At 43.5% G+C, this 69475-nt stretch overlaps 4 protein-coding genes across 8 annotated transcripts in view; 3 read left to right on the top strand and 1 right to left on the bottom strand.

Moving 5' to 3' along the window:
* The window catches only part of RNF130 (ring finger protein 130), a 41744-nt gene extending 22652 nt beyond the window's left edge, over positions 1-19092 (top strand). The window contains exons 3-9 of one of the 2 annotated variants that reach the window (XM_079319698.1): positions 540-790; positions 4248-4319; positions 6119-6201; positions 12694-12790; positions 13820-14024; positions 16044-16137; positions 18900-19092. In XM_079319698.1, coding sequence (XP_079175824.1) covers positions 540-790; positions 4248-4319; positions 6119-6201; positions 12694-12790; positions 13820-14024; positions 16044-16137; positions 18900-18915 — 818 coding nt within the window. In that variant the 3' untranslated portion in view covers positions 18916-19092. Of the gene's footprint in view, positions 1-539; positions 791-4247; positions 4320-6118; positions 6202-12693; positions 12791-13819; positions 14025-15883; positions 15999-16043; positions 16138-18899 lie in introns of those variants that run through there. The other variant, XM_079319699.1, reaches the window with a different exon arrangement.
* A 13901-nt stretch (positions 19093-32993) lies between these two features.
* Positions 32994-54328, top strand: TBC1D9B (TBC1 domain family member 9B). 3 transcript variants are annotated; one of them, XM_079319694.1, is made up of 22 exons: positions 32994-33227; positions 35405-35515; positions 38380-38498; positions 39490-39718; positions 40370-40628; positions 41285-41492; positions 41622-41834; positions 41983-42144; positions 42749-42899; positions 43237-43451; positions 44223-44340; positions 44906-45191; positions 45841-45970; positions 46642-46740; positions 47426-47494; positions 48158-48398; positions 48675-48740; positions 48889-48960; positions 49391-49423; positions 50487-50534; positions 50984-51090; positions 51897-54328. In XM_079319694.1, exons 1-22 carry the CDS (start codon positions 33110-33112, stop codon positions 52587-52589), a joined length of 3747 nt encoding a protein of 1248 aa, XP_079175820.1. In that variant the 5' UTR covers positions 32994-33109; the 3' UTR covers positions 52590-54328. The 3 variants fall into 3 exon arrangements, with proteins under 3 accessions (XP_079175820.1, XP_079175819.1, XP_079175821.1); XM_079319693.1 differs by having other exon boundaries at positions 49373-49423; XM_079319695.1 differs by lacking the exon at positions 49391-49423.
* Positions 54329-55924: 1596 nt separating this feature from the next.
* MRNIP (MRN complex interacting protein) lies at positions 55925-59368 on the top strand. The gene is made up of 7 exons (XM_079319850.1): positions 55925-56055; positions 56150-56209; positions 56361-56458; positions 57705-57774; positions 58066-58202; positions 58414-58516; positions 58707-59368. Exons 1-7 carry the CDS (start codon positions 55996-55998, stop codon positions 59274-59276), a joined length of 1098 nt encoding a protein of 365 aa, XP_079175976.1. The 5' UTR covers positions 55925-55995; the 3' UTR covers positions 59277-59368.
* A 445-nt stretch (positions 59369-59813) lies between these two features.
* Positions 59814-64202, bottom strand: SQSTM1 (sequestosome 1). 2 transcript variants are annotated; one of them, XM_079319848.1, is made up of 8 exons: positions 63939-64202; positions 63706-63801; positions 62711-62940; positions 62446-62602; positions 61888-61977; positions 61138-61382; positions 60715-60922; positions 59814-60113 (listed from the first exon to the last, which is right to left on the bottom strand). In XM_079319848.1, exons 1-8 carry the CDS (start codon positions 64114-64116, stop codon positions 59956-59958), a joined length of 1362 nt encoding a protein of 453 aa, XP_079175974.1. In that variant the 5' UTR covers positions 64117-64202; the 3' UTR covers positions 59814-59955. The 2 variants fall into 2 exon arrangements, with proteins under 2 accessions (XP_079175974.1, XP_079175975.1); XM_079319849.1 differs by lacking the exon at positions 61888-61977.
* Between the last annotated feature and the right edge of the window lie 5273 nt (positions 64203-69475).

Here is a 69475-nt window from a genome sequence, read left to right as displayed (position 1 = left end):
TTGTACGGGTGATAAAATCAGCTGTCAAACTTCTGCCAAGTTTTTTCAATTCTTTTTCTACTGTGAAGCCACATAACCATGCAAGGGAACTTGCATAACTCTCCCCAGCAGCATCCACAGCACTGCCTATGCTAAGGGTGCTCAAGCAATATTCTCATATTCTCACTCATCTCCTAAGTGTTTTTCTGAGAGTTGCCTGTTTAGGTATTCACTGCTTCAGATCTGGAACAAATGTACATTTGAAAGCTAGTTCAGACTTCATGCAGTAATTACAATGTGGGAAGGACTGTGTAACCAGCAGTAGAGATCTGTTACTATGTGTGGAGCTGCAGAGAGCCTGCATGTTAATACTCTAATTTGAAAATCTGAGTTTGAAGGACAAGGCATGAGTAGAGTGCCCAGTAGCATGTTCCATGTGCCATAGATGGTTTAGATTAAAACTTCTTGAGTTGTCAAATAGCTTTGCATTTGGAAAATCTTGTGAGCAGACTGCTGTGTTAATTTTAAATAGCAATTGAACTTTTTTCCCCTTTTTATAGGAACTGGAGACATTGTTGCTGTCATGATTACAGAATCAAAGGTTAAGGAGATCCTGAATTACTTGGAAAAGAATATCTCTGTCCTGATGGCCATAGCAGTGGGGTCCCGTGTTCCTCCAAAGAACTTCAGTCGGGGCTCTCTAGTCTTTGTGTCAATATCATTCATTGTCTTGATGATCATTTCTTCAGCTTGGTTAATATTTTACTTCATCCAGAAGATCAGGTACACAAGTGCACGTGACAGAAATCAGGTAAGGGGTCTCTTCTCTTAAGTTATGGAGATAATATTTCTGTGTACAATAACTAATAGAGAAAAAATAAGGAATGCCCATCAAACTGGTGTTAAGAACATCTGTTACAAGGCAGAGCATATTGTCAGACAAGGATTTTTATACAGCAAAGTGTTTGCATCCTGAGCAGCACTGATATAGATCCTATTACATGACAGAAGGAATAAACTGAAGCAAAATACTTGAGTTTTGGTTTGTGTAAGTCCAAAAGTAAGATGGATTCTGTGTTGGCTGAATACTGAATGTATGTTGGGAATGAGGAGGACAGTTAAGTTGTGAATCAACTTGTGTAGTGAGCAAATGTTATTAATTCTCTCCATGCTCTTAATGATGTGTTCTGTAATAGTTAATTCAGAAATTGTACGAAAATATTTCCAAACCATAATTTGTCATGAATGTTAGAGTAAAAAAACTAAGATGTAGGGCTGCTTAGAGGTCTATGTTAACTTTCAACTTTATTTGACATTACCCGTGGTAAGGAGAGCCTAATTTTCCTGCCTAATTATGCCTAATATATTTCAACCAAAATTTTGTCCAATATGCTTTTTTTACATTCTTTTTCAACTCTTTATTTGTTTAAGAACTGAGTTATGTATGACCATATACAGACATCTAGACTAAATCATGTTGTCAATTCAAAAACACAGATAAACTTTAGGAGTAAATATTTTACTGGAGTGGACTTAATGACCCTCCATAGTGTGCCTTGGCTTTTATTGAGAAGGGTCAGTAAAGCTCAGGAAATCCACTGGGCCCTCTTTGCCCTGTCTCTCTGTCAAGACTAACTTAGAAACCTCCTGACCTCTAGTCACTGTCCCCCCTCTTCCCCAAATTACAGCTGATACACAGCAGCTGACTATGGGTCAGTTCCTTGGTTTTCTGTCAGACCTAAAACAAATTCAAACTTACAAAGCCTCTGCTGTGGCACAGGATTTCCTTTTCAACTACTATAAATAATGTCTGATGCTGCAGGTCCCATGGGCATCCTGTAGATTTTCCTAAGGATGTCATTCTTAAATGACCACACTGTAGCTGGTACTTAGTGTGGTCCCTTGGGATGGTGAAAGTTTAAATATAACTGTAATTTAATGAATGTCTGTGGAATACTAAATTGTGCCTTCTCTATCCCCTACATGGCTCTAGGCTCCTTCCAAATGTCCACGTTTCAAAACAGTTGCTCCATTGGGAAAGGGCTCTTATGACCTTTTTTCTTTCTTTAGATTTTTACAAAGGTCAGGAGAAACTTGATGAAAATTTTATGTGGTTTAAAAAGCTGAGCTTATTAAACTTTAATAAGCAGGCGGCGACAGCTACAGCTTATTTTTACAGAGCTTTGAGAGCTTTCACAAAGACTGTACTGTTAGTGATTAAATAACTTGGTTTAGGCTATGATCTTGTTTTAAAGTTATGTCAAGGTGCAAGTTTTTCTGGTTTTTAAATCAAAGCCATCACAAACTTGCTGTCTCTTGTAGATAACACAAGTAGATATTGGCATTTCTCATCATTATTCTTGCACATTTCCACCAGAGGTGTGAAACTCTTCTGCATGTGGGAGTGACCTTTTTCATCCAGACAGGTGTGGGTTTTAAAGGCAAGCATGTGCTGTATGCCTGTGCCCTAACTTAGCAAAATAGGAAATCCTGACTATTTCCAGTGTTAGCATGAAAGAGTAGTTGTTAAAATTAGAAAATGGAAGAGATTGACCTCTTAAACGGAAGAGATGGAAGTTATTATTTAGCAAATTTATTTATGTAAATGAACTTCAATATGTTGGAAGAGTTCTGCTGAAATATTATGCTTTCGATGGGAAAATAATCTTTAAAATTTTTTGTAGTGCATATACAATTACATGCAATAGAATGAAATGCAGATACTACCCACATTTACTTAGCTGGTAGAGTTGAGCATTTAAGTTAAATGTCATTTCAGCCTCCTTCCTCTCTTAGTAATGACACTTTTGGTTATGCAATGGTTATCTACTCCAGCAGTGTGCCCAGTGTGTTGTGTGTCATTAAGTACTCAGGCCAATATCCTTGATCCAGGACATGTAATTTAGATGTGCTTATATTGACCAAATTCTCACATACTGAAGTTAGGGTGAGATTTCTGCCTTTAGGAAGCATAAAATTTCCCATCCCATGCTTCTGATGCTGTGCTTCCTACATGGATGTACTTCAGTAGCTGGAACTGTGTATCTGATTTTTTTCAAATCCTTGCTCTAAAAAATATAAAATAAGAGCTACTGTTCTGTGAAAACCACAAGGAAGAAAAGTGCTTATGTAATTCTAGAATGTGGTACAGTCAGTTGTGATACAGACTTCTGAGCTCATTGTGTTTCTCACATAAAAGCAACTTTCATTGCAGTTTGCATGTGAGGAAATGTGTGATACAGGGACACACCTTATGAAGGATTTGGAGTTCAGTTTTATTAAAAGTGGGCACAAAACCCCACACATTCATTGCAGGCTGCAGGAGAGGTTTTGAGAGCTACATTCTCAGAAGCACTCTTCCCTTTCAAAGGCAGAATACTTACTACAGGTTGGAGGGAGAAGAGGAAATACATAACTTCTGGGTTTTAAGTCAGTTGTAAACTGATGTCTCATGTCCCTGAAGGAAGATGACAGAATCTTTGTTTCATTCAGTGCCTGTCTCTGGCACCCCAGTGGGAAAACAGTGGCTAAACAGTTCATTATTGGCTGAGAAGTGGGCATTTCCTCAGGAATCAGCACTTGAATGTCAGAAAAGTCTCCTTTCATCCAGCTGTGGTGGTTGTAAAGCAGCATAAACAGGAAAAAAATAATTTGGCTTTTGCATTCAAATTGAGGTTATCTTCTAACCAGTATTAATTTCAGCATTATTTAAGTCTGTATTGGGTAATTTAGATTTTGTGACCCATCAGTTTTTTCTTTTATGAGATCCTGGTGGTTTTGGATTATAGCAAGAGAGAAACTAGGTTACACTGCATCTCAGAATAAGATCAGCCTGCTCAGAGGGGAAATATAAAAATAATTCAAGCTTAAGTGAGCAAGCAGTATATTACAGTACACTGAATAAAAATCAGTATGAACAAAATATAATGGAAATCATTGGGAGGGGACATTGTTTCAGCTTTTGTCCTGCAACCTGGGTTTGATTAGTTTTGCACATCAATGTTGATTCACTTCTGTGGACTTCTATACAGTCAGTGAGTTTTATGCCCATGCTTGTGGGGAGCATTTGAGGATTCAGTTGTTGGCTGTTTTTCCTTCTTGATGAATCTCTGTGCTTTGCTGTGTTTGCATTTTATCTTATGTGTTGGCCTGCTGCCATAGTGTGTATTGCAATGGTATTATTGAGTCCAAATAAGTCATTATAAAGGACACTAATGAAGCTTGTTTATCAGGGTTAATTTGTGTTCTCTTCTCTGTCACTTTATTAGCGTCGTCTTGGAGATGCTGCCAAGAAAGCCATTGGTAAATTGACAACCAGGACAGTAAAGAAAGGTGATAAGGTATAACAATAAGATTTCAGCATGATAAACTTTAGCATCGTGTTTGTTTACTGGGGAAACAATCTCAGTTTTTTCTTTTGTTTTTGATTTGTGACTTTGCCTTCCTTGTTGGAGGCTTACTTTGTCCTGTGGCACAATATTTTGTTTAACCATTAGTATTGATGTGTGCTGTAAGTCTGTATATCTCAAAGAAGTTTTCCTTGCTTAAATACTATTTGCACTCCATCTGGCAACTGTGTCTGAGGGTGGTTTTGTGTGCTGGCTGACTGGGAGGGTGTCTTGGCATGAGAACATAGGGCTGGCATTGTTTATGTGGAATTATAAAGCTTAGAACTTTATCATATGTGAGTTCTGTAAAGGAAAAATAAATTTAAAAGACAGGCAATTGAAGATAATCTCTTAAGTAAAATATGGCTATTCGGTAAGTTAGGGGGGAGCATAAAGAGGTATTTCAGTCAAAGTTACTCCAAGAATGTTTGTATACTTCTAGTATACAAACTAAAATATATGGTGTGTTATGTCCTAATCTTTTTCCACTTTTGTAAGCAATATTGCTTTAGTTTTGATTCTGAAAGGAAAAAATAGTAATTGAATCTTGCTTAATGTTTTAGCTTTGATTTTCAAAAGACAGGGGAATTCTGGCTATGATTTGATTTTTAAAATATTATATCTTAGGACCTTTTTATTGTGATTCCTTTTTTCTTTCTTATCAACACTATCAGCAGTGGGAGATTATGAAGTTATAGGAAAATTTCCTTCCAGAGAGAAGGCAGAGAAAATGTCTTTCTGTTCTTCCTCCCTCCCTATATAGTTCTATTTCAAAACAGCCCACTGCACTAAATCTTTTCTGTAATTGGAGAACATACAAATTAGAGGAATTTTTGCATGTAGAACAATGCTGTTGTCCTGACAGCAAAAAGTGAGAACTGGCAAGTGCTATGTAGGTTGCAGTACAGACAGCATGAGGTGCATGTGCAGGTGAGCAGAGTGGGAAAAACTTTTTCTTCCTCAGAGAAGCCATCAGGGTTCTCTGTGTGCTGACCAGGAGTGGCTTTGGCCTTGCTCTGCTCTCTGTCTTGGTGTCTGGCTTGTAGCTGGTTGGCATGAAAAAGAATAATGAAGTTGAACTAAGAAAAGGCACAGCCTGGTTTGTGTCACAGGCCCAAACATTTTAAATATGTCTTGTTGATGGCCTATCTGTATACAAATGAAGTTCTCCCTTTTTTCATTTGGAATTTTAAAATATCATATTTTAAAATATAGTTTTAAAGAAAAAAGAAGAGCTGGTCAATCAGTGATTCTCATATTCATGTCTTGGTAAAAATTTTGATAATTCTGCAAGTTAGCAGCAGACACAAATGTGGGACTACTCTGCACTAAGTAAATTGTGCTTGTTCTGGCTGTGAAAATGAGCCCCAGAATTCTTATTCTGCCAAAACAAACAAACAAACAAAAAAAAACTGAATACAATCTAATTGTTAGCTCCAAGCTGGAAGTAAAAAGAAGGAAATTAGGAAAATCTCCACTATATTTTATAACGATTTCACTGAACATTAAAATCACCTTAAGCCTTAATTTATGTATCAAATGATGATTTACCAGCTCCAAGAAGGGGGAGTTTTTGCATGTATGAGATGCTTTTCTTGCTTAAGTCATGTTGGGATATAATAATCCAGTCATTGGGTTTATAATTTAGTAACAGCCACTTGGCACAGTGCAGTTCATGTACTAGTCACAACTACTTTGACATTTGTCATAGCCTCAACTCTTGACTTGAATTCTCATTCTATTCATTTTAGGAAACAGACCCAGACTTTGATCATTGTGCTGTCTGCATTGAGAGTTACAAGCAGAACGATGTTGTTCGCATTTTGCCATGCAAGTAAGATAATAAAGTTGCTTTGTTTGGAAACTATTCTCTTTTGGTGTTCTTTTGTTTCATTTCATGTAATAGATGCATTGCAATTCACAAATGCATTTGTTGGATGTTTCCAGTCCTAATAACAGCCACTTTATTTTAGACCATGGTGCCAGAAGGTGGGAAGGTGGGTGCTGGCACTGTTAGGACAGTGGAGATTAAACAGAATTATAATAAAGATATTATCAATGGAGCTATTGAGATTGCAGTGAGGAGAAGGAGTGCAGGTTTAAGGACCAAGTGATGGGCAGACTCAAAGCACTTCAGTATAATGAGCCAGGTACAGCTGCAGCATTCTGCCCTGTAGATGTACAACAACTGTCTGCTGTTCCTGAAACTGTAGGGAATGGAAATGCAGTCTTTGCAACCTTCATACCACCTGACATTAGTCAACCACTGTGCTGTCATCTGTCTTCGGTCTCTTCAATGCAGTGTGATCTTGGCTCGTGTCTGAAGATTTGTACTTGCTGGTGATTCTGCATTGCTGCTTAAAATGTAACAACTTCCTCCCCCTTTTATAGCATGGTGTTGACATTTACAGGTTTTCAGTCTGCTTCCATTCCAATCCCATTCTTGGGTTGTTTTGGGACATTTTCCTTTGAGAAATGCTTTTAAATATTTTTCCACCCGGTGGTTGATTTTGATGAATCATACATTTTGGTAGCGTTACCAAGGACATCTTTCCCATGTGTTCTGAAATGCAAAGCTTTCTCCTCATCTCCAGACACAAAACCCACATGTAAATTAGGTTGTATATGTGCAGCCAGATCCAGTAACCTGGCTTGTGCTTGGTACATGAATGGTTCTGCATGATACTCCAGAAGCAGCAAAGTCATGTGTTGGAGTCCATCTCCAGTCAGGCAGCAGCAGCACATAAGAGCTCGTTATTGGTCTTCTAAATCCTCCTGCAGGCTGTTCTGAGTAACTTGAATATCTTCTAATATGCAGGGTATTTCCATCATCATAAAAGGAAAACAGTATCATTTTATATCTTACTGGTCAAAATATGTGTGCATTATACTTCCGAAGCCAAACTCTAATTCAGTTTACTGTTCTTCTGTGTTCCTTACTGCTAGAACAGCAGGAAACAATGACCTGTTTTAGATTCTCAGTGTTGTTCAGCTAAAATACCCTACAACTAATTATTTAGAAACTCTCATTGAAATATTCAAGAATAGAAGAGTTTAGATTGAAAAGATTTGGGAGCTTTTGGTCATGTGGATGTGTGCGTTTCTTTTTTAAAGTTTGGTCACTTTTACCAATGTGCTCTTGCTCTGAAAAATGTATTCCTGAGTGTAAAGTAAGGATTTCAGAGTTACATCATTTATTGCAATCTCACATGAAGCTTGTGTAGGTGAATTAAGCCCTGCTCTTTGGATATGTTCTGCAGAAGGTAATTCAGAAATTAGAGGAGGAACTTCTGGGAACTGCACACCAGTCTTGGACCACGGAGATGATTGTTTTGTAAACTGCCTCTTAAGAAAGCCTCTCTTGTGTAGCTCTGCTGTGAGGCTCAAGGACATGGAATGAAAGGTCACAAGTCCCACTCCTCTGTGCCTTTCTCTTGATACTGAGCAAAGGCCAGGAGGAGGTCCTTGCCAGTAAAGAGAAAATGAGTCTTTGGGGGAGGAAAACAACTGTTCCCACTGAGCACAAGGCAGAGCTGGAATTAAAAGCCAGTTAAAGAACTGCCCCTGTGCAAGCAGTGGATACGTTGCTGATACCCAGACCATTTAAACAAGGTGATTATTGATTTATTTTTTAAATTAAAAGGAAAGTCCTTTTTCTTCTGACACCTTTGTTGAGCTGCAGTCCTGCAGGCAAGAAGCTCTGTGCTCTTGGGGATAGTTACAGCTGCTCAGGGAGCTGCATGCAGGTGCACCTGGCTGCCACCTCAGCACAGCCTGCCCCAGTGCAGTTCCCATGTAAAGGAGAGATCAAGGCTCTTGTATAGATCATTTTCTGTTCTGTTTTTCACAAGAGTGTAAGGTCAGCAAAGGCTCAGATTTCATTCCTGCTGAAGGTTGTATGACAACTTTTGTGTTCGCTTTCTACTTCTTTTTTACTTCTCACTTTTCATTTGCTGCATCCCAGCTTTTAAGCTGAGTGCAAAACCATCTAGGCTAGACACAAACAGTGAGATGGATGCTTTCCACAAGACATTTTTATATTTGGAGATGAAATGCCAACTAGTATCTTCAAAGATAGGCCCAATAAATTTCAGATTCCATGTGAGATTTTTCAGTTTTCAGTGCCTGAGATGCTTCTCCCCAAATCTTGTTATGGAGATTTAACTCCTTTCTACTTCCTCATATTTCAACCTTCCATTTTAGTGCAGCATACAATGTTAGTTAAAAGAAAAAAAAAAAACCAAACAAAAACCAAACAGCACACAGACAATAAAACAAAGCCTACAAGAGAGTTTGTAAGCCAGATGAGAAGATGAATTGCAAGAAAACCATGGAGAAAATTACTTGACCAAGAGGAAGCAAGTAAAAGGCTAGAATTTCTTCTTACTGTGCTTGTTGGGGAAGCTGTAATCATTAGACAGTTGGAACCACTGACATGTGACATCTTTGCTGCTTTCATCAATTTAAAAGTAGCCTTTCTCTTTAGTAGCACAGTTGTTCTCCTCAGTTAAGTATGTCCTGTCACACTGTGCTTCAGCAGAGAAATCTGGTCTGGGCAGACAAACAGCAGGCAAAATCTACAGCAGCTGAGCAAGTTGCACCTAAAATTCTGTAGCAAAACACCACATTTGTGATGCAAAGTTTTGTGGCGTGCAGGAAACTGTGGCAAATTTTAAAATAAACTAGAGTGAAAATGGTAGAAATTTAACTGCATTGTTTGCAGTAGTTCATTTTATGCTTCAAAGAGAGATGTTCAGTACCAGCAGCCTATGGCCATACCTATAGCTTTAGTGCACAGAGGGACAAGCAGCCACCTATTTTAGGTGGCTTCCAATGGTGGCTTGAGGAATGTGTCCTTTGTGAATGTCATTATAGAAGTGAAAAGTAAATAGAGGAAGCATTTGTCAAAGAGATCCTAGCAAAAGACAAACCTCATGGACAATTTTCTTTATTCAGATAGTTTTATTCTACCATCACACTGTTGCATCTAGAGGCTGAAAAGGTGAAAAGTGGTCAGGAGTGGGTAGTGTGAAGGATTAGTAAAGAATAAGGGAAAGGGAGAGCAAAGTTACAGTTTAGGGAAGAACAGAAAATGACATTGGGAAGGGCAGAAAAGTGGCCAAGGGTGGAAGGAAGAAATTAACAAGGTAGGAAAACAATTAAAAGCATAGCAAATACTATAAAATAAATGGCTTTTGAGCAAAAGTCTTAATTCCTGTCTTGGGCAAGAAGGAGGAAAGTGACAAAAGTGACTAAACTAAATTTTAAGACTTTTGTGTTTAATTCTGTGCTGCTGCAAACATTTTATTTTTAAGATCAAATTAACATAGAGTCTTGATGGCATCCTTTCTGCTTCCTGCAGTGCCTTGGATCCCAGGGCCAGGGAAGCAGCTGCCTTCAGCAGTGGCCAAAAATCCTGCAAAGGGTACCTTTGGTGGATGCTGCACTGAGAGCAGGGAAGGGTGGTGAGCTCTAGGGGAGCAGCACTCATAAATCATTCAACCCTTCTCCTTTTGTGATGTGTGAATTTGGAGGCCTTACACCACCAGCAGAGATTGCTACCTCACCTTCTCCCCTGTGAAATGCTGCAAAGAAGCTGTGTTGTACAAGAGTGGGTGTTATGGTGTTTATTACCAGCTGGAGGGCAACTGGATGAGGTGTGCTGACAGAGTGGAAAAATACCTGCAGGTGACCTGCCTGGAGCTGTGCCCACATGGGAGGCTCTGTCAGTGCTGCCAGCCTGGCTGCTGGCCCTGCTCCCTCCAGCCCGGGGCTGTGTCACACCTGAGTCCCCAGGGTGGCTCCTGGGCAGCGTCTGCAGCTGCTGTGACCAGGAGCAGCTCCCTGGGAACTCATCACGTTTATGGGCTTGGAATACCAGTGACAGAAATAGGAAGATGGAGGAGGTTTATGACAGCAGTAATTGCAAGGGCTTGCTTTGTCAGGGTGAGGTTTTAAAATAATTGTTTGCTGTCGTCATAACTGCTTTTTCACTCTTGCAAACAGAGGAATCCAGACAGAGCCTGAGCCACAGTGATGCTATCAGCAAACATTTTAAGAGGTAGAGAAATTGTGTAAATAGTAGGCAGAGCCATGCTTTCTAAATCAATAACCTTTGGAGAACTGCACTTCTTTGAATCAAATTAATAAACATCTTTGAAGATTTAGGAACTAAAAGCAAAGAATTAGGAGGTCACAAAAACAATTTGGCTGTGTATATAAATATATCAAAGTGCTAATGACTTTTTAAAATAACTCACAGTATTTAGTGGATGCATGTTGGCATCTATATCAGTTGCCTGCTTCACTTGATCTGAGTGCTTCTACAGCACTGATTAGCCAATAATGGTATAATAAAGCTGTTTTCATACTTCTGTGGAGTCTTGATGTCTGCCCTTACCCAAAATACTAGATTTTCAGGTTTGTTCTACATTAAAATACGGACTCCAGAGACTTAAAACATAAAAAAATAAAAGTCATCATTTGCCTAACATAGAAAAATAGCATCTCTCTATGTTTCAGAATATTTCAAACCATTATGTATCACCTAGAGTTTCTAAACATTGTTTCCTGTAGTGTTGTGAGTAATAAAGGGAATGCATTGAGACTTAATAATAATTGAAGTGAGTCTATTTTGGATGATGATTTGAACAGAAGACACTGTACATACCCTGTTTTTTGTGGTACCCAGTTTGCTAGAGGGCACAGGCAAGTGACTAATTGAGGTTCTTTTAAGTTTCTATTCCTGTGTTATCTGGGATAGAGATAAGCAAAATTCTTTTGGTGTCCATCTGTCCATCTTCTGTTGACTATTTTGCACCCTAATTTTGCATCTTTAGTTAGTGCAGGTAGGACATACAGCTGTAGCTGCCTAGAATTTAATTATGTTGATATTCTTTAGTCCCTCCATCAGCCTGAATAGACATAGACAATAATTATATAATGTCTTTTGCCATGTTTAACAGTTTCAGATTGCTTTCCAGAGATTTAAAAGAGAATTGTCTGGTAGCATGCCTCATTAGGTCTCATTTTAGTTTTAAAATCCCAAGAGATAGGGAGCAAAGAATTCCCAGATTTCATGCTGAGCTTTCTGAGGCACAGAGCACAAGTGTAACCTGAGCAAGGATGGTGAGAGAGAATCTCAGCTTTATGCTGCCTTGGGGGCACACATGGCCACCTCTTCAGACCCTGCTGGTGCCTCAGATGGATAGCAAGAGCTGTTTGTTCTGCCCCTTTCCCTGCTGGCTCCAGAGCACAGCTCTTCACTGCCTAAGCACCCTTGTAATTGCTGATCTTTGTCATGATCACCAGTTTTGTTTGGGTGTGCCTGCTCTTACTGGCTCTGCAGTCAGCACCACTGGAAATGAAGGATCAGGGCTCTTATCACAGGAATTACCATAGGCAGTTACTCAGACTGGGTTATTGTGAGTATTTGCTAAAGCTATATTGGGTAGACAATCCTGTGGTACCCATTTCTGCCATTAATATGCTCTGAAAAGTTCTTTGCCTTTTGAAAAGCTAGGAGGGCATTTCATTTACTTTCTTTAATTTATGTACCTTGTTTTGGTCTCTGCATAGTCCTTCCTTGTTATACTGATTTATATCAATCCCAACACTTAGATTTATATTCATGTATGTGACTAAGATTTTGAATGCAATGTAGGAGGCAGTTCACACTGTTGCCTATTGCAGAGTTCCTTGCTGTGCAAATAAGAGCCCAATTTGCCTTTCCATCTCTGAAAGCCCAGTTTGCCTCTGCTTTTATTTGTATGACAACTGTATGATGATGGACATGTTTTTCTTCTTGATATCAAGAAATACTGATGGCAGGGAAAGCCTTTTTACTTCAGTGTGATAATTATAAAAGCCTTTTCAAAGTCAAACAGGAATGTGTTTATGTTGGTTCCACTGACTTGTGAGCAAAATTGACAGGTGTTGGATCTGTGCTCTTCCTACCAAGTTTATGGTCAGATTCTGCATCAAAACTGAGACAAGGCTGTAGACAAGGTAATGGTGGAAATGGCATTACATTGTTTCTACCTTACATCTACTACTCATAGCCACAATCAAAGAGGGGGAGAGGCAAGGGGAGAACTAAAATCTTCAAGCATTTCCTCCTAATTGAACTACTAATAAAGGATGACAACAAGCAATATTTTTTAATTTTTTTTTTTTTTACTTACTGCAATTAGCACAGAATACCAGCAATTCTAAGAGTTGCATGTATTTTAAAATTAAAAAGCAACTATCCAAAAGCTTAATTAGTTTTCATTGTACAAAATAGAATTGTTTACAAACTATGTATGTGTCTTCTCTGTTCTTCTAGGCATGTGTTCCACAAAATCTGTGTGGACCCATGGCTCAGTGAGCACTGTACATGTCCGATGTGTAAACTGAACATTTTGAAAGCACTGGGAATTGTGGTAAGTTGCTCAGTTGTCAACTCTTCCTCCCATGTCTGAGACCCAGAATAGGAAGATTAATTGTAGGGGAGAGAGGGGGAAGGCTGTTCCAGTGCACTTAGAAAATATTTGGGGGTTTTTACAAATTTCTTCGGTGCTGATTCATTGTTTTTCCTTCTTTCCCTGGTTGGTAGTTGAGAATATATTCTTATATTTGTGTTTATGACAATTATCTACTGGAAATATGCTAAATTCTCTATAATCTTCCTTTTTCTCAAGTCTTTTCAACTCTTCCTTGTTAAATTTACTCTCTGATTCTCTTGTTCTTGTAGTTTCCTGTAGGCAGTCTTAAATTTGCACATTAAAAGCCCACCCTAGCCAAGGCCAGTGAGTTTTCCTCAAGCAGTTCATGCCTCATGGGATCCCCAAGGACTGCTTTCATTGACCAGTTTACAAAGGGATAGCAGTGAAACCTCAAAGCAGATTTTTTAATCTTTCCTGTATGAGGGAAAAATTGCAAAGTGGGAGTGATGCTCTTTTCAGAGTAAGAGAAGAATATATGGAGAGACTGTCTAAAGTGGTTTTTGATTCAAGACAGTGAGAATAATGAGGCCTCCATTTTTAGCTGTGTCAGTTGCAAATTTCCACATTTCCTAAGAAATAGTAGCAGATATTTTGTGGATGACCTGTTTTTGCAGTTAATGACATTCCTGAGTTTTTAGAAGAGGATGCAGAATTCAGAGTTTATCATGGTTGTGGTAAGCCATACAGGCATAGGCTATGATACAAGTGTACTTGAGTCCCTTCCTTGTATTCCAATCCTTTTTTCTGCTTCTTCCTTCTCTTGAAGAGGTAGAAGTTGTTCATTCATGTGTTTCCTTCTCCTCTTGAAGAGGTAGAAGTTGTCCATTCATGTTTCTCTCCTGTGTGGCCCCGGGACAGCCGCAGCAGCTGGTCAAAGGCTGCGTGAGTGGTTTTGTTGAGTGTGTGTGTGTGTGTGCTGCACGTGCAGCATCCAGCAGTGTAACCCAGAGCTGTGTTTGTGCCCAGCCCAACGTGCCCTGCACAGATAACGTTGCCTTTGACATGGAGAGGCTGGCGCGGGGGCAGCCGGCGAGCAGGCGCTCGGCGCTCGGCGACTTCGGCACCGACAGCTCCCTCAGCCTGGAGCCCCTGCGCTCCTCGGGCATGTCACAGCTGCCACAGGACGGGGAGCTGACACCCAGGTCAGGAGAGATCAACATTGCAGTGACAAGTAAGTGTCCTTTGCCTCCTGCTACCCTCCTGTGGCTTCTGTGCTCTGTGTGTGTGTGTGTCCCTCTGCGCTGCAGAGCCCTGGTGATGGATGTCCCTGCAGGCACAAAGGTGACCTCAGTGTCTCTGCAAGAGGCATATGCTCCTTATTGGAACCAATAACTCTAGGTATGACAGTGCCAGCACTTCCATTATTAATGGTATATCCATTTAGATCCGTGTGCAAAAAACCCTGGATGAACTGAAATGGCACCAAAATAACCTTCCTGAATTTGGTAACCAGCACAAGAAGCCGGATTGCCAAAATTGTTATTTATCCCTTCAGAATACTTTACATGCAATAATTCCTACACATATAAATATTTTAGCCTGATAGCTATTTCTGCAGACAGTTTTTCCCCTGAGAACATTGCTACTGGAATTCTGACGTCACTTAGCAGGTGATTTTTCTTAAAAAATTTGTGAATTAAAGAAGCATTTGATGTACCAACATTTGAGTATTGTCCAAGTGTTTTATAACATCAGAAGACTGTTCCTGCGCTGCTTGAAAGCTCTTATCCATAAGAGCAGCATGGAAAATTTCCACTGACTGGAATTTACATAGGATTTTTAATGTACAATAGCACTATAATAAATACAGTGTTTGTGGAATTGCATAAGTTATCCATATGCTGTACAGTCTTGACCTGATGGGTGCATGGTTGCTTTTCTGGCTGAATTGCAAAAAATAGAATCCATGCAATACAACAGTCTAATTTTCTACACATACTATGTTTATGTGCATCTGTGATCTAGATTTTGAACTTAGTGGCACTACCACTGGTACATGTATACAAGGCAGTGAAACCTATGCAGTTCAAGTGTTTCCTTTGATGTTGTAGCAAAGTAAATGTCTCATTAAAACAAAAAGCCTCACTGCATTAAAAAGTAGTCCATATCTAGAAATGTCCTGATCTGAGATGGAAAAATCCACATATAAAATCAGGATTCTCCACAAAGCCAGTTAGTCACTTTGCCATCCAGTGTTCAACCTCTGGTTCACCTTGCACTCAGGTGTGTTGAACAAGAACAGATCTGTTGCTGTGCTGCTTCCTTATCATGGGTGGGAAAACTGTAGTTTTCACTTTTTATTGCTTGCCTTCTCAGAAGGTGTTTTTTACTGTCTGTTCCCAGCTGTAGTGCTGCTTGTGCACAGATGGGATGCCAGGGTAAAACCACCAACAGTTCATTCTGATGATGTTTATAAAGTAAAACTTTAGAAAGGGTTCTTGAAATGTTTGTATTTTATGGATGACAGGTGCATTCTTTGATGCATGGGAGTTAAACCAAAAGCTGTATTCAATAACAGGGTTTGTATTCTGAACTGTTAATGCAGGCCAGGTTGATCCTGGGGAGAATTTTGAATAGTGAAGATTCTTTAATAGACTTCTTCATATTAGTTTTTATTTAATATGTGTGTATTGTGTCCACCCTTGTATTGAAATAAATTTTATGTGGGTATATTAAGTAGAAAACTCTAGTTGTGTTTTACTGTTGAGCAAGCTATCCTGATTTTTGTTGGGTTTTGAATAACACTATAACATAAATTCAGGAGGGAGGGGGGCAAATATACAGTTGCAGTGTGACAGTACTTTAGGTGTGTTTATGTGAAAGAGCTGCATCTCACCAAACCTAACCCAACCTGACAATCATCATTCTGACTTGGGGGTGGACAGAGTTTTCATTACATTTTCCCTTGATCCTGCATTTCACTTGACATTGTTAAGTAACTTTTCTTTATCACTAACCCTTGGGCTCAGCCAGGAAATACTGTTGTGCCATGCTTTTTTTCTGCACCTCTCTCCACTTCTTCTTTGCTAGCCTTCTCCCGTCAGTAACTCTGTGGCTTAACCTCCTTCTGCTTCACCTCCTGGGGCCAGTCATGGCTTAGAAGCCTCTTGCCTTCCGCCAGTGGTGTTTGAGGGAAATATTGGCATCGCTTTCTCCCACGAGTGATTTCCTCCCTTTCCTTTGTCAACAGAAGAATGGTTTATTATTGCCAGTTTTGGCCTCCTCAGTGCCCTCACACTCTGCTACATGATCATCAAAGCCACAGCTAGCTTGAATGCTAATGAGTAAGTAAATACTCAAGATGTTTCTGGGTGGGTTTCTGAGTGGGTGTGTGTCATGGATAATATTGGGAATAAATACCAGTAAAAGGGGAAATATGTAGTTTTCAAGGAATGAAATTCATTTCCTGCTTTTCTCAACCCTGACTGTCTCTGTAAGCAGCAGCTTTCAGGGTGACATGTAAAATCTCTCTTAATTTATATTTAGCTGGGTTGTCTGAGGAAATCTCTTTGCTAAGTGGAGACATGAAAAGGGGAAAGCAATATATTTATGGTCAGTTTTTCATCACTGTTCTAGGTAAATTCCTATATTCAGAATTCACCTGCCAGAGCCAAAACTTACTACCAGCAGTTACCTTTGACAGTTTTTACCTCAATTATATAGTCAAATTTCATATTTAAAAAAACTAACATTCTGTATTTCTGGTTGGCACACTTTCAGCTAAGAGGGGGAGGAAAATGGTGTTTAAACAGAAAACTACCTTTTTCCTCTTAGGTAAGGGAGAGATGAAAGCAATGAATGCAGTACTGTTTATTCTCTCTTAGATGAAGGGCTGCTTGCTTCCATGCTTTCTTAACCTATATGGAAACCCCCAGCCTCCCTCCAGGCAGGCTGGACAAGAAATTACCCTCGCAGATGACTTTCAGTCTTTTTTTTATAATTCTGTATGTGAGCAAGTATAAATCTATTCTGCAGATCTAGGTACATCTAGTTATTTTCATGTAGATATACATAATATCTGGGCTGAGGATATATGTTTAATCTTACTTTAATTATTTATTTGGAAAGGCAAAGTGTCAACATCTTTCTTTGTCTCTGAACATCTTGACACAGCTGAGTTTCCATTAAAGTGCTGACCTCCCTACCAGAAGTGGGGTGAGATCCAAAGAAAGGCAGCTGGGAAATGCAGCTTTATAAACATTTTCTTTGGAATTTTTTTCTTTGAGATAAGAGAAGGGGTTTGGATTTTTTTTTTTTCTTTTAATTGCTATTTGAAAAGTTTAAGATGTCCTCAATAGAATGGAAACATGTCTTACAGTCTCCAGTGTAAAAGTCTAGGCAATCTCAGGCTAATGATCTTCAGGAGGGTCCATAATATTGGTCAGAGATTTTTGATTACCACTAATTTGCTAATCTTCCTGTCTTTTCATATGCTGATTCCAAAAGGGATCATGAAGAAAACATTTAGAACTTCAAATAGCCCTATCATGTCTACTGATTTTTTTTTTCCATTTGTCAAAATCTTGAAGTTGCAGTCATCAATCAGCAATTTGGTAACATAACTGCAGCTGAACATAGTTAATCTTTAATCTGCCTGGAAAAGTAGCTTGGGAGGGCATGGGGCAAGATGAGCTGTAGAACAGGAATGTCTGCATTGCTGGGCACTTGCACAGTCCTTGGCAAGGAGGAGGAGCTGGAGCCCAGGAAGTCTCATCCAGATGTGGGCACTGATAGCAGCTGCATTTCTGCCTTGCCTTGCAACTCTTGTTTTTGTTGCTCAGTGGGATCTGGGACTGTTTTTACTGCAAGGATAAGCTGCTGCACATTGGCAGGGACTTTGGGCCTCCAGCAAAGTGTTTTCACAGTGATGTTCCCTCAGTACAAACAAAGGGTCTGCTGATAAAAGGAGAGCTCCTTTTCTGAGAGATAGGAATTGATATGCAAGCACATTGAGTGTGTACTTGAGATAGACTTGAAAAAACTCACAATCAGAAACCAGAGCTTCAAAAATCACTTATTTGGTAACTGAGGTTCTTGGCTGTGGCCTTTAACCTCAGCAGCTCTTCATCTGAATCCTCTGGGATCTGAGCAGCCTCCACAAGTGCTGCTGTCTTTGAATACTCTCCATAAAATGGCACTAATGCTAAGGTTTATTATTTCACTTAAAACTTCCCAGTGCCAGACAGAGAATTTTCTGTGCTGAATATCATGCCAGATACATGGCAGCTCCTTCTCATTACTTTTTCTATTAAGCAGCATACCTGCTTTTTATGCTGCTCTCCATGTAAAAAGCAATGCTGGCATGCCCTGTGTTTCTTATGGTAGTGTTTCAAGAGGAATCTGAGAAGGTTTTCTTATTGAAAAACAACAGTAGCAAAAATGAGGCCATGTAATATGCTGATGCAAGTAAAAGACTTGAAATCCTGCTTTAAAACTCACCTAAAAACATATTCTGCACCTATTTTTTTGCTATGTCCTTCCCACAGCTTAAACACAGTTATTTAGAGCAATAGTTCTGGAGTTGTGTGTATATGCATATTTAACTGGATAAATATGTGGGTATATACATATATTATGTATAAATACACACACATGCATTTTTCAATAGTTGTGAGGAAAGCAAACATTGTCTAAGTGATAAAGTAAGGAACCAGCTGCTTTCTCTTGGTCTCAAAATACCCTTCTAGTACTACTATGAAAAGTTTTAGACAGTGTTTGAAAGGAACAGAAGCAGCACAACTTGCCTTGCTTCCTAGGGATCTGTCAGAAATTACTGTGTAAGTGTGGATTTAAGCCCAAAAAGCCCAAATGTTGGATAGCACCACTTAGAGAAAGTTTCCAGTAGCAGATGGAGTGTCCTCAAAAACTTAGAAGTGCTCAGACCTCTGGCTGTTCTGTAGGAATGATCTGACAAAAATGATCTGACGTCTCTTAATGCTCTGGCTTTGTACAATTAGTCACTTTTCACTAACTTACTTTTACAGAAATTTCTTTTTTTTAGTACTAACTAACATAAATGTTTTGTTCCTTTTTTTCTGCCCTGCAGAGCAGAATGCTATTGAAGAAACGCTTTCCGGCCAATTGCCTTGGAGAGAGACACCTATTTTTATGCACCATTTATTGATCATGCAGCACAAGCAATTATTTAGTACATTCTATTTTTTCATAAAATTTGCTGATGCCAAAGCTTTGTATTAAAGAAAAAGTGAAGAAATAAAAAAAACTTTAATTATGAAATATTACTCTGTGAGAATTTTATTTTTCTTGAGCTTTCTGTGTTAGTACTCAAGTGTGAGAGCATTTTGTAAATTTTACAAGGTGCTTTATTTCCTTTGAATGATTTCATCTTTGCAGATCTCTATTATTCTCCATTCATTTGGGACACAAGCTAAGTAGTGGAAATCTCATGCCCTTGTTGTGATGCCATCAAGTGACTTATCTGCCACTGAAGTGGCTAAAAAGTGCTGTTAGCAATTGTCCCACATCAACTTGTTAGGGAAAAAGCTGGGTCAAGCTGTCAATTCTGCTCTAATGGACTTATCTCGATTCCAGCTGAGAACAAATTTGAAATAAGAACATTTTCTCAGTTTCTCAGTGCCCTGGGAGCACTGCAGTATGATTTTTGCCTTGAGGCCAGGCATTGCTGGAGATATGCAAAGCTGTTGTCTCAAAACACAAATCATAAACCCTTTTCTGTCTTTTACTTTCACCCCATCCTCCTTTCAATAAAAGTGAAGCCTCTCTAAACCACTTCTTCCTTCCTAATAACAAGTGAAAGCACAGCATTTCCCCTGCTGCCATGTGTGAAGCCTCCTTTCATATCAGTGCTGGGGGTTAGTTTTGGTTCAAATTGAGATCATGGAAGATTGATAACACTCTTTAATGTAGAAACTATGCAAGCATGTCCTTTCTTGCCATGACTTCTGTACTGCTGAGGAGACAGGGAAAACATCTCCTCTTGCTTTCCTCACTCTGGCTGTTTCATGCAAGTTATGCAAGCCCTGTGTGAGTAATTTCACAACAGCCAGTTAAAACACATGGGCCTGAGTTGCAGCCAAATGCTAATGCTTGGCTTAACAAGATGGGTAAATGAAGGTAACAAATTGGGAAGGAAAAAGTAATTGACAGAAGTTAAAAACTATTGTGTTTAGTTATTTTTGTTGTTCTCAGATAAAGATGTAGAAAGTGAATGCTTTCTAATTTAATGAAATGAGCAGAGAGAAGCAATTTTGCTGTAAGATTTAATTTTTTTATGCACTGGGAACTAGAGGATTTAATTTAATTTTATTTTTATGTATAGGCACTTTTAGAATTTAGGAACACAGCCAGATGCTACATTAAAATAGTTTCTTAATTCTTATTTGTCCATCAGGCTTCAGTTGAGAAGGCAGCTCCTATAATAAGCAGTGAAGAATGTGATAGCTTCAGTGCATTTAATAGAATTCTTCAATGTGTCCTTGTGAAATTCTGAAAGAAAAATGGAAACAAATCAATAGAGCAGTAAGTGCATTTTGAAAGACTGGAAAACCCCATTGGACTCAGTCATGAGAAGGAAAAAAACCTCAAATATTCTGTGTTTGAGAGCTGTGTTCTTGTAACGTACAGCATGTGTCAGCTGAGTGTTGTTGCCAAAAAAGGAGGAATGTGGTTAGAGCATGATTTAGGGAACAAGCTATGATACATGTTTTTGTCACTCATCTCTCAACAGCAGTAGTAAAACTGATAAGTTTGTGCTTGTCTCCTGAAACACAATTCTGTAAGTACTATTTAGTGCTCTTGGGCAAGGACCTCGTGAGCAGTGCAGTGACCCAGATGCAAAAGGCACCATAATAGTTCCTGTTCATGTTTCTTCTTCAGAACAGCAGCAAAAGGAGAAGTTGAGTGATAAGTGGTACAAAAGGGTTGACAGGACTTTTTAGTGCATTTCCCTCCATGGAGGATTCAAATAAGTCGCCATCATCTTCTCTAGTTTTTATTTTAAGATTCTAACAATCATCTCAACGAAGTGTTAGTAGTGTTACAACTTTTGATAGGTTACTTAGAGGTCAAGCAATCAGTGCATGATTATCTGTTAATGAAAAAAATATATTCAATGATGGACTCTACATCATCCTAGAAACTCTTTTACTCTGGATAGACAGAAGAAGGAAATCCCCAAAGTTTTTCATAGAATCATAGAACCACTTATGTTGGAAAAGCCTTCTCAGATCATCAAATCCAACCATTAACCCAGCACTTTCAAGCCCACCATTAAACCATGTCCCCAGGTGCCACATCTGTACATTTTAAATACCTTGATCCAGCCTATGCAGATCCACCTGTAGAGTCTTCCTGCCCTCATCCAGATCATTGATAAAGACATTAAACACGTCTGGCCCCAGCTCTGAGCCCTGTGGATGTAATTCCATTCCCTTTCTGGGCTGAGCCATCCAGTCTGTTCTTATCCCTTGTATGGTGCAGCTGTCCAAGCCATGGGCAGCCAGTTTCCAAGAGAATGCTGTGGGACACAGTGTCCACCAAAGTACAGGCAGACACATCCACAGCCTTTCCTTCATCCACTGAATGGGCATCTTAGCACAGAAGACCAGGTTGGTCAAGAGGACCTGCTCTTTTCCTAAATCCACTCTGGCTGGGCCTGAACCTCTGCTTGAAGTGGATGTGCCATATGGTAGATTTAGTGATGGCACTAGAATGATCTGTTCCATGGCCTTCCCTGGCACTGTGGTCAGTCTGACAGGCCTGCAGCTGCCCAGACCTGCAGTCAGCTGGGGCCTTCCCAGGCAGCTGCTGGTAAATCATGGGAAGTGGCTCTGTGAGCTCACAGGGCTCCCCCAATGAGTCTCCTTCCTTGCCTGTCCCTTCTGAAGAGTTTTCAGCCATCTGTTGCAGCACTCCAGTGTGCCAGTCATCCCACCATGTCTGCACAATGGTAACCATGTCTTTCTGTGTCTTCTGAGGAAGCACCATCCCTGCTCTACAAGGCTGTAAATCAACAGCCAGCAGCAAGTGCACAACTCTGCCCCAGCCTTGCTCAGACTTGACTCTTCTATCTGAAAGAGCCATTTGAGGAGTGACTGTGCATGCATATGGAAAGCAGTTGCTTTAAAGTCTTCCTGCTAGGTTGGTTTTGAGGGAAGGGTGCCTTTACAAAATAGTTCCACTCTGTTGTTCCTCAAGGTATCTTAAAACAGATTAAGGTAGGGAGTGCTCTGATCAGATTTCCATAATAAGAAGTCTTTTCTGGAGGAGATGTGGAAGGGACTGTAGCTTGTGGCAGAAGATGGCTCTGATTAATGACTAAGGGCATTAAGACACTTTCAGATGGAAAGGGAACACCAGGTAATACTTAATCCTGGTGCACATGCAGTGCTGTGTCTCTTGAGTTTTTGGCCTTGGTGCTGTCCTCGCTTTGGTGGCATCCTATGGTGGGTATAAAGATCAATTTCAGGGTAGCGTGTTTATTTTCACACTCAATGCAAGTTACCTGAAATGTTATTTTAAAGCATATAATGAAAAACAGGGCAGAGAGCACTGAAGCATTAATTTTCATATATTAAAACTGCATGCAGCCTTCCCATTTGTTTTCTGTACATAAGCAATAAATCTTGATCCTTCTTGGTAAGTGCAAAATAGGAAGAACAGATTCATAAGCTGAATTTGGAACTGCGGATGTTTGTACTTGTCCTTAAAATACATTTGTTCAGTAAATTTATCAGCTGGACCAATGCCACATTTTTAAACAAACAGTAGCAATTTTCTGCATTGAGAGGAGCATGGCAGGTCACTGTGCCCTGCTGCTCCAGTCATAAGCTGTGGACAGTGCTCCTGACCTGGTTAATGGAGCACCTGAAGACTGAGAGGTGGAAAACACTGAGCAGCAGCTGGATTCTCAGCTCTGGGCTGGCTGCACTGCATGGGAGAGGAGACACTTAGGAAAGGAATGAAAGATGTGTCTCAAAAGTGGTATGGAAGCCAAGAGATGTCTATCTGTATGGAAACATGCAGGCTTCCTGGAAGTGGGTGGCTTAAGTTTCCTTTGCCAAGAAGGACAAAAACAGAATTTTAGAAGTGTTGAATATACACTGCCTATATCCAGATTAATATAAAATACTTGTTGTCAGATGACCTGTCTGCCTATTGATTAAATCTCTCCCTCCAACCTGCTAGATGGAAGTCTGGGTGCACACAGAGGAAATGACAGCCTGGGCTGTCTGCTTCCTAATCCCATGTTTGATTTCTGTGTAATGAAAACAAAAGCAGCACCAAGCTTTAGAATCCTTTTGGTTTGTTTGAGCATTAGGTGTGTGTAACATTGCAGCAGATGGAGGAAGGGGAGATGAAATATCCAATATTCACAGCTTATTTCAGTTGCAGAATGAGATTCATTCATCAAAAAGTAAATTATCCTGACCCATAGCACAGTCTTGAAATCAGTTTTATCTGGTATAATTTCATAGCAGGTTCAGGGTTTGGGGGTTTTTTACTTGAATCATGGAATCACTAAGGTTGGAGAAGACCTCTAAGGTCATCGAGTCCAGCTGTTGGAGACAGAGTGTGACAATCTGGAAGTCACAGTTCCAGCTTTATATTTTTTTAAAGATTAAACCTTTATTTATTTATTTATTTATTTATTTATTTGCTTTTATTTTAAGCATTATTCAGTTTTAGAAACCTGTAAATCTGGGGGACAGTTCAGATCCAGAAAATGGGTGTTTATCATTCCCCACCAACTGCTTCTGAAAGTTTATTCCAAGACAGCCCAATTGTTCCAAGTACCTGGACACATGCTCCTAGCAGAGTGAACAATCCACTCCTGTGCAATGTAACCACAAGTTTCACTCTTATTTCGGTTAACTACAAGATCAAAAATCAATTTGATTATGACAATTTCCCATTCTCACTGCAAATGGTGGAGTGAGTGTGTTCACTGACCTTTGCTTGTGAAAGAGCAGCAGATCCATTGCCCAGCTCCATTTTCCTGCTGGGCACTTGTTAGCAAGTATTTGACCTGGGCACACAAAGTCTATGTCTTTTGGATGAGTGGGAAAGGAAAAAAAGGTATTTTGGACAGTAGCAGCTGAATTCTTCTTTTCTTATGCCTTCTATAAGCTCTTTATTTCAGAATGGGGTAAGCTGGACTCAAAATTTGGCAAAGAAAGGGGATTTAAACAGCTAAAATATGCCAGGGCTAAAACTGCAATTCCCTAAGCATCTTGCTTCACTGATGCCTGAAACTGGAGGCACCTTAGTTTGTTGAATTCCTTTTTGATAAATTTGGAAGCTTTTCATTTGCCTCCAGTTTGGCTCATGCAGCTGCCAGGCGTATTGTAATCTAAGCAGCCTTGCTCCCAGCTAATCCCCTCTGGGATCAAGAAACCAGGTAATGAAGTGTTTTGGCCAAGGGCCTGATCTGATGATGGATGCTTTCAGAGAGAATCATTTGCACAGCAGAAGGGCTGGGCTCCTTCAAAAACACATCTGTGGATTCAGAGAGCCATGGGAATGCCAGGCCACCGAGGAAAAAAAATGGACTTCCACTCCCCAGCTTATCAATGGCCACAGGGTGCTTGTTTTGGGTATTGCCAGAAATGGAAAAGAGGGTTGGGTCTCCTTGGTTGTGTGTAAGGAAATCCATAGGTGGCTGTTTCTAGAAGGTGACTCATGTGGATGGAATTTGCTGAGCTCTGGAGGAGGTCAGGCTTCCAGCAGCATTGGTGGGATGATCCCTGGGGAATCCCTCGCTCTGCCTGCTCATTCCTTTGGACCCCAAGCTGAAGAACTTGGTGCTGGTGCAGGGCACAGCACTTTGGTGCTGACCAGAGATTTCAGGGTCTTCCAAGGAAACACGTCCCTGCTTTACAAGGCTGTAAATCAACAGCCAGCAACAAGTGCAAAACTGTGGCCTGCCCCAGCCTTGCTCAGACTTGACCTCTTCTATCTGAAAGAGCCATTTGAGGTGTGACTGTTCATGCATATGGAAAACAGTTGCTTTAAATTGGCAGGGGAGCACATGAACAGAGCTGAGATGTTTCATATGCTTGTTCCTGGTTTGTGTTGAAGGGTGGCTGTTTTTTCCATGTGTACCGTGTTTGCATCCAGCACACAGGTGTGAGGATGTTTTACTCAGCTCTTTCTTGGTTCATGTGTGTTGCTAATGTGGTTTTGTTCTACCTCCTGCAGGCAGTCACTTCTTCCATCGTAACTCTCTGTCCCCTCGAAGCCTGGTCTACGAGAGCGAGTTCTCAACCATCGAGCCTGCCTTGGACATGTATGACGAGAACAAAACCTGAAAGGAATCCATGCTCCTTCCTGGCCCTTTTTCCGTTTTTTTCATTTCTCATTCCTGTTGTTGTGTACTCTTTCCATGGATCTCCTTTGTCTGAAGAAGAGCTGCTTTTTCCAGAACACGAACCCGCCTTCTCGATTGCACAGACGAAGACCAGCTGTGGTGGATTCTGAGGGTGGCATCTTTGAGCTGAGGAAGAGCTGTGAGCAAGCAAGGTTGTCTGATGGAAATTGCTGAGTAACAGCATGGGGAGCTGTGTCGGCCCAGCCGTGGCGATGCAGGAGAGGTTTTACGGTGGCCCTAAGAGTTTGTGCTGAACTGCAAATGTGTCTCTTACACGGGCGTCTGGTGCTTCCAATTTTTTGGTTGTCCAGATGGTTGGGCAATGTCAGAAAGGGAACTGGTTGTAGAGGAGATGGCCAGTGACTGGTAAAAGCACTCGTATATCTCGGTCAATCCATAACCTTACTGTGAAATAGCCCCTTCTGAGAGGGACCTTTATAAGTGCATTGAGTTTCCTACAACCCACTTAACCCCGGACAGTGGCAAGCCAGTCTGACGTCTGAGCCAGTCCTCTCTGCAGAGAGGACCTGCATTTGCAGAAAGATTTCAAGGAACTTGATGCTTGGATTTTTTTCTCCAATTTGATTGAAGCAGGAGAAAAATGGTATACACAGAATATACTTTTATTCCTTCTGTGTGCTGAAGTCAAGTGAGTCTCTTGCTGTAGAGAGGACATTCACAGAACCAGCACTTGATCTACCTAAAAACCATTAGACTTTTTGAAATATGCAGGAATCAAATTAGCTTTCTTTCTCACGTAACTTTTTTTTTGGGGGGTGGGGGGTAAAAAATCCACCAAATTTTTCACTGAGGTTTTTTAAAAGCCAGCATGTTGGCATTACACAGAGAAGAAAAGAGTTAAGCTTCTTATCCCACTCTCCTGTTGAGATCTGCAACAGTTATTTAACAAATACGTTCTCTGAGCTGTGCCCTTTCCCACTGACATCAATAACATGAATGCAGAAAGCAGGAGAAGAAAGGAAAGCAGCTACTGCTTTGACACGCTGCAGGAAAAATCAATTTTTACCAGCATGTGACAAAAGCGGTGGGGAAATGGATATTGTTTGCAAGCTTCTGAGAGAGCAGAAATGCAGAAATGGAGAGCAAGAGAGGAACCTCTGGATCCAAGTAATCCACAGCATTCCTCAAATGAGCCGACGTGGAGGAGCGAGCGCTTCTGCTCTGTTTCCTACCGGACAATGCAAAGCTGTTGATGAATGTTTGGATTCTTCTCCATTGCAGTCTAAGTTACTGTAGGTGTAGAAACTCATTTGTGTTCTTGTAATGTGAAACACAGTTTCACCCTCTGTATAGGAATCTTGACAAATCAGTTAAGCCAAAAAGAAAGGTAAGACTTATCCTGCTATGCTTTAATTTCGCCTGCTTTTGCTACAAGCAGGGGAATTTCCCCTCCTTTATAATGTTTTTAATTGTATAGCAGTCTGCTTAGCATATATCCTTTTCTAAAGTGTGGTTCAGCTGTGTCTTTAACACGGAAAGAAAAATCCAGCTCTGTAAAATGAGGAAATGAGCCTCTTTGCTGAGCATGCTTTGACTTTTGTTGCTGTGCGTCAGCTTTATTTAATCTGATAATTCAAGAGTGGGTGGCGTGAAGTGTAGGGAGGTTTTTTCTCATAATACCCACATTGATATTTACCCAATGCACTTTTATTGCCATTCAGCTCACTCTGGAAATGCGCTGAAGCCCCAGACTTTTTTAAGAGCACAATTTTGACACCCACTTTCTCCTGCAAAGCAGAAGTGAAGGTTGCAGGGGCTGGGGCAGCAGTGGGTCGTGGTCATCCCTCCTCTGCTCAGGTGTGCGGGGCAGGCAGTGCCAGCTCTGGACAGCCCAGGCACAGCTCCCCAGCCCAGCCTGGCTGAGCTGGGCCTGGGCCCCAGCACAGCTCCCCAGCCCAGCCTGGCTGAGCTGGGCCTGGGCCCCAGCACAGCTCCCCAGCCCAGCCTGGCTGAGCTGAACCCGTATGGGACTCGGGGGGGCAGAAGGGCTGGTGGAGCAGCCCCCATTTCCATAATCACATCTGTGAGATCAGCAGGGGCACTGCTGACCAGTGGGAGCGGCGCCTCAGGGGTGCAAACACCCGAGAGGAGAATCACTGTCTCTCAAGGGTGTTCTGGGGCTTGTTTTTATCCATGAGGGCAGACAGGTTATAGAAACCCGGATACCTGAGCATTCCAGGTTAAATGCAAACATGTCTTGATGTCTCCAGCCAGCACAGAGCTGCTCTGGTGGGGGTTTTGGGTAGGACAGGCTCTTGTGCTGATGCCCCAAGCAAATCCTTCTCATAGGGGCTGCCCCATCCCAACACAGGGATTTCCCCTAAAGCCACGGGAATGTCACTGGGGCACAGTTTCAGCACAAAACCAAACCCAGTGATTTCTCAGCTCTGACTGAGTCTTTTTGCACAAGCTGTGTGCCAGAATATACAGAAAAGCTAGAAGATGCATGGAAATTAAAAGCTAGAAAGCACAAAGCCCCCCAGAACAAAATAATAAATAATGTAATTTATATTTTGCTAAATCTTATTTCTATCAGAACATCTTAGTTTTAAGCAAGGGGAGTGCAGGTTTGCCTCAGTGGAGATCGGGGTCTGGTACAGTTAGGAAGAAATGGATTTGTGCTGTAGCATCTTGGATAGGGGAGCTGGTGTTTGTAATTGACATCCTGGATTTGGGACATCTTGCAACATTGGAAAATTAAAAGCTTGTTCAAGCAGTCAGTCCTTATGTGCATGCCAGGACGTGCTGGAGCAGGCCTTCCCCAGTTAGTCATATCTAGGATGGGGAAGAGGCAACATGGGTGATTTTTTCTGGGCTGTGCTGGTAAGTTTGAGGTTTTCCTTTCAGTCTTAATCAGTATATAAAAAAAGCTTGATGAGCATCGTTGTTCTTGTTCTGCTGCAGTGGTGCTGTGTGTGGTTGAGTCATTTCACAGAAGTAAAATATACAGCCACCTACCAAGCACTGAAAGTGCCAGGAACTTGGAAAAACATTTTCAAGGTTAAAAAAAAGGTGCTTTTTTTAATAGGAAAACATTGTGTTGATGATTTCTACATATAAAAAAAGCTTTTCTCTCCAAGTGTTTTCCTAAACTCTTTAAACCCCAACATTTTGCCTTCCCTTTCTCAGCTTCCTCTTCTATGAAAGTTTTGCATGTTCCCATAAGACATTTGTAAAATCAAAGTTTGCTTGTGTTCTTAGAAGATAATTGCCAATAAGAAACCAGACTGTAAGTGTGCTTTTTACCTATAATACACAACATTAAATATTGAATTTGAAGCATGTTAAAATTTACCTAATAACCCTCACAATTGCTCCCTCCAGTGAGCTCATGTGTTAGAATCTGCATTGTCCCTTTGCTCTAGGATGCTTGCCCAGGCACCTGAGGGTGCTATAGGAATAGCCAGGTATCCAAAGAAATACCAAAACCAGTCTAATAAATATGTCTAGGACTATGTTATGAGACTTTTACACATCTGTTTTCTTTAAACACATCAATGTAAAATAGTGCAAAGGCTTGGGAGATGCAAGAGCTTTTTATCAGCTCCTGGAAACCAGAGGGAATTCTGCAGGAAACATGGGTCACACTGAGGTTTCAGGACTTGTTCAGTCCAATTTAGATTTGAAGTAGTGCCACAGTCAGGTCATGAGCTGAAGGATGAAGGCACCAGGGTTGAGCTGAAGTTCAGGCAGCTCTGCAGCCTGATTACTGGCGAGTGAGTTGACTTAATTATGAAAAATATTTGTTATTTGCTTAGCTAAGAGTCATTTGTTTTTTACAGCATAGAAAATAGCACAGCAGCTCAGAAGCCAAGGCACAGTGGGGCAAAGGCACGAGCCACAGGGCTCTGCCAGCCCTGCAGAGTGGGGAGAGGACAGGAGAGCTCAGGGCAGGGACCTCAGAAACACCTTCAAATTCCCAGTAAAGCTTTTGCTCCTTTTTCACCCTGAGTTACCCAGCCATACTTGACCTAATTTTCCAGCCTGAGCGGTGCAGGAGAGTGTGTGATGTGCCATGACAGCTTGCATATGTGTTGTTATATTTAAAGATATCTTCACTTTTTCCTTTCCCTGCTAGACTTGCTGCACCACAGGGCAGCCTCAGCTCTGGCATATGCAGTGGAAACTGGTGAGCAGGGGAGGGAGAGAGAGAGGGAAAGATGTTCCAACTAAACAGATTGGGGGAAATCAGGGGAGAGGTAGACAGTACTTCAGTGTGCTGGTGCTCATTTCTGCTTTTTTTCCCTTATGGAAATAATTAAGAGAAAAAGCTGTACTCCCTACCCCTTCCTTGTGGGATGCAGTGACAAGAGCAGGGTTCAGGTGGGATTTTGCTCCTGATCCAGGGCCATGATGCCCTGTAACCCCCAGCCAGTGATGTCCTGAGATGTCTACCAAAAACCCCAAATTCACAAGGGTGTGTCAAGTTTACCTGGTGTTTGCAAAGTGCTTTGAGGGATGAAATCTGCTCACAGAGCCTTTGGAAAGCACCACTGATTGACACTTTTTTTTGATTGGTCCTTTCATTAACCTAGTCTTTTAAAAAGTCTTCAACATTCCCAGACACTCTTAATTCTCCCAATTAATCTCTGATTTTCTACTTCATCAGTTACTACTGGCTTCCTCCTCCTCTGGAGAGCTGGGTGAAGGTCCCTGTTGTGCAGGCACTGCTGTCCACCCGTTCTCCAGCATTTTCTTTATCACTGTGCCATCACCATGCCCCTCCAAGGGATGCATCACTCCAAACCAGTCATGGTCTGTGGGAGCACAGAGGTTCTGGTGAGCTGTGTCAGCCAAAGCAGGGTGTGTGGGATCTGGGCTGTTCCTGTGGGATGCTCCTTCTCTGGATCCTGAATGGAGCATCCTTTTGCTCTTCTGCCCATTAGCCTCATGGAGATGCTCACGAGAACAGAAATGGATGTGTAGGTTGTGCAATAACATCTGAGTATTTTTTCTTTCTTACTGCAATAATGTCCAGGGTCTCTGGGCTTGGGCACCCTGTGGTATAAAGTGTTGCCCAAAAATAGTCCCTTTCCTAAGGAGTTAATAATTATGTATTAATGTTCCTACAAAGTAAGAACTACAAAGTGTTTTATTGAAAGTTGAAGCTACTTAGAGTGACTTCAATGCAAGGCTGAGGTGTAACATCAGCTTGTGCCATACAGCTGGAACTGGGGGGTTGCAGGCCAGAAATCAGATGGACATGTATGTGAAGGCTCCCTCACTCCTGCTGGGCTATTCCTTTCTCCACTTGTATCCACAAGCTGCTCAGGGGCCAGGAGCTTTTATTCTTTTCCCTGAGCTCAGCTGTGTGCATTTATGTGCCATTTGCCTTTTTGTTTTTTGCTGCTTCTCACCTACTCCGGGGCTCGCCTTTGCTTGGCTCTGACTTGATCTTCAGCTGCCCAAACCCCTCTGGGGGACAAGAGCCATTAATTCCCAGCAGAGCAGCTCTGCTGGGCTGTGTTAAGGCATGAATTATCAGATTTGCTGTGGATCCCCGTGCCTGTGTCTGTAACACCCTCACACTGTCTTGGGCAGTAAGAGCTGTAGCTGCCTGCAGCCTCCCCATAAACCTGGGCTGCACTGGGAGGGAGGATCATACAGAAAACCCTCAGCAACCCTCCCATGCTCCAGCACAGGAAAGTCTGGCTGTGAAAGTAAACTTGTTCTTTGCTGCTGTTAAGGCAGGGATGTTTAAGAGAGTGTTTGGGGCTGTCAAAGCAAAGCTCCTGGTGCAGGTCCCAGCAAGGCAGTGCCTGTCACTTTCTGCTTGTGCTGGAAGGTGCTGCATGAACGAGAGGCTTTCCCTGTGCCACCACATCAGCAGGCAGACTTTCCCCACCCTGTATGTCTAGGCTAAACTCCCAGCAGTGGTAAGGTCTGTTACACCACTCCATAAAGGGGAATAACCTTTCAGAGCAAAATGAGAGGTAGCATTGCTCTTCTGCCTGTCCCATCAGCCCTGCTGCAGTTTGCAAGTAGATGTTAAATACTAAAAGCTTCTCTGTATGACCATACCTGTCCAGGATTGCCTGCTCAAGGCCAACTATGCACTGACTCCACCAAAACAGGATCATTTTATCTCAGCAGAGAGGGGACCCCCCAGCCTTTGGGCACAGGAGACTGCAGCAAACAACAACAAAAATCCCAATTTGTGTGTGTGTAAAACAAAAAGCCTGTTTGAACTGGCACCATCCAGGTGGGTCACACCGGTGTGACCAGGTAACCTGAACATGCCAGGGGTCTGGGGACACTGTGGGGACACAGGGACAGAGTGCCCTCCCACAGCCAGAGCTTTCCAGCCCCTCTGGAAGTGGAGCTTGCCAGCAGCAGAACTTGTTGACATTTTGATGTAAGTATAACACTGTATTGTAGTTCCGTGGTATATGCCGATATGTCCATAGTGTATACCGACTAGTTAGGGTTTGCAAATGTACTACATTTCAATAAAAAGCAATTTAAAAATATGGAGTTTGTCAGTTTGGTGTCTGAATACATGGGAGAATGAAAGCATCACCCAGTGACTCCAGTCCCTCCAGCATTTCTTATAGTTCTGTCTTAGAGGACAGTGTGGAACAGCATTGTCAAAAGAGCCATTTTCAGAGAGGATTTTTCCCACTCTGAGGTAAATGTTTTGGTTTTTTTTTAATTTTGCTGTACTAGTGCCTAGAAATCCCAGGCCATTAAGGGCCACATGGTTCAAAGTGGCTTATGAATATGCTGGAGACACTAGTCCACCTTCTCACAGCTTTTACCACCTTAAAGATGGCACAGAGTGAGAAAGAACAGCAATAGTTAAACAGGGAAGGGTCCTTCAGCACCTTCTCCCAGTGCTCAAACCCTTCCCACAGGACACCCAGCCTTTAGAAACCCCCCTGCTGCTCCCCAAAAACAGCCATGCCATGGAGATGAAAGCACAGCCCTGCAGGCTGAGACAGCTAATAAAGATTTATATTACGGTAGTGTACAAAGGCTCCAGCTGGGATTAGGGCACTGCACTAACAAAGGAGATAGATCATCCAGGTTTAAAGGATTTATGGCCTAAAAAAGCCATGGCATTCCCACCTTCCCGGGAGCTGGGCAATAAGCACAGAGATGGCAGATGTCAGTGTTTGCTGTTGTAACACTTGCAGAGTTTGCCTGGAGGCTCTGTAATGGTTAAACAACAATAGCGGTTCACTGAATTATTGGGAAGCTGCTCTGCAGCCAAGGGATGAGAGGGAACTGCATCTCCTGCTGTCCTGTGTGCTGCAAAGACCGTCCTTGGGCTGGGTCACAAGCTTTGAGTGGGCTCCAGAGCTGCAAGGCGAGGACCAAAGTGAAGCGGCTGCCAGGAGGGGGATGCCCGGACCCCCGCCCTGAGCCCTCGAGGCTGACATGCTGGAAGGGCATGTTCTTCGCACCAAAAAGGGAAAATTCCCATCTTTCCAGAGGGGAGATGGAAGTATCTCCAGCCTGGATAGGAGTGCTGGACATGTCACTGCTGTTCCAACCACCCTCTGGGGGGGATATTTTTCTAATATCCAACCCAAACCCCCTATCCTTCCCGACACAATTTCAGGCCGTTCAATTCAGGTCTTTTCAATGCCGCAGCGTGTCTCCGGGAGGCAGAGGAGCTTTTCAGAGCGCGGCGGTGACCCCCGACTGCCCACCGCGGACAGCGCAGCGAGCGGCACCGGCGGACACGGGGCTCGAACCCGCGGCCCCGGCGCTGCGCAGGCAGTGCGGCACCGGGCCGCCAGAGGGCGCGGTGGCGGCGGGCGCGGCGCGGGCCCCGTGACCCGGCCCGGCCGCTCCGTTCCGCTCCGCCCGCGCCGCTCCCGCCCCGGCCGGGCCGGCCCAGCCCCGCGGGCCGTTCCGCTCCGCTCCGCAGCCCCGCCGCGATGTGGCTGGGCCCCGAGGAGGTGCTGCTGGCCGGCGCGCTGTGGGTCACCGAGCGCGCCAACCCCTTCTTCCTGCTCCAGCGCCGGCGGGGACACGGCAAAGGGGGCGGCCTCACGGGTGAGGGGCCGCGGGGTCCGTGAGCGCGGGGCGGGGGTGGCCGGGCCGGGCGCGGGGAGAGGCGCGTTCCGCGGTGTGAGAGCCCGGAGCCCCTCGGTGTCCGCCGGGGCCCGCGCCCGTGTCCGCCCCAGCGCGGCTGGCAGCGGTCAGGCCCGGGAGCTCTGCCGGGAGGACACAGCACTCACCGGCTCCTGGGTCCGTCTTCTTCTCTCATCAAAAATGGGTTCTCAGCCCTGCTGGCGTTGCTTTGAATTATTAAGGTGTTTTGTTTGCATGTTGTACGTGTGTGCGGTTTTTTCAGGTGTGGAGGAGGACAATAAGTGGTTTATAATTGGTAGCAGTATGAAGTTGTGCTGTACATGGGCCAGGGGTGAAGCTGTGTGCGTGCAGCCCAGTGGAAAACACCCCTGTGGGCGGGGGGCAGCCGTGTTTGTGACATAAACTGCGAAAATAACATGCCTGTCACCAAAGCACAGCAACAATCCCCTCGCTTTTAAAAACCCTATTCATCTGCAGGATGCTTTCAATTACGTGAGTTATAAAAATGTGAATTTCACTTTTGTCAATTACACGTAGCGACTCTGTATTAACCCTTTTAGACAAACTGATTACAGAAATAATGCAGCTGATAAACATCATTAGCATATTTCATCTTTTCACAGTGTTCAAAATTATTTTGACCTGCTGTGTTTGATGTCACATAACTTGTGCAGTTTGGCATATAGGCCTGTACTTGAATTCTACGATTTTCCGTTTTTTTCTGGAAAGAAATGACGGCTGGTGCTATTCTGGGAACATTTGAACCGATGTTTTCCCGATGGTTTGAAGCTTTGAGCTTTGTTTACTTTTTGAACAAGTGTGGCTCAGTGAGAGTCTTGTTCAGAGCTCCTGCAGGTTAAAAGCCACATGTCCTTAAGGAGCTGTGCAGCTGCACAGTGACATCTCAGTCAGAGTGGGATGCTCAGCTGGGCTGGAAAGGTGTTTGAGTTGCTGTCAGGCTCAGCTTATTAAACATCTCATTACCAGTCTGTGTGTCAATATTTGACACCTTCAGTATTGTCATAGGAAGGATTCAAAATTAACTTTTCATCCATATCCTGCCTAAAATTACACAAGAAACCCAGAGCCCAAACAGGTCCTGCTGTGCTGGTTACATACGTGTTTGGTTTAGGTTTGTCACATGGGCTTGCTGTGGGTGATGTTTCACTGCAAGGACTGTCAGTGGTATATTCTTAATTTGTTAATTGCTACATAAACTGCCGAGAGAGATAAGGGAGAGGAAGTGGCATGTTTCCTGATGAGGAATGAGATATGAATCAGTACAGTTTGCATGGGCTTAGCCAAACCATGAGAGCTGGGAATTGAACTGTACCCCCCACAAAGTCAGAGCCCGAGGAGTAACCATGCTCCCTCTCCAAGGTCTAAGACTAGAGAACTTTTAATCATGAGTGTGTTGCAAAGTTAATTTGCATTAAAGATGCTCATAATGTATTGTCTAGAATAACAAAGCAAATAATCTTCTTAGATATCTGTTTTGATTGAAATAAAGATTTCATTGAAGTAAATTGACTTGCTTTACAAAGTCTGGTCCATCAATATTTGGAAGTGTCTCCTTTCTTTTTTAACATCATATAAAATAGTTTGATTTCTGTATTGCCAAATTTTGAGTTGCTGACATTTTTAATCAAAGTACCTTCTGGAAACATCCTTGATACCTGTGAGCACCAGTTTTTCTAGATCTACTTGATTGCATTTGCACAAGTTATCTACTTTTGGCATTGGTGATTCTGAAAAATACAGTGTTGAAAACTCTTTTAGCTTGATAGGCTTAAAAATCACTGTTAGAAGCAGAAACTCCACAGAGGAAAACACATTTCACTTTCATCAGAGAACTCTTCTATGAAGATGGAGGGCTGTAATGAGGCTTAGTAGGCATTTAGCTGCCATCTAAACTTTGTCCATTACCAGTGGGACAGGCTGCAGTTGGTTTTTTAGGTAATTTACCTCCAGTGGCTGGATGTGTATTTCCATTTTCTCAGCCAAGCGCTGCAGCTCTTCCATCACAACTATTCATGTGAACATCAGCATTTTCTGCAGTGATCATCCTGTGTTTTTGCTCAACCCAGTTCTTTGTTTTGGTATGACAGTGCTGTAATTTCTGTCTCTCTGCCTCCTAGGTCTCCTTGTGGGAACACTGGACGTGGTTTTGGATTCCAGTGCCAGAGTTGCCCCATACCGGATTCTGCACCAGACTCAGGACTCTCAAGTGTACTGGGCAGTGGCCTGTGGTATGTGACTCTTGCTGGGGACTGCATTTGATTTATTCTCTTGTCTTTTTGGTTCAGATGACTGATCATCCCACATAAGAGTATCCTGTGACTGCTCAGGACACTTCCAAGAGCTTCCAATATTGCAGTGGAAGATTCCAGAAGTGACAAAACTCAGTGTTGTTTAAACTGTAACTGAGGAACTTGAAGCTCTGCAAAAGCTTCTGTTTCTGCAGATGTTAGGATTTTTTTTTTTCCAAGATATACCTTTTATTTGCAAGGTTGTAGTGAGATTGTGCAGAGAATAACACATGCTTGTTTTGGTGGGATGATGAGTGTTGTGCTGCTGCTCACCAGGAGCATGGCACAAGAACAGAATGTGTAACATTGTTTAAGGTACTAGAGGTACTTTGGGGAACCTCTTGGTCCAGTTTATGATTTTTCTATTATTTCTGGCCTGGAATAATGTGTATATAGATCTGTGAAAAGGACTAGAATAGTATTTTTTTAACATCAAGGATCATTGGCCTCTTTTACTTGAGAAATGTAACTACTGTTTTAGAATATATTATGCAACTGTCTGATGCCTGTTGGTGAACTTTGATTAAAGCTTTAAGTCCTAATGCTTGCTAAAGAGGAAATATCTCCAGACATATTTGTTAGACAAACTTTGTTTATAATAAGAACCTTCACTTCTCACTTTGTAGTGGAGACATAAAATCTGATCATAAAGGAATCATTTGCTAGGCCCACAAAGGCTGATGTCTTGTTTTTCCTCTTCCCACCTTCTCCCCAGGCAACCAACACAATATTCTCCCTTGCAGAGCTATTTAAATTCTGCAGAGGAGAGGTTTAGATGTTGCTATGTTTCACAGAAACTCAGGTTCCCCTTTAAGGAGGGTGGAGGCAGAGAATTAAGAAAGAGAAGACAAAATGGCAGGTCAGGAACTGCATAGAAAAAAGGAGAATATTTAGTGCAGATCTGTAATTTATGGTATCTTCACACTCAAAAAGTTATTTTTGTTCAATTTCAGGAGTGTTTTAGTTGATACCCTCTCTATCTCAGTTACTTTTAAGCCATACAGCACGTAGAAGTGAGATGGGTTCAGTAACATCCAAATGGAGTTTGATAAATTTTTGTACTGGAGTAAAAAAAAAAGTATTGTACTGGATGTTGTCTTCATCCAAAGTTGGTTTTTGTTTTTGTTTTTTTTCATATCTGGGTCTCATTCTGCTATCAAAGTAAGACTACTGGCATTCCTTTAAAGTTATAGAATGCATACTGCTTTGTAATTGGAATTGGGAATATTTAATTAGTAGTCATTCTGTGTAAATACTAATTGGCAGCAATCTGGTCACACATGCAGCTTCAGCTCTTCAGCACTTTGTTCTTATAACCATCCTTGTAGGAATCACAAACTTTTACTCCTTCATGTATGTCATTCTCATGTTCTTACAAAGATGTCTGTTAGTGAGGTCAGGCTTATTTTAGCAATTTGTCTGCTGTCACTTGGTAAGAGATGCAGCTCATAAAACAAAACAGGACACAGACTTTATTCCACTGCTGTTGTTGCTGAACCTGTGGTTTTTTTCTCAGTCGAAGCATCCTATAAATTGATAATTCTGTGCCCTTAAAATAAAGCATTTTGTATTACTCACAATCATTTATGCTTTAGAAATACTGCCAGATGCTGCAGTAGATGTCAAGTGAATTTATACACAAGAGCAATAGAACTAACTTTTGTTTTCTTGCACATTGGGCCACACACACAAATCCAAATTCATCTCCCTGCAGTCCTTTCAGGCAGAACATCTCATTTGCTTCTAGGTTTAGTCTCAGATTAGCTGGCATTGGGTTTTTACGGTTTGGTGTCCAACTGCAAATATGTGAAGAGGATTTTGTGGCTGAAGCTGCCTCCCAGAGAACTGTTTGTGTCATTGGTTTTTCTTCTTTCCATCATTAACTACACGGAGTGGTAAAATGTACTCAAAGAAAAGCTGAGTGGTGGCAGGCATGCTGTTAGCATTTTTAGATATCCAACTGCATAACTATGAAATTAGAAGGTAAATTTACTGGAATATGGCAAAGAGAAACTTGAAAATGTCTTTGATTTGCCTTTTAAAAGATTTATTTTCATCTGTATTTAACAATGATTTTTATCTTGTTAAAAAAACTGATATTTTTAAATTTCTTCTGCTTTTTTTTCTGCCTACAATATAGTGATAGCTATCAACAGAGAGGAAGAAAAGTATTTGAAATAATGGAATTTAAGATAACTTTTTAAAGAAAAATTCTTTAAATTGGTTTTGAACTGTTGTAGACTGTATGGTTAAAGACAACTGTTGAAGTGAAAATTTGCTAAGAAATTTTTATCTAAGAAAGCAGAGAACTCTTTGACATAAATATTTTGATTGCTTTTTGATTTGTATACTTCCTGCTGACCATTACCCCTGGGAAATGGAATCTCTTTGTAGGTATTAAAAAATTCCTGTTGTTCTGAAAGTTTTTCCAGTTTTAAGGTTCTTCTGGTAGTTCATTCTTTTTGTTCTAGAATGCCAGTAATTAAAAGAGTGCTTCTTGACAGGAACATAGGAATGCTTTTTGTCTGGCTGTGTTTGGTGTGCATTGGCAAACAGGATGATCTGTTGGTCAGGTGCTGAGTATCCTTGGTGACAATGGAGACATTTATTAGAAACATAATGTTGGTGTACATAAAATACATTGTCATGTACACATTGTACACAATACTAATGATGTGTGTGATTTGTCCTAGTCACTGTTCTGTAATTATTAGTTTCCTGCTGTGAATTTGGAGGAAAAAAGACCTTGTTCTAATTTTTTGTTTTTCTTTGCTCTTGGCATCATCTTTCTCCCCTTCAATTAGGATCATCTCGTAAAGAGATCACAAAGCATTGGGAATGGCTGGAGAATAACTTACTGCAGACTCTGTCCATCTTTGACAATGAGGAAGATATCACCACCTTTGTCAAGGGCAAGATACATGTAAGTGACATGTTTCCCTGAAGGACTTGCAGATTCTGAGAAGGGATGGGCAGATGGTTGTAAGAAGTTTTTATCCTTTTCAGTCATACATAGGTATGAAAGTGTCATGGAGTGCACACAGCATTGTCAACATCAGGTCAAATACTGAGCAAATACTGAACAAATGTATTTGAAGAGGAAGGGTTAAGAGCAGTAGATCTCAAGGAACAGCCTGCTTAGGATGTTCCTACCAATCTAAATATAATACCTCTTTAAAATTGTTGGCAATTACACCTTTGATTGGTTTAACAAGGGTTCATCTAGCAACAAATGGAGGAGAGAGAGTTCTAGTCTGCAAGCAATGTGCTTGCCCTGCCAGTGGTCTGAAAGGCACCTGGGTTGTAAAAGAACTGTACCTCAACTTGCACTGACTTTGGAGTCAGGTGCCTGCTGGTTTGGCAGTTAACTCACTTCAGATTGCCAGCCCACAAATCCTCCAGAGCAGAAACTTACAAGTGCAATTCTTTATTGAACTGCAGGAAGTTGCATTTTTTTCATCTCTCGTGTCAGTCTTTATTTTCCACATGTGTCTGTGGATGAGAGAGATTGTGGTCATTTGTTTTTCCTTCTGGCCAGTCAAGATCTGACAGACTGCAGAGTTCTGCCCATGCTGTCAGATGATCTTCTTGCAGTTGAAGAAGCATGTGTGCAGGTGAAAAGAGACTTCAGTTCTCCTGCAGGGTGTTCCAAGTGTTCCCAGGCCAGCCATGAGGAACTCAGTCAAACATTAAACATGAGTGCTTGTGGCATGTGTTCAGGAGTGGAACAGACTCCCATTGTATCTGACTGCACTTTCTGCACATCTTTGCTGTTTCTGTCATGATAGGATAAGTGCTGTGTCCTGTTCCTTCATGCCTTCTGGATTTCTGCTGTGACCCTGTGCTTTGTGCATTATTTCTGTCAGCAGGCACCTTCACTGCTGTTTCTCCTCTCTCCTCCCATGTCCTTTCAGGGCATTATTGCTGAGGAGAACAAGAATGAGCAGCCCCAGAGTGAAGAGGATCCAGGTAAATTCAAAGAGGCTGAACTGAAGATGCGGAAGCAGTTTGGGATGCCCGAGGTGGAGAAGTTGGTCAATTACTATTCCTGCAGCTACTGGAAGGGACGTGTCCCCAGGCAGGGCTGGCTGTACCTCACTGTCAACCACCTCTGTTTCTACTCCTTCCTGCTGGGCAAAGAGGGTGAGTTATGAGCCTACAAGTCATGTTTCTGTCATTTGCCATGGTCTTTTCGATGAAATTCATCTTTTGTGTGAACTCATTTTTAAGCTGACAGGTTCCTTTTAGGAATCCTAGAGCTCTGTCTGGCTCACCATGTAAATCAGTTCTTGCTCTCATAGGCACTTCAGTGATGTTTAGACTGAATGCCTGAGTAATTTTTTAAAACATTTCTCAAGTTGTACATCTGTTTTGCTCAAATTGGATTACTTTTTACAAGTTAGACTGGGTTAGAGAACCAAGCAGTGTTTTTACCTTGGTGAGTTTTATCCAGAACACTTGCCAGGACCCAGTATTACAAAGCTCAAACTCCTGAGTCCAAAGCTAATTTGCTGGAAAGAAAGAATGAAAACTTGAGTAATTGTAGTTGAAAGCATTTATTGGATTCAAGATAGTCCTTTTGGAACTGCATTATTTCTAGTCTAGTTAATCCCAAAGGTTATTTCCATGTATTTTTGGAGAACTCAGTAAAAGTGTGAAGAAAAGAACTGTCCGTGTGTAAGAGGGGGGTAAAATGCTGCTCCACTGCAAGCTTGCAGGTTGCTTGACTTTCATTTCTGTTTGGTTGTTTCACCTCAATTGCAATAATGGTGTTTTTTAAATTCTTTTTCTCAGTTACACTGGTGATCCAGTGGGTGGATGTAACCCAGCTAGAAAAAAATGCTACACTGCTGTTCCCTGAGTGCATTAAAGTAAGTACAAGGGACAGTGAACTCTATTTTTCCATGTTTCTCAACATCAATGAGACGTTCAAGCTGATGGAGCAGTTGGCCAACATTGCGATGCGGCAGCTTCTGGATAATGAGACCTTCCTGCAGGACAAGTCTCTCCCAAAGCCCAGGAAGCCTCTTAAGAACATCTCTGCATTAAAAAGGTATTATGTTCCCAGCAGTGAGAAAAGAGGATAGGTAATAGGGGATTGTGAAAATAAATCTGCGTTCTTTTGTAATAATAGTAGCAGCCTCAGGTGCTACTGGGGTTTTCTTACTCTAGGGGCTGCATCACTTATTTCAGTCATTAGCCTTCTGCTTGTTCTCTCTTTTCCCCATCCCAAATTGGAGCAGAGTTCACACACAGCCTCGTGTCTTTCTCATGCATGGCTAGGTACTGTCAGAAGGAATTTTCAGCTAGAAACTGCTGAAATTCCTATGTAAAAAAAGAGTGAAGGAAGAAAATTACACCAACCCCTTTGTCTGAAGTTAAAGATTTACAAAAAGAAACAGATTTTTATTGTAATAAATCCTCCCACCAGGGTCTGTTCTCTGCAGTTTCAGGATCTGATGTAACATTTCAGTTTTGCAGATGCACTCGCATATTTTATCTTGTATTGCAGGACATACCTTGTCAGGGAGACATGTCTGAAGGCTGAAAGAGGAGTCAGAGGAGGGGTGGCATCAGTTAGGGAAAGGAATACTAAGAATACACAGCACAGTCTGAAGGTTGTGATTGGAATGAACATTTGACAGTGTTTGAGTGGGTTTTTCAAGTGAGTAAGAAAGCTTCAGGATATTACCCTCTGCTCTTCCCCAGAGACCTGGATGCTCGAGCCAAAAATGAGTGCTACCGTGCCACTTTCCGGCTGCCCAAGGATGAGTGCCTGGATGGACATACAGACTGTACCTTGTGGACACCATTCAACAAGATGCATATTCCTGGCCAGATGTTTGTTTCCAACAATTACATCTGTTTTGCCAGCAGAGCAGAGGAAGCCTGTCATCTCATCATTCCTCTCAGGGAGGTGGGGATTTCTTAGCTGTATATTAAGACTACAGGCCTCTGTTCTCTTTTGTGTCCTGTCTTTTGTGCTGTGCTTTATGGATAATAGAAAAAATGCCAGATCCAAATGGCCCTTGTCTTTGTCTTCTAGGTGACAATAGTTGAGAAAGCAGATAGTTCCAGTGTCTTGCCCAGCCCTCTGTCCATCAGCACTAAAAGTAAAATGACCTTCTTCTTCGCCAATCTGAAAGACAGGGATTTCTTGGTACAGAGGATCTCTGACTTCCTGCAGAGAACACCATCCAAGAAACCCTGTGGCATCGACAGGGAGTGGAAGTGGAATGTGGCTGATCCCAGCAGCGAGGTAAAGAAATAGCTGGGAGAAACTTTATCAACTTTTCAGAGCAGTGTGCCTTACAGTGTGTTTGCAGTTCTTGTCACCAACCACTGCTGGTTAGGCCATGAGCAGAGGAGGGAGTGTGAGCTCTGACATTTTCTGCTCTTTTGTCCAGGAAGTTCCAGAGCTGCCTTCCAGCAGCCCCCTGGCTGTCAGCCCCACATCTGCTCTGAGCCATCGACCCGTCGGCTTCTGTGCTGGGCAAGTGCCAACAGCCTCACAGGGACTGCTCAAACTCTTCAGGAGGAATTCTGAGGAGCTCTCTGGACCCAAAGGGGTAATTAATATTTTTATGTAAAACAATTAAATAGTTTGCAGTAGGTTGCTGGTTTTCTGGCCTGCTCTAGAAGGGAAATGCATTTTATCCCTGCTCAGTATCACTGCAATGTGTGTCACAGTGATAGTGCTGCATAAAAGTAACTTGACTGTCAGCTTACACTGCTTGTACTGACATACCTGAGATACTTGACCAGAGGCTGAGAAATTAGTGTTACCAGTGTTCTGGGATGTGAATTCATGGCTGTGAAGAAAAACTTTTCTTCAGAGCAAGAAAACAGGAAACTTGTATCTCTGCTTGCAGGTTAATCATTGTGATCCATAGTTCTGCTTGCATTTATGTGGAGATTGGTAAAGTGTAATGATCTTGTCCTTATGTGGAGAATTGCAGGTTGTAAGGACTTGACTTTAAGCAAGGCATAACTGATTCAGAACAGGGTAGATTAGTGTATACACTCTTTTCTTCAGCATAAAGAAGACAGGTTTTAAATGTCACAATGTATTTTTCCTGTGAAACACAGGCCTGAGTATACCCAGAAGTCACCCGTCCTACAAATATAAAAATGCAATAATCTCCTAAAATAGCCATATTTGTTCCTATGAAGGCAAAGGAGAAGATGAAGGAGGAATCTTGGAACATTCATTTCTTTGAATATGGGCGAGGGATGTGTATGTACCGCACTGCCAAGACGAGGGAGCTGGTACAGAAAGGAATCCCAGAGAACCTCCGTGGAGAGCTGTGGCTTCTTTTCTCAGGTAGGATGTTGTGCTGTGTATTTTGACAGAAGGAGTAAGCTTTCTGCACATATCAAAGGAAAAGATAGCTCATTTCAAAAGAAATTAATGACAAGTTAATTCCATCTGAATGATTCTTTGCAGTGCCTTTCTTTATTATCCTACTAGCTGTTTGACCTCTTCTGTCACAGTTGGGACCTAAACTCTAAATGATTTAAGAATGAGTTCGTTGCTATATTTTCACATCTATTTGTAGTTCATGAGTTCATGCAGTGCTTCTGGCCTCCCTCATCACTAAAACTGGGAATAAAATCTGTGTTTCAAAGCACCAGAGACAAAGCAATGTTTGTCATTTCAGGGGCTTGGAATGAGATGGTGACTCATCCTGGTTACTACGCAGATCTTGTGGAAAAGTCAATGGGAAGGTACAATCTTGCTACAGAGGAAATTGAGAGAGATCTGCACCGCTCTATGCCAGAACATCCTGCCTTCCAAAATGAACTGGGAATTGCTGCCCTCCGGAGAGTCTTAACTGCTTATGCATTCAGAAATCCAACAATTGGGTACTGTCAGGTAGGAAAGAAGTCTTAGACATATTAGTCTTACACAGTGACCATAATTGACTTGGATTTCTTCTGCAGTTTTTTGTTCTGTTTCAAGCTTTTCCTTCATGGTGTCTATGTCATGGTGAGAAAGTTGGAAAGAAATTGTGCTGCATCATCTCTTAAATATCCTTTGAACACAGTATTTAAATAGACTTTTCATGGTTCTGTTAGGTGTAATGTCAGAGTCTTCAGTAGTGTGCCTGCCAGAGCTTTCCATAGTTCAGCAAAACCATCTTCTGGTTTCATTAAAAGGAGCAATTAAGTCAAGTAAATGATGTTGCACGTGGACAGTCTATTGAAAATGAAGCCATTTGCTGGTTTGTGAAACAACTTGGTGGAAATTCAGGTTCATTTTTTGTATTGCTGGGTTGTTACAGGTTCTCATTATCTCGTTCTTTTATGGCCAAATTCTTACAAAGATTTTTATGAAGACTTTGAAAATTACTCTTGTTCACATTGTTTACTCAAAGTGTATGACTAAAGATCATCAAATTAATTGCTGTCTCATGAACTGAGGAACTGAAACAGGAAAAGAAATAGGCTTAAGGTCATCTATTCACTGAGATACCAGATATCAGAGATACTGGAAGCTTCTCTTCCAGTAGAAGCTGGAAATAGATGTGGCTCTTAGTTTGCTGTATTCATGCTTTGAAAGTTTAGCTAGTCTGTAATAGCAGAGCTTTCATGAGGACCTTCATGTTTTTCCCTGTACCTGTGTATTTGCTGTGCTGGCTGCTAGGCCATGAACATTGTCACCTCGGTGCTGCTGCTGTACTGCAATGAGGAAGAGGCTTTCTGGCTCCTGGTGGCTTTGTGCGAGCGGATGTTGCCAGATTACTACAACACAAGAGTAGTGGGTGAGTCCTTGTCAGATTCCTGCTGTGGTGTGGATTTGCAGCTGCACCAGCATCTCCCAGGAGCATTTTGTTGTTCAGATTTAATTAAATGTGATGGGCTGTAAGATAATGAAGTGCAACTCTGTTGCTTTTTAAGTGGCAAGGGTGTGATGGAGATGTAGGAAGAGAAACTGCAGGCCTCCAAGGTGGTAGTTCTACCCTGTAGTAACAAGGAAGATGAAGTCACCAAAAATTGGTATCAGGAGGGATCATTAGCAGTAAGAAGGAATATCTAGAAGAACATTACTGAGTTTTAGTTTTCCCCGTCAGGACATGTTAAATCTGTGGAACAGGCTCTCAGGGAAGGTTCTGTGTTGAGATGTTGTGTCTGCATGCTCTGCAATGTAGTAATAGTCTCATTGGTTTTACTGAAAACAGGGGGAAAATTAATGTCTTAGTTTTAGTTACAATGTTCAGAGGCTTATATGAAATGTAGTGAACTCATACTGTTTTGTTTAATAATTGCTTAGCTTGGTACATGAGACCACCATTTTGAGTTCTACCATTGTTTGTTTGTCTATTTTAGGTGCATTAGTGGACCAAGGCATCTTTGAAGAACTTACACGAGAGTATCTTCCACAGCTGTCAGAAAAGATGCAGGACCTGGGGGTGATCTCCACCATATCCCTTTCCTGGTTTCTCACCCTCTTCCTGAGTGTGATGCCCTTTGAGAGTGCCGTGGTCATTGTCGACTGTTTCTTCTATGAGGGAATCAAGTTTATCCTGCAGGTGTCATTGGCCATACTTGATGCCAACATGGAGAAGTTGCTACAGTGCTGTGATGAAGGTGAAGCCATGACTATTTTGGGCAGGTACCATTCACTGTTCTTATTTATAACAGAATAGTAACAGTGGCCTTTTAATCATCATCTCTTTCTACTTAGTAACAAGTCACAAATAACACTCTAGGATGAAACTTGTGCTCCAGAGAGGTTTGCTATTGCTTTCTGCAACAGCTGAAATTAATTGTTGGCTCAGTTATGGGGGAATCACATACTTCTAGAGCTGTTTTGTAGGATAATAAATTCCTGCATCTCAGTTTGAGTTTGAATCTTAAAGGTTGTTTATTTGAAGTTTGCATATTAATTCTGCTTTACTATTTAGAATAGATTCTGGGAGGAGTCACCTTCTAGAAACTTAAAACATTATCAAGCAGATAGCTCCCAAGTCTAGTAAATGCAAGATTTTCTTGTTTGAAATGGGAATTTCTTCTATGTGCTGCAAGATCTTCAGCATATGACTAGAAGCTTACTTCTGAAAGAACAAATACCCCCAAAACAGGGTGAAAGTTAGCTTTACTCCAGGTACATTGAGGGTAGCATTGCAGATTATGGGGATAATTTAATTCTCTTTCATGTTTAAATTAGTGATGCAAAGAGGTTGGCAGTAATGCATATAGGATACTATTTCTTTTTCTGGACACTAATCCTGGAATCTTGCATCTTTTCTCTCTGTCCACAGATATCTGGACAATGTAGTTAACAGACAGAGTGTCTCTCCTCCTATTCCGCACTTGCACGCACTGTTGACCAGTGGAGATGACCCCCCACTTGAAATTGACATCTTTGAACTCATCAAAACCTCATATGAGGTAAAGTTCTGCCTTAGGTTTTGCCCAAGAGATTTCTTCCCTCCTGCTAACATTTTATACTTCATGCAGCCAAAATCTGATCATTTTGCAGGTGGGATCATTTCCCTCCTTATCTCATTTTTTCTCTCCATCCCCTCCTGGCTGTTTACAATCAGGCAGCTATCATTTTCCTGGGTGTTCTGTTTGCTTCTTCAAATCTTGCATCTCTGTTCTTGGTTTCTTTTTATAAAAGAGTGTCACTGAATTCATATTACTTGTCTGACCTAGTCCATAGAAAAGCTTCTTGACTGTGGTGTTTCTGGCTGAATCTCATGGGGGTCCTAGAGGAAAAAATGGCAGTGCTGGAATGAATGACAACTTGTCTGTTCTCTTATCTCTGCCACAGTACAGGACTTATATTTCTGTCAGTCCTGGCAGATCTTTTTTTTAGCTTTTCTATAGAGATCTCCGATGTTGGATTTCTCATGAACTCTGAATTACTTCTCTTGCAGGACAGGAGTGAATAGGGAATAGAGCTCAAGTTTTTTCTCATCTTGCTGCTGGTAAAAGGCTTCTAGTGGGTTTAGGTCATCTCTGAGGGGATAGAATACTTGTTAAAGAATGTGTAATTAAAGATGGGATGTTATCTCTTCAGGAGATGATGTTGACCTGATCTGCTTCCTTTCTTGTAGAAATTTGGCAATCTGAAGGCAGATGACATTGAACAAATGCGTTTCAAGCAAAGGTTGAAAGTGATCCAGTCTCTGGAGGATACAGCCAAGAAGAGTGTGGTATGTGACTCCCAGATTGAATGAGCTACCAAATGACACTTTTATGTGAGGTGTTTTGCTGTGAGCATTGAGAAACTTTGTGCTATAGGAGACCAAGTTTTAACTGACTGAGAGAATGATTGAATGAGATGTTTGGCATGGAGGGGGATAAAAAGCACCTGTAGGCTTTGGCATATCCTCCCATGCCTAGTGCTGCTGTTTAACTGCTTGCCTGGAATCTTTGAGAAAAGCTGGCTAGAAGATAATTATTTTAGAGAGAGCATTAGGGAATTCTACTGAAGGGTTCATGGTCAAAGGGGAGTGTCCATATTTATTGCCATTATCTCCCATGTCCTAGGTGGAGAATCTCATCACGGTGTTTAATTCACTGTTGTTCTTTTATGCGTCCAAATCAAATGTCTGAAGATAAAAACAAGAGGGAGGGTGACACAATCTGCTCAGCCAGGTCTGCACAAACAGGAAATAAGCACAGTAAACTACTGAAAATGTCAGCAGTTTCTGCTTGACTGCAAACTGCCTTCCTGATTGATTTCCAGGGGTATTAAAATAGTGATGTTTTTCTTCCCATTCTGTGTGATATCTCCTTGTACTTATTTTCTTCTGTCCTGTGTTACACAGATTTTTCAGTGAGCTGTATTTGATTTTTTGAAATAAATTGTTCACTCTGTATTATCTGTAACTGCAGGTCCGAGCTGTGTCTGGTGACATTGGTTTTTCTATGGAAGAACTAGAAGAGCTATATGTAGTGTTCAAGGTAAGAAGCCTTCCTTGGGAGTGAGGAAGAAATGTTGTCACACACAGTACAAATAACAAAGTAAGTTGAAAGGGAAGCAATGACTTTGCTTTAATTCTCAATGTGGCCTATCAGAAATTGATGTGGCATTCTGTCACATATGGTGCCAATAGGACTGGCCCTGTTACTATCTGATTAATTATTTCTCATTTTTTTCTCCCAAAGGTGGCCAAACCGCATTCACAGTATTTGAATGATACTCAGAAAGAAACTGTAGAGTCAATGGAAGAGAATGTAACGTAGCCCTGAGAATGGAGAGATAGGATTGACTGTACCTCTTTTTATTCTCAAGTTTCCCATTGACCTGATCTGTAATAATAACAAGATTACTTAAGGGCTTTGCCTCTATTTGTCAGCATGTATATTTTTATAAGAATGGTATTACCCAACTGCATTTACCAAAGTTGGTTGTGCTCTGTTGTAGACTCAGAGAGACTTAGTTCTAAAACCTGCATGTTCCCGTTTCATATTATTTTGTAGTGAAGTAACACGAGGAATCACAAGGCAGATAATGCGTTTCCTGAAATGTCTCTCCTTTGCTTCCTCAATGCTGTTGTTGAGCTGTGACAGTCTCCACTCCTGTGCAGCAGCATAATCTGCCCTGTTAATCCTTTCCCTGCCAAGGCCAAGTACCTGATGAGCTGTTACTGGGGGAACAACCGTGCGGCCGCTGCCCGGCGGGACCAGAGCCTGCCGTACCTGGAGCAGTACCGCATAGACATGGAGCAGTTCACAGAGCTCTTCATCAGCCTCACCCCCTGGGCCTGTGGGGCTCACACCCCTGTGCTGGCTGCGCGCCTCTTCCGCCTCCTGGACGAGAACAGGGATTCTCTCATCAACTTCAAGGAGTTCGTGACAGGAATGAGTAAGTGGTGGTTTTGGAGAAAATGGAATGCTGCAAAAAATGTATCCTTTTCCAGGAAGAGAGCTAAAAGCAGATAATGGTGTGTTCGCTGTCATTGGGTGGAGGGTGGCAGGAAGCCTCAAGTTGGACAAAATAGGCCTGTTTGGTGTGGATTTCATTATTGATTCTACACAGGACTTTGAGCAGTCATTGTATGGGAATTCATTCTGTGAGCAGAGGGTGATTTCTTATCATTAAAGTGCTTTTTTTCTTAACCTTTTTTTTTTTTCTTTCCAGGTGGGATGTACCATGGTGACCTCACTGAAAAACTCAAAGTGCTCTACAAACTGCACCTGCCTCCTGGTGAGTGACTGCTTCTGTGCACTGCTGCTATTGAGCACGGGCTGCTCTGGCATTAATTGACATGGGGTGCCTCAGGAGTTTTGCTAATGAAGTGGGTCATACTGCTGTTCAATTAGAGATTTTAACATTTGCTTCTCTGTGAATACAGCTCTGAATCCAGAGGAGACAGAGTCTGCTTTGGAGGCCACAAGTTATTTCACAGAGGATGTGACAACAGAAGGTAATGCAACACTACTGCCTTTACCTCTCAGTTAGGCAGGAGTTACAGCATAGATCCATGTGCTCTGAACAGTGATTTTGTGTAAGGCATGGTCTCCAGCTGGCAGTGTTAGGATTGCCAGCATGTTTGAGTTGACTGTCTTTGTTGCATGATGGGGAAGAAGTTTGAAGCTAAAACTCCTCAGTGCCCATTCCATGCAGGATGCAGCATGCTCTGAAGCATGGGCACAGACTGCTAAGGAGGAGCTGTGTGCTTTCACCAGCCCATCTCCCACCATGATTTAGGTTTTTCATGCAAGTCTCATTGTCTCTCTTCTTGTTTTTGTTTCCTTCTCTATGTCTGTCTACGTCTGACCTTTTCTTCTGTTTTATCTGGGATATTGTCCCCTCAACCCTTTTTTCTGCTGCTCAAGTATCTCCTTTTGTCTCAGAGCTGGATATCTGCCTGCACTGTGAGTCTCAAGGTCAGTCCATGGATTATGTGCATGCATTGTGCATGGCTCTGTGGTGCTGATACCACCTGCCAGCTCAATGAGCTGATGTAAATACTCTGAAATTTTTGCTGCTGCTCCTTGCTCATCACACTCTCACTATTAATAAAATGCTATAAGTAATTAAATATCTTTCAGTATATTTTGCCTATTGAGATTCAGCCTTGGTCAAAATAGGTTTTGTCTGGCTTCTTTTACTGGAATTCATCTCATCCTAGAAAACTGGTGGTCAAAAAAACGCTCTGAACAGAGTGGGGGTGCTAGGCTTGCTGGTCTGGTTAGATGATGTCTACTCCAAAGTCTTCCAGTTTAAAGGAATTAGGATGCATGCCCGTGAATTGAACTGTTGGTAGACTAGTTTACTGCATTTCTTAAAATATATTTGGGATTGTCAGATAGGAGGTCAGAATACGTCAGTCATGCTAACCATTTACCAAAATACAATGATTCCCAAAAAAAATCTGAGTAACTACAAGAGGTAATTGTGCAGTTCAATGCTAGGTGGCTGTTTTAACAGTCTGACTTGAACCAAGACTTCCTATTTGCTCTAGTGACAATGTAGGGAACCAGAAGTAAAGTTCATGAAGTTAGACTGCAAATTGCTCCTGAAATGTCAGTTCAGGCAGGGAATAATGAGGAGTAGGTGTTAGTCACATATGTGCTCAGTAGTGGTTTGGGTTTTTTCCATTCATTATCTTGCTTTGGATGGTTGAACATCCTTGTCTTTAAGCCATCACACTGCTTTTCTGTCTTTCATATCTATGTTTTCACAGTTTCTTTTAAGACCTCTGCCCTCTACCTCAGCTCTTCAACCTACTTTTTGAGTGATGCTCTTTATCCAGCTCATTCCATCAGCTTCATGCTTCCATCCTGTTCTGTTCACTCCTCTAACCACAATATGGGAGTGTGAGATCTAACTCCTATTAAATTTACTCTTGCAAAATTCAAATTTTTATATTGAGTTGTCCTAAGTTCTTTGTGTGTCGCATTACGGAAAATCAGCTATTAATTATTTTATAATTCCATCATTCTTTAGAAACCCAAGAAGATAAAGGAAGGAGAAATGAGAATGGTCCAGACAAAGGTAATTTCATCATCATTAGACCACATTCTAATCTCGTCTCTCTCATATTATGACCTGTTCATTGTCTCATGCTGATCAAGGAGACCTTGCAAAATGTTCCTTGTGGACAGAGGTAAAGCAGGAGGTGAGCTGGGAAATAAGCATCCCTTATGCCTTACTGCTCCAATTCTTTTACATACCAAGATCACAGCATCTGTAAATCATGTTTGGTGAGTTGTCAACTCACAGAGTTCTTCTGTGATAAGTCAAGCTGATGCAGCACTGTTAAATTTTTTGCTCTACTGAGCTGCATCAGATAAGGCAGCAGAAAACAATGCAGACTTCCTGGTAGATTCTTTCCTGGGCTGTCAATAATACCTTCTTCAAGCCTGATTTTTGTTAGTTCAGCATTCACTTTTTAAGTCAGAAGCCATAAACCACCTGACCAGTGGCTTGTTCTTGCCTTGCAGAGGAGAAAGGTACAAGTCCACAGGACTACAGATACTACCTAAGAATGTGGGCCAAGGAAAAAGAGAACAAGAAAGAAACCATTAAAGATCTCCCCAAAATGAGCCAGGTAAGAAAGCAGTATGAAGGTTTCCAGTTGGATCATTGACAGGTTAGTGGAATTCTGCAGTACGTGCAGCCATTGTGCCAGTTTGTTCAGTCCTTGCCCATAGCTTTCCCTGCTGTTCTGGTCTGGTGAGCTTTAGAACCTCTAATTCTACACATTTCTGTTGAATTCTGCAGTGCATATGGACAAACTGCTTTGTATGGACAAATTGCTTTGTATGATCCAGTCAAATGTAATGGATTCACTCTGCCTCACAGACCAATTTTTCTTATAAGAACTGCACTTTGTTTTCCCTCCAGAACAGGATGTTTCAGATATGTCATCAGCCACAGAAACTTGTTCAGCTTTTTTGGTTTTACATTGCTTGGAGTTACAGCTGCTTGGTGGAGAGTGAAGAATGTGGTTACAAAAGAGAGAGTCAGATGACTGGTGTGATCTTTTCTGTTGCTAACTTCCTTGATGGGTACTACTTAAACCAGCTTAGAAATGCTTAGAAGAAGCTGACCCAGAAGAGTAGCAGAATAGAAATAAAACTTCAGGTATTCTTAGCATTAATGAATGTGACTACTCTGTTCCATCTGTCAGCAGAAAACCACCACTGTTAAATTGCCAGCTGTGTCTCAATTTAGCCACAACAGAGAGGGGGAAGTTTGTCTGTGTCAGACTGTTCTGAATCAGTGCAGTAAGTTGCCCACTTGGTGGAGAGGCAAATAAGCAATGAGTCATTTGAGATAGTGCCTGTTGCTTCATCTGCCACTGACAACTTTTTTCAGCCTGATACATGATTATTTGGTCTTTGTCTTTTAAAGGAACAGTTCATAGAGTTGTGCAAGACCCTTTACAACATGTTCAGTGAGGACCCCGTGGAGCAGGAGCTGTACCATGCCATCGCCACTGTGGCCAGTCTGCTGCTGCGAATTGGGGAAGTTGGAAAAAAATTCTCCAACAGGCCCACAAGGAAGTCTGAGGACTGCAAAGCAAACAATAGCCAAGATCCTGTGAGTGAAGGGGAGTCACCAACATCTGAACAGAGTCAGAATTCAGCAGTGGAGCAGCGACCCCAAGCTGACCATGAGGACAAAGCCAGCATTGATGCTCAGCCTGAAAAAACACAGCAGGAAAACCAAACTCTAGGAGATGGGTCAGGGGAAGGACAAAGCTCTCCTTTACAGCTGCTATCAGATGATGAAACCAAAGATGATATGTCCATGTCTTCCTACTCCATGGTCAGCACGGGCTCCCTGCAGTGCGAAGACATCGCGGACGACACGGTGCTGGTGGGCTGTGAGGGCAGCAGTGCAGCTGCCAGGTATGGCAGCACCATTGACACTGACTGGTCCATCTCCTTCGAGCAGATCTTGGCCTCCATGCTGACAGAAACAGCCCTTGTAAACTACTTTGAGAAAAAAGTCAACATTCTCCAAAAGATAAAGGATCAGAAGAAGGTAGAGAGGCAGTTCAGTTCGTCCAGTGACTATGAACTTTCCTCTGTGTCAGGGTGAACTCAAGAAAGCAGGAGTTGTCTTTGGGAGATGAAACAGGAAGATAGTGTGGCAGATGGCAGGATGGTTTGGTATTTTCTGTTTGGGGTTTTGGTTTTTTTTGTTTATTCAGAGACCAGTAACTACACAATTACAATAGAATCCAATTGATAAGGGGCTCCTGACAGTGACTGTTTGTGTAGGTGTTTCTTTGGCTACTCTGGCTGAGAGAATTAGATTTACATTCTTGAGAGCCATTAGAACCTAATAGCCCCTGACATATAGAATTACCACCATAAATTATGCATGTCTGCCTTTTACTATCTTTTATTTCAATGAAGTTTTATTTCAAACAGTAACTGCTCCTTGCCTGCCCTTGTTTGCTGTAGGTTCCTGGGTAACTTGCACAGCAGATGCAGCCTGGCTTGAAACCATGCTCACCTCTGGCTGCCAGTCTGAGAGCTAATGCAGTGTAGTCAAGTGCTGTAGGACTCTGACCTATAAATAATCTTGTACGTTCTTGTAAGCTGTTCTGTGACTCAGCAGCTATGAAGCAAATGTGCCCCACTGCTCCCAGCCCCCTAAGATCTAAACAGAGACATTGCTCAGACCTGAAGGTTTCTTTCACATGTGATTTGTCATTTTCATAGTGTACAATCACTTACTTTCTCCTTCAGAATTCAGGAATTTTCAGGCAGACCTGATTTTCTAGCATTTGCTTTTCTGTTTCTTTGAAAGCCATTGGTTTTAGTTTGTCTGGGAAGCCACAAGCTCCTTGACTTCAGTGCAGAAGTGATACTGAGTCAATCAGTAGGCCCATGGTGGTTATAATGAGGGAGTAACTTCCTAAAATAGAAGTCAGTGAATCAGCTTCAGCATTCCAGGGCAATGGCACGCTGGTTTGCTGGACTTTCCCTCTCAGTACACTATTTAGTACTGATTCCCTATTTATCCTAGCAAGTGATGGGTTCAGTTTTTAGGAGGATCCCTAAGAATACTTTGATCAGTCAGCCCTCACAAATGCTTGGGGCAGGAAGTTGTGCAGGAGCACTGTGCCACCCACTGTTGCTCAGTGTCCTTTCTTGAGAGTTTAGCAATGGACGTGCTCTTAGAAACTACTGCACATCCGAGGGCATTTGTACCCAAAGGGGAAGAATTCAGAGCAATGTGGCTCTGCCATCAACCCCTTATGGGAAACCTCAGTACCAGAGCTCATTCCAGTTAGAGACAAAATAAATGGGAGGCTGAGTGAATGCTCTTTTAAATCAATTAAAACCAGAGGAAACTATGAGTTGCCCTTCTGGTAGCAGGGTGTGTTCTCCAAGGGAGAAGTAAAGCTGTTACTACAGATTAACTCATCTCAGCAGGGAGGCAGTGGCCTTGCAGGGGCAGGGCAAGAGATGCTGCTGCTCAGCCAGAGCAGACCCTGCACTGAAGGCAAGGTTTGATCCAGCTTTTGGCTGGCACTTGGCATCTAAAGGTAGGAAGGACACATGTGGATGTTCCCATTTAACACTATTTGGTGTGCTACTCAGTGTTAATTCATCCTCGTGACGTTTTTGGTCTGTATTCACAGCTGGTACATGCTTCTTATTTCTCTGCCTCCTCTGTCCTGTATCACTGGAGAGCAGCCATTAGTAAAACTGCTTTTACTAATTATTCAGTAATTTATTGTAATTTTTTTAAAGTACAAATAATACATGTGATTTTACACTGTCTGTCTTACCTGTCATGTATTCAATAAATGAATCAGAATCCTATAGGTTATTTGACTGTCTTTTTTTTCTCTCTGAGCTCATGGAATAATGCTGGTTCTTTACCCAGTTGTCAGAAAGAATGTGTCACCAAAACTGTGGGAAAAACAAAAACCCCTCAACAACATTTTTGTGTTAGAGAATCGAGGTGTTACTTTATTCTGTCCAGGATGTGCAACAGCAATAGTTTTAACCACACATAGCCCGGGTGTGCAGAGAAAATCATTCCATGACACATTGTTCTTTACTAGACTTTTTAGATACTTATACAGTCAAAATCCATAGAAATTCATCGGTTCAATGTTCATTGGTCCAAGTTACACAGTTTTTAGTATTTCGTTTCTTATTGGTTAAGGATTTCTCCACCTCCGATGCTAATGTGCTCCTCATTCCTCGTTCTCTTGTGGTTCTTTTCCGGAGCGGGTGTCAATGGCCGTGCCAGGGCTGATGTTTGGTGTTGATGATCATTAATGGTCTTTATCTTTTGTGTATCTTCTGTGCTATTCCCACTCTGCTGAGATGTTAAGCTCATCACACCTTGAGCCTTTGGAAAGAAAATTCCCCCAGGAGCAAAGGCAAATGAAACCCCGACTAAAGTTATATAAAAAAATTTAAACTTGGTGTATTTTCCAACAAGTAAACTTGGTGTGACTGCACTCTGTATCTCTGCCCGGTGTCGCTGCCCGGTCCCGGTGTCATTCCCCGGTGCCATTGTCATTCCCCGGTCCCGTTGTCATTCCCCGGTGCCGGTGTCGCTGCCCGGTGTCGCTGCCCGGTGCCGGTGTCATTCCCCGGTCCCGTTGTCATTCCCCGGTCCCGGTGTCTGCCCGGTCCCGGTGTCATTCCCCGGTGCCGATGTCTGTGCCCGGTGTCGCTGCCCGGTCTCGGTGTCATTCCCCGGTGCCGGTGCCACTGCTCGGTGTCTGTGCCCGGTCCCGGTGTCATTCCCCGGTGCCGGTGTCGCTGCTCGGTGTCTGTGCCCGGTCCCGGTGTCATTCCCCGGTGCCGGTGTCGCTGCCCGGTGCCGGTGTCATTCCCCGGTCCCGTTGTCATTCCCTGGTCCCGGTGTCGCTGCCTGGTCCCGTTGTCATTCCCCAGTGCCGGTGTCATTCCCCGGTCCCGTTGTCATTCCCCGGTGCCGGTGTCGCTGCCCGGTGCCGGTGTCATTCCCCGGTCCCGTTGTCATTCCCCGGTCCCGGTGTCATTCCCCGGTCCCGTTGTCATTCCCTGGTCCCGGTGTCTGTGCCCGGTGTCGCTGCCCGGTGCCGGTGTCATTCCCCGGTCCCGTTGTCATTCCCCGGTGCCGGTGTCATTCCCCAGTCCCGTTGTCATTCCTCGGTCCCGTTGTCATTCCCCGGTCCCGGTGCCATTCCCCGGTGCCGGTGTCATTCCCCGGTCCCGTTGTCATTCCCCGGTGCCGGTGTCATTCCCCGGTCCCGGTGTCATTCCCCGGTGCCGGTGTCATTCCCCGGTCCCGTTGTCATTCCCCGGTCCCGTTGTCATTCCCCGGTCCCGGTGTCATTCCCCGGTCCCGGTGCCATTCCCCGGTCCCGTTGTCGTTCCCCGGTCCCGTTGTCATTCCCCGGTGCCGGTGTCATTCCCCGGTGCCGGTGCCATTCCCCGGTGCCGCCGCCGGGGGGCGCTGGCGGCTGGAGCCGGGTCACGTGACGGCGATGGCGCAGCGGTTCTGGGTGCTGCGGTGCTGCCGCTGCCGCCGCTTCCAGGGGCAGCAGGTGGGGCCGGGCGGGCCGGGACGGGCCGGGACGGGATGGGACGGGCGGGGCCGGTGCGTTCCGGGCTCTGACCGACCCCTCTTTGCCCTCGCAGGCCAAGCGCAGCGGGCGGTGGAGCTGCAGCGTGTGCGGCCAGCGGCAGGCCCTGCAGAAGGTGAGGGCAGCCCGGCACCCTCAGCCGCCCGTGCTGGCCCTCGGTGACACCGGGGCTGTGTCCCCTCCCCTCGGTGACACGGGGCTGTCCCCTCACTCGTGCTGTGCCCCTCTGGCTGCTCCCTCACCTTGTCCCCATTCATGGTGTGCAGGTTTATGGGCAGGGCTCGGGCCTGGAGTGCAGGCGCCACGTCCAGAAGCTGAACCTGCTGCAGGGTGAAGCCGAGGAGGCGCTTGCTTGGACATCTTGGTACAGAGTTTAACCTTCTGCTGCTCGTTTAACCCGTTTCCCTGCTCCGTGTTTAACCTTTACCTGCTCCTTGCTTTTGATGTGCAGCAGCTGATGTGCATCTGCACACACTGCAGGCCTGTTGGCCACCTGAGCATGTCAAGGAAGAGTTTCTGCCCTCCTGAGAAACCTTGACCGTGCAGGTTTTGGCCTCACCTCACACCAACAAGCTCTTTGTTGGGGTTTCATGTCCCAGCATGTTTCTTTTGATAAGGATTTCTTTCAGATAACTATAGGTGATCAATAGCATGTGTTGGTCATGCCCTTACTCATTAATATGTACACAATAAGGTTTGGGTTTGTTGTGTTGGTTTTTGTTTTTGTTTTTTTAATTTGGTCTTATGTACTGTTTGATGAGCTGACTGTGGTGATGTCTGTTTTACAGATTACAGTCCTCATCAGATTACATCCTCAGAAAACATCCATTTGAAGAAGCTGCTGCCTGTTGGCACTTAAGGGGTTCACACTGTGAATCTGTTGAGTAATCACTGCTGCTATTGATAAAAGTCTTGTTCAGTGCAAACACTTCAGTGTAATTCCTGCTGGGTTGGAAAATCTGAGTAGCAGCTTCCTGTTTATTTCACTTCTGAATCTGTTTATAAATCATCTAATCTTGAAGTGGTCTTGAACTGGTCCAGCCTTCTTTTTTCCTCAAAGTTATTTTCAGAGATCAATCAAGGGTAGTTATGTAACTTAGTTCTGACTACACAGTGTTTCAGAGTTAAGCTTGGGCAGCAAAACTCATTGTTCACTTTATCAAAAAGTGTTGCTATTTTTATTCTCAATTGTGAAATTCAAAACATTATGAAACAACTTCCCTTTTCCTTGCTTTCATGGGATAAAATGAGTGAGTTTAAACTGTTGTACCAAACAAACATTTTATATTCCTAGCTGTGACCAACTAAAATGTATCATTTCATAATTGTTTGCTTTAGATCAAACTTGCAACTCTGTATAGCAACAAGGAGAGCTCTAGTTAGAGCCTCCAGCTAGATTTAATCAAGTATTTGTGCAGTGTGTTTTGCAAATAATTAATTTGGTATAAGTTTCTCCATAGATCCTGGGTTTTTTTCCTGATGTGTCTCCTGTCCAGTGTTCCTATCCATATTTCTATTCAATCCCTTGTGTTATAACTGGGTGATTTGAAGCCTATTAATCAACAGACAGGAGTGTGCTCTAGAAATTGTACTTTAAACTTTTATTTTAGGTGTGTAGAAGACTCTGTAAATGACAGCAAAAATAGAGCAGCACAATATGAGGACAGTTCAGTCCAGCAGGTAAGATCCCTACAATGCTGAGGTAAATACAAATCCTTTCTGTTCTGGGTGAAACCATTGGTCCCTTTATATGGTTCAGAGAGCTGAAATGGTGTATGGAATCAGAGAGGCTCCTGCAGAGACAGAGGGAGATGTACACAGAAACTGCTCCACTGGGGACTGAACCTGGGAACACAATACAGGAGCATGTGCTAAACTGATTCATGATTTGAGGCACTTGGCATATGTGTAACAATACCAAAAAGAGAACCCCCATGTCTTGCTGTTTTTAGTAATTCTCCAGTGTTGTAGGAGGGAAGGACAGAAGGCAGTCGCTGGAGTAAATATCTGGACCAGGAGAGTGAGGATCAGGAAGATGATGAGGAGGAGGCAGCCTTGGAAAGGCAACAGTTCTGTTCCCAGAGAAAGAACACCGTGGGAGAACAAAGGTACAGAGAGAACTTGGTTTTGCAATTCCTGCCCCTGAGTGGTGACTCTTGATTTGGAGGTGTGGGAGGGAGCTCATCTATGACCTGAATTGAGCAGGGGTTTGGTATTTGGGGATAAAGAGCCATGCATTTTATGAACCTCTCCAGTGATCTGTGAGAAGAATCACAGTGGATCTGATCTGTCCTCTTTGTGAATGGTTTTCTTGGCCAGGAAACCCCCCAAGTGCTTCCTCTCCAGTGATGTTCCAGAGCATGCAGAAGAAAGTGGAGTTTCTCAGCTTGTCTATGAAGCCAAAAAAGTTAAAACCACTGAGGTATTTTAGCTACAGAAGATGCTCCTGACCTCTTCTGTATCATCATAATTTTGAGTTTTTGTAAGTCTTTCTCTGCTCCTCTCCAGCAAGCCAATGAATGATTGGGGGTTTCTCTGTGATAGGTTTGGCTTTGCCTAAATATTAATGCTTCTGTGCTGCATTTATAACCAAGTTCTCTCTCTTCTTACAGTGCAAGAAGTGCTTTGTAGCAGTGCCTGATGAAGATGATGGAGATGCTGGTTCTGGAGGCAGTGTGGCTCCTGCAGTCTCTGAGCCTGTAGTGCCTGAGGAGAACACACAGCCCCCAACTGCTTGTACCAAACCATCCAAGTGGGGAAAGTTTCTTTCATTATCTGGCAGTTCTAGTGAAAATTCTGCAGCAGTGACCATGGCACTACAGGAGAGCAGTGGAGGTGTGAGGCTGGACAGCACCACTGCTGGTGGGGCCTGGAGGTGCTCAGGACAGGCTGGAAGAACTCAGGCTCAGGGTACAGGTTTTGAATTTAAAAAGCATATTGCCATTACTGAGGATCTGGCCTGGAAAGTGCCCAGCAGCAGTTGCTCTGTAGAGGATGTGCTCAGAAAACCTCACAGCCAGGTCCTCAGGGTAGAATCTGCTGCAGAGAGCACTGCAGGAAGGGGCTGCCTGGGTACCATGGGGAGGGCAAACACCTTTAACTCTAAACCTGGGCCAAAGCTGAGTAACATTGCTCATGGGCAACTCTTCTGCACAGGTGAGGAGTTTGATGATGATCTCTGATAAGTTCAAGCATCTTTGGCCTGGCTTTCTTGTCTCTAATGCATTTGCTGTGTTATTTACTGAGACAGTTTTGAACTAAAGATGGTTTCAAAGCCATAGAGAACTGCACTATTAAAGTTTCTTAGTTGCATGAGGTTGTATTTGGGGAAAAGGGAAGGGGGGTGAAAAGAGACTCTTGCTCTCAGGTTACAATGTTGTCTAGTGACCTCAGCAGCTAGAAATAGTAATGGAAGTAGGTCAAATTGGGGAGAGAGCTCCCAGGCTTTAACAATTCCTGGCCTATACAATTAAATTCTGTGACTGACTCCTCCTTACTAACTGCAGCTCTTTTTCCCCAAACTACATCCTTGTAGAAATCTCCCATAGCAACACTTTCTTCCAGAGCTGGGAAGAAGCTCTAGAGTCAGCAAAGCACTGGATTTCTCTTCCCAAGTGTAGACTAAAGTATGTGCAAAAAAGCACTCCTAGAGTGCTTCATGTCTTTAGCCTTATCTGTAAAAATGTAGCTGTGATACTGAAATGCTCACACAGACATAGCACATGCAGTAGTATTTATTTTTCCTCCATTCTACAAGCACTTAAGAACATGAGACAGAAATCCAGAATAGGAAAAATGAAGAACCACAGTAACTCATGCTGCGTTATATGCTTTCAGCTAGTAAAGTGCTTTTTGTTACTACTACAAGTGAGGTGGCTGCTTAGAATATTGGATGGCATCTAGTGCTGCCCCAATGTCACAGTTCTTGGTCTGCAGGAGCCGAGTGAGCCATCCACCCTCATCAGAGAAGCCCATGGAGAGCATCTGGGACAGGGACTCGATGAGGCGAGGGTCAGCTTCTGTAAAAGAATAATAGTTTAAAGTTCAGCTATTTCATGTAATTGGAAAACCAGGCAAGGCTTTACTAGCACTCTTTGAGAGGAAGTCACATGTTCTTCTTTGTCTTCCAGGAGTGCAGATGTTTGAGATAAACAATATATAATCAGAGCTAAGGAAAGTGCTTAGTCTGGCAGCACTGAGTCCCACAGCAAGGCCAGCTGAGCCTATCTCAGTTGAGGGGCCTTGGATACTGTTACTGGCTCCCATCAGAGAAGTGCTGCCCCTAAAGCCACAGGATGTACTGGTCCATATACTGCATTAAAAAGCTCTCTTGAGCAGTAAATAGCAAGGACAGGATTGAGGACAGCACCTATCTCAAGTTGCTCAAACAGCCTATCAGCTAAGGTCAGACATCTGGTTAACACTCAGCCCACATTCAAGAGAGGAACCACCTGATCATAACAGTGCAAGAGCTGTCAAAGCTGCCTAAGTCAGGGACAGGTTTAGCTCTGATTTACACAACCTTGGTTTCTACCACCTCTAACACAAGTCTGCTTGTGTCAGGCCAAGTTCTCAAGGCAAAGTTGCTCTTAGGTACAAAACCTGCAGACTCTCTCCTACCTGGGGGGAGATGTGGGTAGAGAGCAGCTTCTCTCAGTCCTGTAGGTCCTGGCTGGGGAGGATCCCGAGGCACATCCAGGGGGCTGGGACCCTCTGTGTCTGGCATTTGCAGAGACTGCAGCTCACCTGTGGAAGGATCCACTTCTTTGGACGATAAGTGGGTCCAGTCCTCCTCACCCCCTGATGAACTGCTAGACTCACTGTGTTCCTGAAATGGAAAAAGATCCAGGTGCTGTAGTGCTTTCCAGGCAGGATCCACACTCCTATTTACCTTTAATATAAAGAATTGCATCTGCAAGCAATCCCACCACCTTTGCTGTAAATCTGTATAGGTGCTCTATATCACTTAAACTGCTCACCTTAATATTCACAGCCACTATGTGTGCTAAGTGATTATATTCAATTACTGTCATAGTTCTGTACCTGGGAGTGGAGGCTGCCATCTTCCATTTGTGTGGGCACAGGATCTACCACCATATCTTGAATCTGTTCTGCAATAATGTTTACTTGTGCAGCAGACTCTGTATTATTCCAGTCTGCTTTGGTCTGAACATTCTGGGTTGGAGCACTGCTGGTTGCCTCAGTACTGGTCTTCTCTTGGTTGGCAGAAGTGGGAGTCACTTTGCTTCTCTGTCCTCCATGTTCCACATCAATATCAACTTCAATACCTAGAAAAGCATTTGAGATGGACAGTTAAGATTTTTACAAAGTGTAGTCCTAAACAAATTAATCCTGCTCTACACTCTTAGTGTTTCTGTCATCCTACAATTTGCCATGTAACATGCAGGAATTCAAAAGCAAAGCCTTGTTTAATAAAGAATAGCTAAGCACGAATAGTCATCTCCCTCTACACAGATAAGCCAAATACTTAAAGGGCCAGGGCAAAAGTTGCATCTACATCCACATAAACCAGGCAAAATCCAGAGTCACCACTGACTTGAAAGTAGTGTTACAGTGCTGACATGTTAATTAAATCTTTCCTCATTTTCTCTCAAAAAGTACTGAGTGGCTGTTCTAATCCTAAGCATTATTAGTATCCAATTGTAAATTAAGCCTTTGAGGCTTAGGAGACAGGAAGTAGTTCCAAGACCAGTCACAACAACTGACTGCTGCTCCTGTTACACAGACCTGTAAGCCAGTCCAGGGACTGGTAACAAACTGTAGGTCACTTACCCAGGGGGCTCAGAAAAGCTGCAACACTCTCCCCAACATTCTTTAGGAAGGTGACATTGGGGTCCTGAGGCTGGCTGTTAGTAGAAGCTTCTAGAAAAACAATTTCTATTAGCACACAGAAGCTCAGAGGGACAGGACACCTGCAGAGGGTGTGTCCCCACAGGAGCTTAGTGCTCATTCCTGTCACTCACATACATTACAAACAAAGCACTACAGAGAAAAACTAACTGAGCTACCTCTGGAACAGAAAGCCAGCATTAGCATTGTTATGGCTCATTAGCCATGCTGAAAGGCAGATCTGGAGTAGAATAGTGACATGCTTGACCTAACAGCTCAGCCTGGTTGGGTTCCAGATACTTTATCTGCATCCTCCTTGATTGCATAGACCTGAGCACACCTTAAAGCAATCGTACTTTGCACTGAAAGGTGCCAGTTATTTCAAGCAAATTAGATTAGCTCTTTTGTTTATCTTCCCACCTAGACCCTGCCCTGTGCTGCAGAACCTCAGCTAGGCTGAGGCTCCACCACCACCTTGTCTAGCAGGGCATCTCCTCTTACCTTCTGCAGCAGGTGCACTGGGGGCTGCAGTGCTAGCTTGAGGCTGCTCCGAGTTCTGGCAGGGAGCTGCAGGCCCGGGATACCCCCAGCAGTGCATCCACGGGAAGGGTGGGACACCATGGCGCATTTTACGGAGCCAGCGTCCTCGAGGGAGCCACTGCAAAGGGTGACATTCATGTGACACTGGGCTCTGAGCAACTGAAACGCCTAACTTGAATTTGAGGAACCTACCAGTCATCAGTTCCCTTCCACAGATGTTGCTCACCTCAAACGGATTAAGCAGTGGGCTCTGGAACATCACCATGTTGTGCTCCTTGTGGATGCCCTTCCCCTCACAGGTGCTGCACAGGTCGTAGTCCGGGCAGACGCTGCACTTGAACCTGGTCCCCACCACGGGTCCCTCGCAGCCATCACAGATGACATTGGGGTGCACCATGTTGCGGGGAGGCTCCTGGCTGCACTGCGAGCGGTGCTCCCGCTTGCACTCCTTCTTCTCTGTTGAGGAAAGGAAACTTAGCATCAAGAACAGGTTACTATTTACAGACTGGAAATCAGGCAGAGGAGGAAGCACAAACAGCCCATCAGAACAGTGTTGACTTACTAGGTCAGTTTATTTTTATACTGGCTGTCAAACCTAAGCCAGGCTCATGTAAGAGACCTTAAACCATGTGCAAAGAGGTTTTGCAAAGATACCTTGAACTGAAACCAAGCATGCCTTACCTAAATATCTCTTGGCATGCTTACTTTAGATTAGTACTGCACCATCTCATCATCTGGCTTCTTATCCTACCTTCCCAAGTACTGCAAGAACAAAATGTTTCTGCAGAAGGAATTAGGAAAGCAGATGCCAAGAAGCATAACATGAGAATGGGCACAACAGGTGTGGCTCACTAGATGGACTGCAGATAAAACTTTGAGATAGGTACCTGAACACAAGAGAATAGGCAGCAACTATGCACAGGCCAAGTGGAACTAAGGCTAAGGCGTTGTTGCGAATATTTAAGATACCAGGGCTAGTTTAGTGTATCCAGGGAACAAGAAGGACAACAGAGCCTCGCACTGGGCGAGCTGATAGGGCCAGGAGGAAACTTGTGGTTTGTTTATCCCACCTCAGATTCATGTTCTGTCATATTACACTGCCCTTTATTTAACCTCCCCCGCAGAGGCCGCACCAGGCCCCTGAGGACACGGGGAATGGCCAGGGCTGGCTTCTCCCGTGTTGGGAGCGCTGCCAAGTGCGCTCAGCGAGACCCGCCGTACCTTTGATATACACACGGAACACGCCATCCCGCACGTAGGGCATCGCCAACTCCAGCTCCTCGTCGCTGGAAAAAGCGATCAGGTCCCCGTCCTCATCTGGAAAGGGCGAAGCGCAGGATCAGGGCCCGGTCGGCTGCCATGAGGGTTAACGGGGTACGCAGAGCCCCGCGCCCCGAGACCTGCCGCCCTCGGGACAGCCCCCGGGCCCGGCCCGCAGCCCCGGCCCCGCTCACCCTTGTAGTGCATGCGGAAGGCGGGCGGCGGCCCGGCCCGCAGCAGCCCCTGGAAGAGCTCAGCGACGCGGTCGTAGATGGCCCGGTAGCGGGTGGGCGGCGGCAGGGAGAAGCGGCGGATCTCGCGGGCCGTCTCCTCCTTGCCCAGCAGGTAGGCTTTCACCGTCAGCGCCGCCATGGCTGTGGCGCAGCAGGAATTGCGGCCGGGAGGCGAGACACGCTCAGTCACACAAGGCGGAGCGCACGGCTGCGGCTGAGGTTCCGGCGGCCGCGCTTTTATAGCGCCACCATAGACCACGCCCATAGACTGACCACGCCCCTTCACCCAGTCTAGCTCCGCCCCTGGTCCCGATCCCGGTCCCGGTCCTGGTTCCGCTCCCGTTCCGTCCCCATCCAGTGCGAACGGGGAACGCTCAAGACGCGTTTTCCTGCAGCCGGGAAAACCTGTGGATCCGTGCGAATGCCCGTCTCAGCTCTGTGCCCCGTGGCCGGCCAGCCGCGTTTGGGGGCGCGGGGCTGTTGTGGTCTGCAAAGCACCGTGGGGCCCGGGCGGCGGGGAGTGGGTGCGACATGGGGACACTCCAGGTGGCCTCCGAGACACGCCGGTGGGCAAACACCACCCCAGGGGCAGCGGCCACCGGGACCCGCCGGCTGTGTGCCAGCACGGCTCTCGGCCATCCCGGTGCCGCCTGTCCCGTCCACGGTGGCACTCGGGGCCAGCTCGGGCAGGGAGCAGCGGCGACAGCCACGGGCCAGCCCCGCTCGTGCAGCGCCCACCCGAGCATGGCAGGAATAAATAACCCTTCCCTGAACCCCGCGTTTCGGAGCGGGGGGGACTAAAAATAAAGACACTGGTGTAAACACAAGTGACGCTAAGGAGAATGTGCTGTGGCCTTTCCAAGCTGGTTGGCAGCAGTATTTTTTCACAGATCAGATACAGTTGACAGATCTCTTAATCCGGCCACGGGAGGGGTCAGCTGGCAGAACACACGGTCCGAGCTGTCCAAGCATAATTAAATAATGATGGATCAATGATTATTAGGTTCCTTGTTGGTGTTGATTTCCTCTCACCCAAGGGTCTGACCACTCTGACTCTTGGTGCTGTATTTCTTAGTTTAAGATATTAAGAACTTAAGAGATGATTTACCATCTTCTGTAATCAAAATAAGCATAAATTTTAATTTCCACAATGTGAAGGTAGTTCATTTCTTGACCTAAAGTATATATGTTAAAACACTTGGCCTTTCATATAGACGCATTTTGGGCATATGTGTGGCAATGTTGAAATTGCAACCCTTTCCTGGAAAACAGTATTTACAGTGGAAAAGTTTGCACCTTTTAAGTTAAAATATTTTCTAGAAAATTCAGTTTCTAGGTATGACATGGCTAATATTTCCACTGTGAGGCAGTGGGTTAAAGTTTAAACACCAGCAGACCAGGTGGAAGTATGAATGATGCTGTGTAAGAAATGATTCAGCTGCTTTTACAGCAGGAAATATTGAAAGGTTTGCCACGCAGCAAGGCCATATTGCATTTACCTTCACTTTGCCTGTTTGCTCTGTGTATCCTTATGTCTGAAAATGTCAGTGAAAGCTGATGACTTGACGTTGTTGGATTATGTTTTTTCTCCATAAAATCAGAGGTGGCACCAGCAGAAGCAGGACATGGGGACATCCAATACTCTACCAGTGTTGGATCTGCCTTGCCAAGCAGAACCTCCAGGATATTCATCTCATGTCCTGCTTCTGAGGACCCCAAGGGGCACTTTCTTCTCATCTATAAAGCCAGGGATTGGTATTGTGAGACTCAGCTCCAGTACATTAATTCCTTATGTTCCAAGTTGCTGCTGAACCAGAACGGCTCAAATTCCTATTCCCCTCTCCATCCCTGCCTGTGTTTAAGGGGTGTTTGAGGCACAGGTGTTGTCCTCAAATTCCTGTGTCTTTCCATGTCAGTTCTGTCTCCGGGCTAATTTATTTCTGCATTTATAACTATCAAGCAATGCGCTAAAATAAAATCAGAAATCTGAGTTTTTCTCTGTGTCCACTTTAATCCAGCTGCCTTGGTGGGACATGCTGAGTCACGCTCAGCCTCCTGGGTGTGACATCATGAACTTTTACAAAACATAAGGCAAACAGGCTTTCACCGGTCTTTTGTTGGCTTACCTCACCGATCACGGGACAGGGGTGACTCAGTGAGTCTCCTCCTCCTCCTCGAGGTCGGGGATTTCCTCCCAGCGAGTCCTTCTCCAGTCCAGACCTAGCTCTCCTCTATTTCCTCCAGCCCTGTGTCTGCCTCCGGCCGGTCCCTCAGCCCCCTGGAGAAACCATGTGAGGATCTGTGCTTTATTCCCAGGTCCACTTGAGAAGTTTCTCCCTCTGTTTGTTAGTGAATCTGAATTTTGGAATTCTCAGCATGAAGCAGTGGCTATGTGGATATTTTCTTGTCATTCTTTTGGAATTCCATAGCAGCACAGCAACTCCTGTCCAAAAAGTGGCTTGTTGGCCCCAGGTGCTGAGCATCCAGCTTCATAGATGGATTTAGCAAAGGGGCAGTAAAGGGAACAGGAAAAAAAAAACTGCTGGAGTTTAAAAATTCAAGTTAGAAAGGAAAGGCTTAAAAAGGAGCAATTAGCATCCCTTCAGTGCTCTGCTTTCTCTCTACACCCACTTCTGCTGGGAAATGTTTAAAAATATTTGGTGAGGTTTTTGCTCTGAGGGCATAATCACCAGAAATACTCTTTCTGTCCAAATTTCTTATGTTTGCAGTAAAGCCCTGGGGGGAAGAAGGTGGGGTGGAAATGTCCAATCTTTTCCTGTCTTTGCAAACCACAGCAGAGGCTAATGAGGATTTTCCAGAGGGAAATTTTCCCCAGATCATTGCTCCAGCCTGAGCTCCCATCAGTGTCCCAGCACTCCTGTTGAGGAGGGGAAGGTTTGGACCCTGTTTCCCCAGCCCTGGCAGGACGGGGTGTGGTGATGAAGGTGATGGAGGTGATGAAGGTGATGAAGGTGATGATGGAGGGGCTGATGGAGGTGATGATGAAGGTGGCGATGGAGGGAACACTCGCAGCTCTCCGGGCTGCGCCAGGTGCCCCATGCACACACTGCCATCCCACTCGCTCCTTCCAGAGGCTTCTGGAGAGGTGCAGGATGCTCCAGCCGTGTCGGGACACGGTGGCTCAGCCCTGTCCCATGATTTCTGCCCTCCTCCAGCGCAGTGAAAGCCCCGCTCATCCCTCGGGGCAGAACCCTCCTTCCTCATTGGCACACGCAGAGCTGAGAGCCCAGCAGGGAGCTTTTGGCTGTCTCATTTTTGAGGCTGAGACTTCCTGAAGTTTAGCTGTGCCACGTCAGGTGTTTACACAGCCTCAGCAGCGTTTCTCATTGCTGTACTGAAACTGATAAGGACAGAAAACTCTGGGACAGTTTTTTCCCTGAGACAGAGGAGCAGATAGGAGGAACTGATGGAGAGAAGGCACAAGGTACAAGAATGGTAGGGGTGTCATGCAGTTCCATAAGGATTTTATGTTTTTGGAGGTGAGAAAGAGTTTTTTGTACCTACGCAAATTGCTTGGGGCAAAAGTATTTTTGAGAATCTGACTTGTAGCTTTGCCCTGAATAAAATCATCAATATGTCAACACTTTGAAGGTAAAGCACCCTGATGTCATCATCCTCTCTCATGGCTAAGGAGATTTGGAAACATTTATACTGCAGTGAAGCAAGCCATGGTGATATTTGAATGCAGCAGCCTATAAAACTCAGAGAAAATGAAATTATTTTGTTTCTTGCATAAAGCAGCCTGGGAAGGATCAAGCCTAAAGATGAGCCAAACACAAGAGCCAAGCTGTTTAGAGCACTAGATAAAATCAACTATAAATCTGGATTACATTTTATACCAAGACCTAATAAATGTTTTCTCTTTCTAAGTTTTGTAATGGCCTCAGGATCTCTGGATTGCTGTGGGAGTGTTTCTCACAAAGGCTCCTCATTTCTGCAGCATGATCACCATTGCCAACATCAACTGTTCAAGATCATAAGACCACCTTAAAAAAACTTTTTCTCTCTATTTTCTGACAGGATTTTGGATCTCTGCAGTTCACATTTTAATCTTTGCTCTGCAAAGCTCAAAACTTGCTCAAAATTTTAACAACAGAATAAAAACTGTGGAAAGAGGGATGGACTTCAGGAATAAAAGAGACCTTTGCAGTCAGAGAAAAATGCCAGGTGCTACAATTTGGCTTGGATCCTCATTTTTTTCAAGAAAATCCAATGTTTTTATCATGAGAGGGTGGTATAATGCTCATTAATTTCTTCAGACTTTTATGAAGACAAAGTAGAACAGCAGAAATTAGATGAAACTTTATCCTTGGGAAGGAGTCTAATTAATTGTCTTGGAGAAATTATTAATGTTCCTCTCTTCTCTTGTGCTGCAGACACACTGCATATCCCAAATGGTGGGAGCATTTTGCACCTTTGAAAATAGACAACCAACATTTAATGGATTACAGCATTTCCCTACCAGCAGCTCTTACTTGTCTGCCACCTTTGGGGTGACAGGAGTTTCCATTAATTCCTGTGGACCTGCTGCTGACTCATGTTCTGATGGGGGTTGCTTGGGCAATGCTTTGTAAAATCCAGGTCAGGAAGCACAAGCCCAGGCCACTCCCCTCGGTTTTTTTCAGCATTCCCGAGAGTTCTGCTCAGGGCATTTCGCTGCTCAGGATGTGCCCGTGTGAGCAGCGGTCTGTGCCCAGCCCTGGGGCTCCTCCTTTCTGTCGGTGGGGGAGGCAGAAGCTTTTGATGCCGTCCAAAGGGCTCCCTCTGCTGATTTCCTCCCCGGGTTTCCTAACCACTGGAACGGGCCATTTCGAGACTTGAAAAACGTGCTTTATTTCATGAACTGGAGAAAATTCTGAGGATGCAGTTAGGCAAGAGTGCAGAGATGGGTGACCTGTGCTTTTCCTGTGCTCAGCGAGGCACGCAGAGCACCCGAGGCAGCCGCTGCACCCTGCTGGGCTCCCTTCACTGCTCACCTTCCCGATGGAAGCAGAGTGCCCTGAGGACCCATTTGGCACATTTTCCTTTTCAGGGGCGTTCCCATGTCTGCTGGAGTGTTGCTGGGAGGAGATGTGCCCGTGGAGGGCAGCTGACCGCCAGCTCATCCCTGCCTGGCACCTGGGATGGCTCTGGGGTGACATCCCAGCGCCGCCACTCCTGCCTCTGGCACGGGCACACCCCTTGCTGTACATTGCACCCTAGCTGATCCAAACAGTTCACACAACAGACTTTGATCGCTGGAAGCCAGTCCTACAATATTTACACGTCTGAGAAATATTTACCTGCTAAAAGAGCTCTGGGGAATGGGAGGTGACAATTGTTGCTGGTTCAGGAATTATGTAGCCATGTGAAGGGCACCTGAGCTGCCTGACCTAATGCCCACCCACAGAAACACTCTCAGACGATGAAGGCAAATAAATGCCTGTGGAACCTGACCTCACTGTTCAGTCTATAATGAAATAAGCTGGACCCATTAA

Source organism: Erithacus rubecula (assembly GCF_903797595.1).
Source record: "Erithacus rubecula genome assembly, chromosome: 16".
Classification (NCBI taxonomy): domain Eukaryota; kingdom Metazoa; phylum Chordata; class Aves; order Passeriformes; family Muscicapidae; genus Erithacus; species Erithacus rubecula.
This window is presented reverse-complemented; position numbering and strand designations above follow the sequence as displayed.

Coding starts and splice junctions, on each gene's coding strand:
- TBC1D9B (XM_079319693.1), top strand. CDS start 33,110: ATGTGGCTGGGCCCCGAGGAGGTGCTGCTGGCCGGCGCGCTGTGGGTC. Junction 46,741..47,425: donor ATACAGCCAAGAAGAGTGTG/GTATGTGACTCC, acceptor CTGTAACTGCAG/GTCCGAGCTGTGTCTGGTGA. Junction 48,961..49,372: donor AGAGGATGTGACAACAGAAG/GTAATGCAACAC, acceptor CTGCTGCTCAAG/TATCTCCTTTTGTCTCAGAG.
- MRNIP (XM_079319850.1), top strand. CDS start 55,996: ATGGCGCAGCGGTTCTGGGTGCTGCGGTGCTGCCGCTGCCGCCGCTTC. Junction 56,056..56,149: donor GCCGCTTCCAGGGGCAGCAG/GTGGGGCCGGGC, acceptor TTGCCCTCGCAG/GCCAAGCGCAGCGGGCGGTG. Junction 56,459..57,704: donor GCGCTTGCTTGGACATCTTG/GTACAGAGTTTA, acceptor CTTTTATTTTAG/GTGTGTAGAAGACTCTGTAA.
- SQSTM1 (XM_079319848.1), bottom strand. CDS start 64,116: ATGGCGGCGCTGACGGTGAAAGCCTACCTGCTGGGCAAGGAGGAGACG. Junction 63,802..63,938: donor CTTCCGCATGCACTACAAGG/GTGAGCGGGGCC, acceptor CGCCCTTTCCAG/ATGAGGACGGGGACCTGATC. Junction 62,941..63,705: donor GTTCCGTGTGTATATCAAAG/GTACGGCGGGTC, acceptor TTTCCTCAACAG/AGAAGAAGGAGTGCAAGCGG.